The sequence below is a fragment of the Lactuca sativa genome, chromosome 6 (genome assembly GCF_002870075.4).
Source record: "Lactuca sativa cultivar Salinas chromosome 6, Lsat_Salinas_v11, whole genome shotgun sequence".
Taxonomy (NCBI): domain Eukaryota; kingdom Viridiplantae; phylum Streptophyta; class Magnoliopsida; order Asterales; family Asteraceae; genus Lactuca; species Lactuca sativa.
The window spans coordinates 28,749,539-28,821,627 of NC_056628.2; the positions used below are offsets into that span (position 1 = coordinate 28,749,539).

Consider the following 72,089-nt stretch of genomic DNA (forward strand, 5'->3'; position numbering starts at 1 on the left):
ATTTAAGCATAGAAACAGAAAATGGGTCGAGTTATACCTTACTATACTTCGAAATGCCACAAAGATCTTGGATCTCCTTCTTCTCCTCTTGATCTACCTTCCTTCTTCTCTCAAGATCTTCAAAGAATCACACCAAAACACACAAAATGCTAAGAGAGTGCTAGGGTTTCGAGAAGGATGCTCTGGGGGTGATGGGGGCTGACTTGAGGTCCCAAAAAGTTGATTAAATAAGGTGCAAACCCTTGAAATTAGGGTTTCATCCAGACTGGCGGACTCGCCGAGTCCAGAATATGGACTCGTTGAGTCGCCAACTTAAATGTGCTCAATATCCCGACTCTACTCGACGAGTCTGGCTACCGACTCGTCGAGTTCCTCTTGAAAACTTGAAAAATAATTATTTAAATAACATACCAGAATTTGGGGTGTTCCACCAAAAAATGCATGCAAAATCCAAAGGTCATACGACACCACCGCTTCTAAAATTAGTCTGTTGTTTTTTATCACCTTGCATAAACTGACCGCGCCACGCATTTGGGCACATTGCCCACCCTAATGCATATAATCAATACTACTAAGCATTTCAGGTAACTCATGCTTGTTTTCATGTGTTGTGTATAGTTGATGAATGTCGCTAATTGTAGGCTTGCATAAATAGCGACTGTGATATAAGATAATCACAACTTTAGCAAACTTGTATAGACAATCCCGCGTCTTGCGCTATGACATCCTCAAATACTCATCCCATGAGTCCGGTCCCATGCAAAATGCTAGTTGATGAATTGTCGTTGTACATTTTTGAATTGTGGAGAAACATTTTTACCTTTTCCATTACCCGCTGCCGAAAATATGGAAAACGATTTTAAATATCATCAACAATGTGTAAAAATAACGCCTTACGCATCCGGAACTGGCGTCTGGATTTTTCTGTGAACATTGCATCATCAGAAATGTAGCCGTTCACCAGTTGGTTGTGCCCAAATTCACGATCTCTCCGTAGAGGAGGATTTTTTGTTTTTTGGACGAGAACTTTCGCCTTTGTTTTCTTGCAAATAAGCAAGTGTTGTGCACATGACGTCCCCGATATACCTCGCTTCCCGCAACTCCAATGTATCGGACGGAGTCGACGAAGAAGAAGACAATTTGAAATAATTTTTTTTTTTGAAAAATCTATAGAAAGTTTTGTGCTTTTTGGTGATTTTAAAATGAGAAGTAAAGTTTAATTTATAGAGAAAAAAGCCAACAACTAGTTTTCAAATGGGCAAAAGAAAAGCATGCGGCACAACCAAAACTCACTTACCTTATACAACACTTTTTTTGGTTCGGTGCGGTGTTTACCGCATAGCACATCTTACAGAGGTATGCGGTGAGATGCAAACCGTATGGTCTTACAAATGAATATATCTAGATATACTTAAAATATATTATACGAATCGGTTTTAGATATCTCATCAACTCATTGGAAATGACATATGCAGTTGAAAAAATTTAAAATGTATTATAAGAATCAGTTTAGAGATCTCATCTACTCTTGAAAATGACAAATACAATTAGGAGATAAAGTGTGTTATATGTACCAATTTTAGATTTATAACTAACTCTCGTTGTGTTGATTATAAGTACTGAACAATCCATATAATACAATGCAATTAAAGTGTCTACAAAACGTACTTGAATATTTTTTCAAGATCTTAATAACTAAATCAATGGTTATTTAATCTGGACGGAAAATCCCATATTCAAAGTGACACCACAGCCTACGAAACAGAACGAACTTGATCATTCAGAAGATCTTAGTGTGTTTTATGCAGAAGGTTGTAATTAGTTAACTTGTGTAAAAAGAACATAATTTTGTACATATCTTTTTTCATTGTACATACCGGCACAAGTTAATATGTACCATGTCTTTCAACACGTTATGTGCCCCAATCTTTATGTTTTCCCTATAAATAGAGGCATAGTGATATGGTGTACAAGTGTCCAAGTTGTATCTTTTCAGAAGTTATCTCAATACAAAATCTTTCTTTGTTTCTTTGATTGTGTTACACATATTTCTTGATTATTGTTTCTTTACATAATGTCTTTTAGTTCAACACTTGACATGTTTATTATTTGATCTAAAAGGATCCACAATTCAAAAATTAGTATTGTGAACTACTCGTTTAGACTGAGAGGATGTGCTAAAGTATAGTTTTTATTTATTTATTTTATTTATAAATATATATAATTTAGGTTTCCTTACGTAATATGTTGTATTAATTGTATTATAAGATATGCAATACAAACCATAGATAAATTTTCATATATCACAATTACATCTCAAAATTTAAGGATGTTACGACAAAATTCCTTAGAAGCGTGACACATTAGTGAGATTAGTTAGACCATCCGTTATACCCACCATATACCACATATGTGGTCGATGCCACATCAGTACCACATTCAACTACCACTAATATGGGATACCTACCACTAACACACCACTCCACATCATTATTTTTAATTTTTTTTAATTCAAAAATACAATAAAATTACTTTTTTTTTTAATTCAAAAATTACAATAAAATTACATTTTTTATAATTAAAAAACATTTATTTTTTTTAAAACTATTTTTTTCATTAATTATAAAAATAAAATAACAACTTTAAACCACATTACTTAGTTAATCTAGAAAAAAAAACATTACATTAATAAGAAAACGAACAAACATACATATAAAAATCCTAATCGTCGTTCATGCTATGTTGGTACAAATGTTCTGCGACATCTTCTCAAAGATTGAAACACGTTTCACTGTTGTGAATTTCAACAACTCGCTCTAAAAAAGCATTCGTTCCGGGTACGAACTCCTCAATTGGAACGACAACGTTGTTCGGATCATACGTGCAAATCGCTCGACCTTCATCTTCAATAATCATATTATGCATTATAATACATGCTAGGACCATTCGTTTAATTCTTTCTTTATCCCAGAGTCGTGTAGCATATTTCACTACATGTTATGTTTGCTTAAGGACTCCAAATGCCCTCTCGATATCCTTTCTTGCCGATTCCTGTTTTCTTGTAAAAAATTTTGCTTTTTCACTTCGAGGAACCGAATATGCCTTCATCAATGTAGAATAATCCAGGTATATCCCATCACCAAGGTAGTAACCGTATTTGTACGCGTGCCCGTTTACCGTGAACGTCATATCAGGTGCTTTGCCGATCCAAATATTGTTGAAAAGTGGAGACTGACCAAGAACATTAAGGTCGTTGTTAGACCCCGCTACTCCAAAAAAAGACATGCCATATCCACAAATTTTGAGATGCAACAGCTTCTAGGATGATAGTTGGTTCACCTATATCTCCTCGAGTGAACTGACCACGCCATGCAGTTGGACATTTTTCCCAAGCCACATGCGTACAATCTAGACTGCCAAGCATACCAGGAAATCCATGCCTCTCTTCATGAGCCGAATATAATCTCTCAATATCACGTTGAGTAGGTTTACGCAAATATTCTTCGTGAAAAACCTCATAAACACATGCAGAAAACCAATCTACACATTCAACTGCGGTCCTCTCGGATACTTTCAAGTATTCGTCAGATGCATCAAATGTTATACCGTATCCCAAATACCTAAGAGCAGTCGCACATTTTTGTATACTACCAAAACCCATTCTTCCTCTAGCGTCGGGTTTTTGTTTGAAAAAATCATAACGAGATTCTAAAGCATTACTAATACATAAAAATATAGCCTTATTCAGACGGAAACGACGTTCGAACGAGTTGTCATTATAAAGACAATTATCAGCAAAGTAATCACGTACCAATAAGTCGTGTGCGACTTGGCGATCACGATTGACGACCGCCCTTGTACGCGCTGCATTCGAACTTTCTTCGGTGTGAACGTGTTGCACAACATTGAAGAATGTCTCGACGAATTCTACGTCGTCATCCGAGTCAAATTTTTTTAAAAATTCCATATGTATTGTGGGATCCATGTGTATGTGTTTTGTGGTTTTAGAGAATAGAATGGGGTGTAAATTTTGGTATAATAGAAGTTTTATTTATAATTAGTAAATTGAGTTTGAAAAAAAAAAGAAACGACCAAAATAGCCGTTCAACGGCCAAAAAATCGAACACCCAATCAACTTTTTCGTTTGAATCCGTCGCCGGGAACACGAAGAAGCACGACCACGCCCGACCACGGAACGTCGGGATGGTGTGCACGATCCATGCTCGTTGCCACATAGACCACGATTGCCTTCGTGGTATGTATACCACAAGGCCTTAGGGCATCAATTTTTTTCCAAAAAGGTTCCCTATTTTTGTAGAACAACAAGTTAATATACTCAGAATATATGTTTGAGAGTAAACTCATTAACTCCTACCAAAACTAATAAACTTTAAGTGTTTAATTCTTGATACAATCTAAACACAAACATTTTCTAATATATCACTTTACATAAAAGAACTAATAACTTTAAGTCATTTAAGTCTTTAATTGTTGCACACTTTTACTTAAAAATTGACACTAAACATTTAAATAGACAAAAGATAAATGATTTTTCTATTTACTTAAAACAACAAATACAATCATTAAATAAATAAAAGTTAAAGTAATTAGTTGATAATATATTTTGAGCATAATATCTCTATTTTTTATTTTAAAAACTCGTTCAAAATTGAGTTTATGAAATGCAAAATTGTATATGTTTTAGGATCGGTCGGTAAGAGTGGGGTCCTTCAGGCGCGCATTGTCGTTTCCATCAAGCATCGCATCTTTGCCAGTTTCCTCCATTGATTAATCACATAATCATTTCTTTATGCCAAAAATTCCCCTGTTTCTTCGTCTCCTCAATCCAAAACATTCTTCCAAAAACCCGCCTCTTTAAAATCGATTCGGGTTTCAGATGTATAAGGATTGAGAGGGAAACACATTCGTGTAGATTTATTTCCCCCCGTTTTTCTTCTTCTTCTTCGTCTTCATCCTGTATTTTTTTTTTCCTTATTATTATCGGTGTTTTCTGAATTTTATGCTCGAAAGGCTTTGCATCGAGTTGATTAATAGTTCAATTGTACGTGTGTGAGGCAGGGTTGTTGCAATTATCAAGCTTAGGGTTTCGGTGTTTTGCGGTGGAACGAGGGAATTCAGATTTTGGGGTTTCGACTTTCGAGCTAATTATTTGGAGTAGAAATGGGGAAACCTTCCGGTAAGAAGAAGTTACAGGCTGCGGCTGAAAAAGTAACGAAACAGAAGAAAGCATCAGGATCTGATCGAACTCCGACACAAAATAATGATGCCAATGGTTTTGAGAATAAGAAGGTTGAAGAAGTCAACAGGGGGAAAAACATGGAGAAACCTAAGGACAACAAGGTAAACCGAGGTAAAAAGAAGAGAATCGATAAGAAGGTGGCGATGGAGGATGATAAGAAGATCGTTAAAGAAGAAAAAGTGATGAAGAAGGCAGTGAAACTGGTGTTTGGAGATGATATAAGGTGGGCACAGCTACCTGTTGATTGTAGCATTGGATTCGTGAGGCAGATAATTCGCGACAGATTTCCTTCCTTACATGGTGTTCTTATCAAGTACAAAGATCGAGAAGGAGATCTAATCACCATTATAACAACACCTGAGCTGAGATCTGCAGAAACTTCAAGTGATCCTCAAGGTACTTTCAAACTCTACCTAGTAGAAGTTACTCCAGATAAAGAACCAACATACGAGCTCTTCCAAAACGAACAACTCCCCATTGTTTCTGAGGGAAAATCAGAAGAAGGAATCACGAATTCCAAAGAGGAATGGATTGTCCAGTTCTCAAGACTCTTCAAGAGCCATGTGGGATTCGACACAGATCCATATTTAGATCTTCATGAACTCGGAATGGAGATTTACTCAGAAGCAATGGAAGATACAATCACAACAGAAAGCTCCCAGAACCTTTTCGACATAGCTGGATCAAAATTCCAAGAAATGTCCGCTTTAGCTTTGTTCAACCTAGGCAACGTCCACATGAACAAAGCAAGAAAATCGATTGTCATTACAGAAGACGATAACACAACCAAAGAATCAATATCAAAACAAGTCCAAATCGGATTCGAATTCTCCCAAAAAGAATACGAAAAAGCAGGGGAAAGATACGAACAGTCAACACAAGTCAAACCTGACTTCTACGAAGGACACCTGGCACTCGGACAACAACAATTCGAAGAAGCAAAGCTCTCATGGTGTTACGCACTCGGATCCAAAACCGATTCACTAAACTCAACATCTTCTTCAAGAATCCTGGAGCTATACAACAAAGCTGAAGAAAACATGGAAAGGGGAATGCAGATGTGGGAAGAATCGGAAGAAAGGAGGCTGAATGGATTGAGTCTATGCGAAGAACATAAGACCGAATTAGAGAAATTAGGTCTGGAAGGGATTGTCGATGTTAAAGATGGATCAAACGATGAAGATTTGGAACAAGCTGTGAATATAAGATCTCAGATCTATATCTTATGGGGGACGTTGCTTTATGAGAGATCTGTTGTTGAATGGAAGATGTGTTTGGGATCATGGGAGGAATGTTTGGAGGTTTCGATCGAGAAATTTGAACTTGCTGGTGCTTCTCCTACTGATATTACTGTCATTATAAAGAATCACTGCTCAAATGGAACAGCTTTGCAAGGTAAATAAATTGTTTTTTTAAATAAAAATTGTAAATGTTTTTTTGATTGGATTTGTAATTTGAAATTTGTAGGATTGAGTTTCAAGATTGATGAAATAGTTCAGGCATGGAATGAGATGTTTGATACGAAAAGATGGCAGACTGGAATTCCTTCGTTTCGGTTGGAGCCTTTGTTTAGGAGGCGGGTCCCCAAACTACATTCGCTTCTTGAGAATTTTTAATTCTAAATTTAAAAGAAAGGTAATATAATATTTTATATTATTATTATTATTATTATTATTATTTTTTTTTTTCGTTTTTGTATAAACGTTCATTGTAATAGTTTGTCTTGCTCATGGTGAGAAAATGAGGTTGAAAAAGTTGTTATGTTGTTTTTTTATATTTCCGTGTGTTTAATCTTTGTAAAGCTAAACTAGAAAGTTAGACTTGCCAATTGATAATTGATATATCATGAAGCATCATGTTTTGGGTTTAGATATATTTAATCAAATTGCATCTTAAAAAGTCACTTGTATTCACCAGAACTAAAGCATGATTTATGTTGTTCGTTTTAGCTTATTTGTATAACAAATAAAATATATGTAACGCAAGAGAGATGAGACATTCCATGATATACAACTACATACACCAACCAATTAAATAAAGCCTTGAGAGAGAAACAAACATTATTATTTATGTAGTAGAACCATAACCTTTCACTAATACTAGTATAATATAATACTAAACACAAGTGATCTTAAAAAATAATCAAATAAAAATCAAATAACACAAAAGATAATAATAAATATATTAAATCCCCCAATCAAGCAACGCATTACACTCTAAGCTTCGGATTTTTTTTCTCATCTAGTTCATAGACCTCATCCTAGTCGACAATTAATTTATCTTCAATATTCGCAGTTGCTTATTTATCTTAATTTGAACTTCCTCCTCCTCCTCATGTGTTATTTTAAAATTTAGTTGAATGACATTCATGCCACTAGGATACAATATCCTTTTCTTTTGAATCCACCAAATTTCCTTTTCGTTTATTTAAGAGCCTCACAATAAGGAATTCCGTTCACTAAGTTTTTTGTAACAAATGAAAAAGCTCACTTCTTTTCACAACAGGGAAGCTCTTTTTATAAAGTTTATTTATGAGTCTCGTTATTCTTTTTATTATTATTATTATTATTATTATTATTATTATTATTATAATTAAATTGAGTTTAATATTAGTTGAGCAGGGAGAGAAAAACACGGCGGAGTTATGGGGTGGAACAGGGAGGAGGCGGAGTTAGAGGTTTTTGTGCAAAATGTTGATAGGGTGGTGGAAGATGAGTTTTCGAAAGTGTTTATGTATCAAAGGTATTTGAGCGAGGAAGAAGGGAGGTTGATGCGTTTCATAATACTGAATCACAGGACTCCGTCTGGTTGACGGTTTTGCCCTCTTTAGATCTCTTAGTTATCTTATAAAAAATCAACCCTAACTGAAATGAGTCAAATTGATTTTAACCCTAAGTAAACAACGAGATCGAGGGTAGGAGTAGAGCTGACAATGAGTCGACCTGGGTTGAGTTCGGGTTCAACCCATTTATTAATTGAGTTGAAATCTGATTTCAATTCAAGCCAACATTTTTATTTAAATGGGTAGATATTTCCAACACAACCAAACTTTTTAGATAAATAGGTTGTCATCGAGTTGATTTGTTTATGTAATTCTCAACCCAACCTATTAAATAAATGAGTTAAACCTGGGTTAACCCATTTAAAATAAAAAAATAAATAAATTAACTAAATATTACACCACTTAAATTAGTTTAAAACTTAAATAAACTTCCAAAGTACAATAAAAGCACAATCCTAATTCATAAATATAAAAAAGATTATTCAAATAACATTAAAAACATGTAATTGTGAAATGATTTTGAAGAATGACTAGTGTTGTTGGCACAAAGAAAAAAAGATAACAATTAGGATTGCATTTTTTAAAATATAAATAATAATACGACATTGTAACTTATAAATTAATACTTAGATTAATAAATGGTAATATTTAAATAATTATTAATTAAATATATATTAAAGTTAAATGAGTTGATGAGTTGAAAACGGGTTGATAACATTTACGCAACACATCCTATTTAATTAAATGGGTTGACTCATTTATCCTAAATGGGTTGAAAAGCTCAACCTAACCTATTAATTTTGGGTCGGGTTCTGGTTGGGTTGATTTTTGCCAACTCTAGGTAGGAGGAGATTGAGATTCACGTCGATTTTGTATAGAGAGAGAGAGAGAGAGAGAGAGAGAGAGAGAGTATGTGGGCCCTATTTTTATATTTATCAATAATAACTTTAAAAAATGAAAAATAAACATATGAAACCGATATTAGTTTTTTCAGTTTTTCAAGGGACCAAATACTAAATAAAATATAGTCAAAATGTTTATCCTATTTTTTCAAGGTTAGAAATGTATTTTCTAAAACAATACAAATCGTATGGATCATTTTTATAATTTTATTTGAAATATATGTAACACAAGAGAGAGGACACATTCCATGATATCCAACTATACCAACCAATAAATTAAGCCTTGAGAAACAGTCATTATATGTCTTAGAACCGTAACCATTGACTAATACTATATAACAAAACACAAGTGATCTTAAAAAATAATAATAACAAAAAAAACTAATAATAAATCCCCAATCAAGCGACGCATTAGAGACTAAGCTATGGATGAATTCCACTTCTCATCTAGTTCATACTTCATAGACCTCATTCAAGTCAACGAATAATTTATATTCAATATACTCGGTTGCTTACTTATCTTAATGATTATTTTCCTATTGAACCTCTTCATGTGTTAAATTAAAATTTAGTTAAGTAAATTGTATAAAAAGATAATACCACTCTTTTCTTTCCAATACAATGAATCCAAGGTTTTAAATAGAATATTTAGTATTGTGATTTTGTTTTCAATCATATATGAAACACAAATGATGTGAGATACCATCATGCATTGTAATGTGCTACACAAAGCTCGAGATTCATCCAAAGACCTTAACCAAGTGCTACATGCAATTTTTTTCACCACCAAGTTAATCAACCTAATATGTTATACACTTAGACTTGAAATGAAAACTTAAAGCTCGATTATTTTGAGCATACGAATGCGGAAAATGCTCCCACCCACCGGTAACAGTATCTCACCCCCATTTGCAAGACAAAACAAAACATGTATGTGTTGGACATCATGAGAAATTTGCAAGACAAAATTACACAGTGGCAAACGCAAAAATACATAATTATGTGTTACCGAGGTTGAAGGTGTTGCCAGTGCAGGAAAAATAGGTAAAAAGAAAAAAGAAATCGGAAAATTTTCTAATACCTACAGGAAAAGTAGGTATTGTCGGTGTCACATCGGAACACCAAACAAAACCGCCATTGAAATTACATTAAAATTATAAATCACAATTTAATACTCCTTCCGTGTCAAATTTATTATCTAAAGACAAAAAACACTCAGATTAAGGAAACATTAATTACTACTAACTTTATTAAATAAAAAAACAATTGAAACCTTTTGTTGTATTTAATTTCATGGTAGTTGCATTTAATTTAATGATAGTTTAACTAATAAAGAAGGGTATATTGGTAAAAATGATATTTATTTTTAGAAGTAAACTATAATTTTAGAACAAAAAAAATATATGAACATTTAATCTGGGATGGAGGGAGTCTGTCATGTCGTCTAATAGAGCTGCATAACTGACTCTAATAATAGTGTCAAACATGTTGCTAGGCAACTAGTATAGATGATCGGACACTTTATGGTAAACCATGCACACAAATAATTTTCAGATAAATAAAGTCACGTGAGATCCATATACATATAATAATATCCATTTTTCAACACCTAATTAAACACATTGCCATAGTCCTCTTGTGATCACGGTGGACTTATATAGGGGTAATAAACATATACATGTCTGGTTAATGATTCATCGTTGGAATCACTGGGTTATTGGTTGGAATTATTCGATTCCACTGAAATAGTGGAACCTCCAAATGGTCTTATTAACTACACATCACTTTATAATATCTTAGACTGATGGGAGTGGACGCGGTATAGACCACACCTCTAGTGCCACCTAGGCCGAAACCCCCCCCCCCCCCCCCCTCCACCCCACCGCAGTTTGGAAAAGAAAATGATACTTATAGCATTAGTCAAAACAGAAAAAGAAAAAACATGACTATAATGAAAGGGGTATTTTTTGCCATTTGACTAAAAGTAAAAGGACAAATAGTGGTGAATAAACAAAAAAAAAATTATAAATGAAATTCCAAAGTCTATACACGTGGACATTTATAGAGAATCTGTGATAAAGTTTTATTTGCTAACCTCATTGAAAATAGTTAAACCTAGAGTGGATAGTGGTATGTGAGATAAAAATAGAATGGTGAGTAAAAAAAATCTATCTTTAAAAGAGGGAATAGGTATAGGAAAGTAAAACATTTACTGATACGTTCGTTAGTAGATTTCTTAATTGTTCGAAATGTATGCATCATTTCATAAACCGCAAACATATAGATCGACATGAATCATACATACTTATAAAACTAGATTTTTTCTTGAATCTCATGCATTTGAAACCCCTATAAAAATTTGTCAACACCTCATGCATTTGAAACCCCCACACCCTTTCACCTTCAAAATAATTAATCAAATAATCTCATTCCAAGAAAATCACACACTCTATAAGTTCAACACATCATCATATCATATCTTCATATCATCATATCATATCATATCATAATCATAATCATAATCATATCGTAATCATATCATATCATATCATAATATATTATAAATGAATCATTTTTCCTTTCACCACATTCATTTGAAACTCCCATGCATTTTTCCTTTCACCACATTCATTTTAAACTCCCATGACTTTTCAATTTCTTTCTAATAATAATTATAAGTTGGTTAATAAGGTTACATAAATATCAAACCTAAAATGTAATTATATATAAACCAAATTTCAATATTAAAATAATATCTTTACTTCTACTTATAAAGTTATGTTTTTTTAACTAACATATTATACTTAATATATTAGTTTTCATATAGTATTGGATATAAACCATTATCATTTTAAAGATACAATTTTGGAACAATTTGTATAAAATACATAAATTATTAATTTAAATATAACATTACATGGTCAAATTAAATATAAATTTTAGTTTAACTTAAACAACCCAAAAAATATTTTGTAAATAGTTAAAAGTGATAAATTATAATGTCTTTCTAATAATGATTATAAGCTGGTTAATAAATATCAAACCTAATGTGTAATCATAAATAAACTAAATTTCAATTTTAAAATAATATCTTTACTTCTACTTATAAAGTTATGTCTTTAACTTTTAATATATTATACACAATTTATTAGATTTAAAATATTGTTGTATGTAAACCATTATCAGTTTAAAACTACAGTTTTTGAACAGTTTGGACAAAATACTTAAATTGTGAGACATTCCATGATATACAACTACATACACCAACCAATTAAATAAAGCCTTGAGAGAGAAACAAACATTATTATTTATGTAGTAGAACCATAACCTTTCACTAATACTAGTATAATATAATACTAAACACAAGTGATCTTAAAAAATAATCAAATAAAAATCAAATAACACAAAAGATAATAATAAATATATTAAATCCCCCAATCAAGCAACGCATTACACTCTAAGCTTCGGATTTTTTTTCTCATCTAGTTCATAGACCTCATCCTAGTCGACAATTAATTTATCTTCAATATTCGCAGTTGCTTATTTATCTTAATTTGAACTTCCTCCTCCTCCTCATGTGTTATTTTAAAATTTAGTTGAATGACATTCATGCCACTAGGATACAATATCCTTTTCTTTTGAATCCACCAAATTTCCTTTTCGTTTATTTAAGAGCTTCACAATAAGGAATTCCGTTCACTAAGTTTTTTGTAACAAATGAAAAAGCTCACTTCTTTTCACAACAGGGAAGCTCTTTTTATAAAGTTTATTTATGAGTCTCGTTATTCTTTTTATTATTATTATTATTATTATTATTATTATTATTATAATTAAATTGAGTTTAATATTAGTTGAGCAGGGAGAGAAAAACACGGCGGAGTTATGGGGTGGAACAGGGAGGAGGCGGAGTTAGAGGTTTTTGTGCAAAATGTTGATAGGGTGGTGGAAGATGAGTTTTCGAAAGTGTTTATGTATCAAAGGTATTTGAGCGAGGAAGAAGGGAGGTTGATGCGTTTCATAATACTGAATCACAGGACTCCGTCTGGTTGACGGTTTTGCCCTCTTTAGATCTCTTAGTTATCTTATAAAAAATCAACCCTAACTGAAATGAGTCAAATTGATTTTAACCCTAAGTAAACAACGAGATCGAGGGTAGGAGTAGAGCTGACAATGAGTCGACCTGGGTTGAGTTCGGGTTCAACCCATTTATTAATTGAGTTGAAATCTGATTTCAATTCAAGCCAACATTTTTATTTAAATGGGTAGATATTTCCAACACAACCAAACTTTTTAGATAAATAGGTTGTCATCGAGTTGATTTGTTTATGTAATTCTCAACCCAACCTATTAAATAAATGAGTTAAACCTGGGTTAACCCATTTAAAATAAAAAAATAAATAAATTAACTAAATATTACACCACTTAAATTAGTTTAAAACTTAAATAAACTTCCAAAGTACAATAAAAGCACAATCCTAATTCATAAATATAAAAAAGATTATTCAAATAACATTAAAAACATGTAATTGTGAAATGATTTTGAAGAATGACTAGTGTTGTTGGCACAAAGAAAAAAAGATAACAATTAGGATTGCATTTTTTAAAATATAAATAATAATACGACATTGTAACTTATAAATTAATACTTAGATTAATAAATGGTAATATTTAAATAATTATTAATTAAATATATATTAAAGTTAAATGAGTTGATGAGTTGAAAACGGGTTGATAACATTTACGCAACACATCCTATTTAATTAAATGGGTTGACTCATTTATCCTAAATGGGTTGAAAAGCTCAACCCAACCTATTAATTTTGGGTCGGGTTCTGGTTGGGTTGATTTTTGCCAACTCTAGGTAGGAGGAGATTGAGATTCACGTCGATTTTGTATAGAGAGAGAGAGAGAGAGAGAGAGAGAGAGAGAGAGAGAGAGAGAGAGTATGTGGGCCCTATTTTTATATTTATCAATAATAACTTTAAAAAATGAAAAATAAACATATGAAACCGATATTAGTTTTTTCAGTTTTTCAAGGGACCAAATACTAAATAAAATATAGTCAAAATGTTTATCCTATTTTTTCAAGGTTAGAAATGTATTTTCTAAAACAATACAAATCGTATGGATCATTTTTATAATTTTATTTGAAATATATGTAACACAAGAGAGATGACACATTCCATGATATCCAACTATACCAACCAATAAATTAAGCCTTGAGAAACAGTCATTATATGTCTTAGAACCGTAACCATTGACTAATACTATATAACAAAACACAAGTGATCTTAAAAAATAATAATAACAAAAAAAACTAATAATAAATCCCCAATCAAGCGACGCATTAGAGACTAAGCTATGGATGAATTCCACTTCTCATCTAGTTCATACTTCATAGACCTCATTCAAGTCAACGAATAATTTATATTCAATATACTCGGTTGCTTACTTATCTTAATGATTATTTTCCTATTGAACCTCTTCATGTGTTAAATTAAAATTTAGTTAAGTAAATTGTATAAAAAGATAATACCACTCTTTTCTTTCCAATACAATGAATCCAAGGTTTTAAATAGAATATTTAGTATTGTGATTTTGTTTTCAATCATATATGAAACACAAATGATGTGAGATACCATCATGCATTGTAATGTGCTACACAAAGCTCGAGATTCATCCAAAGACCTTAACCAAGTGCTACATGCAATTTTTTTCACCACCAAGTTAATCAACCTAATATGTTATACACTTAGACTTGAAATGAAAACTTAAAGCTCGATTATTTTGAGCATACGAATGCGGAAAATGCTCCCACCCACCGGTAACAGTATCTCACCCCCATTTGCAAGACAAAACAAAACATGTATGTGTTGGACATCATGAGAAATTTGCAAGACAAAATTACACAGTGGCAAACGCAAAAATACATAATTATGTGTTACCGAGGTTGAAGGTGTTGCCAGTGCAGGAAAAATAGGTAAAAAGAAAAAAGAAATCGGAAAATTTTCTAATACCTACAGGAAAAGTAGGTATTGTCGGTGTCACATCGGAACACCAAACAAAACCGCCATTGAAATTACATTAAAATTATAAATCACAATTTAATACTCCTTCCGTGTCAAATTTATTATCTAAAGACAAAAAACACTCAGATTAAGGAAACATTAATTACTACTAACTTTATTAAATAAAAAAACAATTGAAACCTTTTGTTGTATTTAATTTCATGGTAGTTGCATTTAATTTAATGATAGTTTAACTAATAAAGAAGGGTATATTGGTAAAAATGATATTTATTTTTAGAAGTAAACTATAATTTTAGAACAAAAAAAATATATGAACATTTAATCTGGGATGGAGGGAGTCTGTCATGTCGTCTAATAGAGCTGCATAACTGACTCTAATAATAGTGTCAAACATGTTGCTAGGCAACTAGTATAGATGATCGGACACTTTATGGTAAACCATGCACACAAATAATTTTCAGATAAATAAAGTCACGTGAGATCCATATACATATAATAATATCCATTTTTCAACACCTAATTAAACACATTGCCATAGTCCTCTTGTGATCACGGTGGACTTATATAGGGGTAATAAACATATACATGTCTGGTTAATGATTCATCGTTGGAATCACTGGGTTATTGGTTGGAATTATTCGATTCCACTGAAATAGTGGAACCTCCAAATGGTCTTATTAACTACACATCACTTTATAATATCTTAGACTGATGGGAGTGGACGCGGTATAGACCACACCTCTAGTGCCACCTAGGCCGAAACCCCCCCCCCCCTCCACCCCACCGCAGTTTGGAAAAGAAAATGATACTTATAGCATTAGTCAAAACAGAAAAAGAAAAAACATGACTATAATGAAAGGGGTATTTTTTGCCATTTGACTAAAAGTAAAAGGACAAATAGTGGTGAATAAACAAAAAAAAAATTATAAATGAAATTCCAAAGTCTATACACGTGGACATTTATAGAGAATCTGTGATAAAGTTTTATTTGCTAACCTCATTGAAAATAGTTAAACCTAGAGTGGATAGTGGTATGTGAGATAAAAATAGAATGGTGAGTAAAAAAAATCTATCTTTAAAAGAGGGAATAGGTATAGGAAAGTAAAACATTTACTGATACGTTCGTTAGTAGATTTCTTAATTGTTCGAAATGTATGCATCATTTCATAAACCGCAAACATATAGATCGACATGAATCATACATACTTATAAAACTAGATTTTTTCTTGAATCTCATGCATTTGAAACCCCTATAAAAATTTGTCAACACCTCATGCATTTGAAACCCCCACACCCTTTCACCTTCAAAATAATTAATCAAATAATCTCATTCCAAGAAAATCACACACTCTATAAGTTCAACACATCATCATATCATATCTTCATATCATCATATCATATCATATCATAATCATAATCATAATCATATCGTAATCATATCATATCATATCATAATATATTATAAATGAATCATTTTTCCTTTCACCACATTCATTTGAAACTCCCATGCATTTTTCCTTTCACCACATTCATTTTAAACTCCCATGACTTTTCAATTTCTTTCTAATAATAATTATAAGTTGGTTAATAAGGTTACATAAATATCAAACCTAAAATGTAATTATATATAAACCAAATTTCAATATTAAAATAATATCTTTACTTCTACTTATAAAGTTATGTTTTTTTAACTAACATATTATACTTAATATATTAGTTTTCATATAGTATTGGATATAAACCATTATCATTTTAAAGATACAATTTTGGAACAATTTGTATAAAATACATAAATTATTAATTTAAATATAACATTACATGGTCAAATTAAATATAAATTTTAGTTTAACTTAAACAACCCAAAAAATATTTTGTAAATAGTTAAAAGTGATAAATTATAATGTCTTTCTAATAATGATTATAAGCTGGTTAATAAATATCAAACCTAATGTGTAATCATAAATAAACTAAATTTCAATTTTAAAATAATATCTTTACTTCTACTTATAAAGTTATGTCTTTAACTTTTAATATATTATACACAATTTATTAGATTTAAAATATTGTTGTATGTAAACCATTATCAGTTTAAAACTACAGTTTTTGAACAGTTTGGACAAAATACTTAAATTGTGAGACATTCCATGATATACAACTACATACACCAACCAATTAAATAAAGCCTTGAGAGAGAAACAAACATTGTTATTTATGTAGTAGAACCATAACCTTTCACTAATACTAGTATAATATAATACTAAACACAAGTGATCTTAAAAAATAATCAAATAAAAATCAAATAACACAAAAGATAATAATAAATATATTAAATCCCCCAATCAAGCAACGCATTACACTCTAAGCTTCGGATTTTTTTTCTCATCTAGTTCATAGACCTCATCCTAGTCGACAATTAATTTATCTTCAATATTCGCAGTTGCTTATTTATCTTAATTTGAACTTCCTCCTCCTCCTCATGTGTTATTTTAAAATTTAGTTGAATGACATTCATGCCACTAGGATACAATATCCTTTTCTTTTGAATCCACCAAATTTCCTTTTCGTTTATTTAAGAGCTTCACAATAAGGAATTCCGTTCACTAAGTTTTTTGTAACAAATGAAAAAGCTCACTTCTTTTCACAACAGGGAAGCTCTTTTTATAAAGTTTATTTATGAGTCTCGTTATTCTTTTTATTATTATTATTATTATTATTATTATTATTATTATTATAATTAAATTGAGTTTAATATTAGTTGAGCAGGGAGAGAAAAACACGGCGGAGTTATGGGGTGGAACAGGGAGGAGGCGGAGTTAGAGGTTTTTGTGCAAAATGTTGATAGGGTGGTGGAAGATGAGTTTTCGAAAGTGTTTATGTATCAAAGGTATTTGAGCGAGGAAGAAGGGAGGTTGATGCGTTTCATAATACTGAATCACAGGACTCCGTCTGGTTGACGGTTTTGCCCTCTTTAGATCTCTTAGTTATCTTATAAAAAATCAACCCTAACTGAAATGAGTCAAATTGATTTTAACCCTAAGTAAACAACGAGATCGAGGGTAGGAGTAGAGCTGACAATGAGTCGACCTGGGTTGAGTTCGGGTTCAACCCATTTATTAATTGAGTTGAAATCTGATTTCAATTCAAGCCAACATTTTTATTTAAATGGGTAGATATTTCCAACACAACCAAACTTTTTAGATAAATAGGTTGTCATCGAGTTGATTTGTTTATGTAATTCTCAACCCAACCTATTAAATAAATGAGTTAAACCTGGGTTAACCCATTTAAAATAAAAAAATAAATAAATTAACTAAATATTACACCACTTAAATTAGTTTAAAACTTAAATAAACTTCCAAAGTACAATAAAAGCACAATCCTAATTCATAAATATAAAAAAGATTATTCAAATAACATTAAAAACATGTAATTGTGAAATGATTTTGAAGAATGACTAGTGTTGTTGGCACAAAGAAAAAAAGATAACAATTAGGATTGCATTTTTTAAAATATAAATAATAATACGACATTGTAACTTATAAATTAATACTTAGATTAATAAATGGTAATATTTAAATAATTATTAATTAAATATATATTAAAGTTAAATGAGTTGATGAGTTGAAAACGGGTTGATAACATTTACGCAACACATCCTATTTAATTAAATGGGTTGACTCATTTATCCTAAATGGGTTGAAAAGCTCAACCCAACCTATTAATTTTGGGTCGGGTTCTGGTTGGGTTGATTTTTGCCAACTCTAGGTAGGAGGAGATTGAGATTCACGTCGATTTTGTATAGAGAGAGAGAGAGAGAGAGAGAGAGAGTATGTGGGCCCTATTTTTATATTTATCAATAATAACTTTAAAAAATGAAAAATAAACATATGAAACCGATATTAGTTTTTTCAGTTTTTCAAGGGACCAAATACTAAATAAAATATAGTCAAAATGTTTATCCTATTTTTTCAAGGTTAGAAATGTATTTTCTAAAACAATACAAATCGTATGGATCATTTTTATAATTTTATTTGAAATATATGTAACACAAGAGAGAGGACACATTCCATGATATCCAACTATACCAACCAATAAATTAAGCCTTGAGAAACAGTCATTATATGTCTTAGAACCGTAACCATTGACTAATACTATATAACAAAACACAAGTGATCTTAAAAAATAATAATAACAAAAAAAACTAATAATAAATCCCCAATCAAGCGACGCATTAGAGACTAAGCTATGGATGAATTCCACTTCTCATCTAGTTCATACTTCATAGACCTCATTCAAGTCAACGAATAATTTATATTCAATATACTCGGTTGCTTACTTATCTTAATGATTATTTTCCTATTGAACCTCTTCATGTGTTAAATTAAAATTTAGTTAAGTAAATTGTATAAAAAGATAATACCACTCTTTTCTTTCCAATACAATGAATCCAAGGTTTTAAATAGAATATTTAGTATTGTGATTTTGTTTTCAATCATATATGAAACACAAATGATGTGAGATACCATCATGCATTGTAATGTGCTACACAAAGCTCGAGATTCATCCAAAGACCTTAACCAAGTGCTACATGCAATTTTTTTCACCACCAAGTTAATCAACCTAATATGTTATACACTTAGACTTGAAATGAAAACTTAAAGCTCGATTATTTTGAGCATACGAATGCGGAAAATGCTCCCACCCACCGGTAACAGTATCTCACCCCCATTTGCAAGACAAAACAAAACATGTATGTGTTGGACATCATGAGAAATTTGCAAGACAAAATTACACAGTGGCAAACGCAAAAATACATAATTATGTGTTACCGAGGTTGAAGGTGTTGCCAGTGCAGGAAAAATAGGTAAAAAGAAAAAAGAAATCGGAAAATTTTCTAATACCTACAGGAAAAGTAGGTATTGTCGGTGTCACATCGGAACACCAAACAAAACCGCCATTGAAATTACATTAAAATTATAAATCACAATTTAATACTCCTTCCGTGTCAAATTTATTATCTAAAGACAAAAAACACTCAGATTAAGGAAACATTAATTACTACTAACTTTATTAAATAAAAAAACAATTGAAACCTTTTGTTGTATTTAATTTCATGGTAGTTGCATTTAATTTAATGATAGTTTAACTAATAAAGAAGGGTATATTGGTAAAAATGATATTTATTTTTAGAAGTAAACTATAATTTTAGAACAAAAAAAATATATGAACATTTAATCTGGGATGGAGGGAGTCTGTCATGTCGTCTAATAGAGCTGCATAACTGACTCTAATAATAGTGTCAAACATGTTGCTAGGCAACTAGTATAGATGATCGGACACTTTATGGTAAACCATGCACACAAATAATTTTCAGATAAATAAAGTCACGTGAGATCCATATACATATAATAATATCCATTTTTCAACACCTAATTAAACACATTGCCATAGTCCTCTTGTGATCACGGTGGACTTATATAGGGGTAATAAACATATACATGTCTGGTTAATGATTCATCGTTGGAATCACTGGGTTATTGGTTGGAATTATTCGATTCCACTGAAATAGTGGAACCTCCAAATGGTCTTATTAACTACACATCACTTTATAATATCTTAGACTGATGGGAGTGGACGCGGTATAGACCACACCTCTAGTGCCACCTAGGCCGAAACCCCCCCCCCCCCCCCTCCACCCCACCGCAGTTTGGAAAAGAAAATGATACTTATAGCATTAGTCAAAACAGAAAAAGAAAAAACATGACTATAATGAAAGGGGTATTTTTTGCCATTTGACTAAAAGTAAAAGGACAAATAGTGGTGAATAAACAAAAAAAAAATTATAAATGAAATTCCAAAGTCTATACACGTGGACATTTATAGAGAATCTGTGATAAAGTTTTATTTGCTAACCTCATTGAAAATAGTTAAACCTAGAGTGGATAGTGGTATGTGAGATAAAAATAGAATGGTGAGTAAAAAAAATCTATCTTTAAAAGAGGGAATAGGTATAGGAAAGTAAAACATTTACTGATACGTTCGTTAGTAGATTTCTTAATTGTTCGAAATGTATGCATCATTTCATAAACCGCAAACATATAGATCGACATGAATCATACATACTTATAAAACTAGATTTTTTCTTGAATCTCATGCATTTGAAACCCCTATAAAAATTTGTCAACACCTCATGCATTTGAAACCCCCACACCCTTTCACCTTCAAAATAATTAATCAAATAATCTCATTCCAAGAAAATCACACACTCTATAAGTTCAACACATCATCATATCATATCTTCATATCATCATATCATATCATATCATAATCATAATCATAATCATATCGTAATCATATCATATCATATCATAATATATTATAAATGAATCATTTTTCCTTTCACCACATTCATTTGAAACTCCCATGCATTTTTCCTTTCACCACATTCATTTTAAACTCCCATGACTTTTCAATTTCTTTCTAATAATAATTATAAGTTGGTTAATAAGGTTACATAAATATCAAACCTAAAATGTAATTATATATAAACCAAATTTCAATATTAAAATAATATCTTTACTTCTACTTATAAAGTTATGTTTTTTTAACTAACATATTATACTTAATATATTAGTTTTCATATAGTATTGGATATAAACCATTATCATTTTAAAGATACAATTTTGGAACAATTTGTATAAAATACATAAATTATTAATTTAAATATAACATTACATGGTCAAATTAAATATAAATTTTAGTTTAACTTAAACAACCCAAAAAATATTTTGTAAATAGTTAAAAGTGATAAATTATAATGTCTTTCTAATAATGATTATAAGCTGGTTAATAAATATCAAACCTAATGTGTAATCATAAATAAACTAAATTTCAATTTTAAAATAATATCTTTACTTCTACTTATAAAGTTATGTCTTTAACTTTTAATATATTATACACAATTTATTAGATTTAAAATATTGTTGTATGTAAACCATTATCAGTTTAAAACTACAGTTTTTGAACAGTTTGGACAAAATACTTAAATTGTTAATTTAAATATAACATTACAATATCAACTTAAATATAAATTTCAGTTCCACTTAAAAAACCAAAAAATATTTTGTAAATAGCTAAAAATGATTAATTATAGTGATAAATGCAAAAACTAAATTGAAATCTCAATTTAACTAAAATATTTCCTAAAGATATTTTTATAATTGTTAAAAATTTTCAAATAAGTAGCTTAAAATAACTTACAATAACAACATTTAAAAATAACTCTATATAAATGATTATATTTTTATCTTTAAAATAAAAAAACAATGTTTGATTTTTAAAAAATTATAATGATAGAAATAAAAACATTAAGCAAATAAATTTTAAGAAATTAATTAACAATAACAACAACTATAAATAACATTAAACCATATATTATATTTAATTATATTCATTTGTAACTCTCGGGTAGAGGTCATTCAAACGATTGACTAAACTACAATATTAAAATTTCATATTATATTTCTATTTATAAAATTATGACTTTAAATTTTTAACATATTGTACTTAACTTATTAGTTTAAATATGATGTTGTATGTGAGCAATTATCATTTTAAAGTAAAAACATTTGTATAATTTATGAGTTGATGCAAAATAGTTAAATTATTAATTTCAATATAATATTAAACAATTAACTTAAATCAAAATTTCAGTTAAACTTGAAAAAAAAATCGAGAGACTATTTTATAAATAGTTAAAGATTATAAATTATAGTGTCAAACCAAAATTGTAATCCTAAATTAACAAAATAAATAAATAATAAAAAAACATTAAATTGTTTTTATAATCTTTAACAATTTTCAAATAAATAGCTTAAAAATAACTTACAATAAGAATAGTTAAAAGTAATATTATATAAAAAAACTATAATATTTTCTTTAAAAATAAAAACAATGTTTTTTGTTTTAAATAACTATAATCATAGAAACTAATAATATTCACCAAATAAATTTTAAAAACATTTAATTTCTAAAACCAAATTAAAATAATTAAGAGTTTCGAAATACGTTATTTGAAATAACTTACAACAATAATAGTTAAAAGTAAAATTATATACAAAAATTATATTGTTGTCTTTAAAAGCTAAAACAATGTTTGATGTTTTAAATAATTACAATGATAAAAATTAAAATCTTAAGCAAATAAACTTTTTAAAATTAATTAATCATAACTATAAATATCATTAAATCATATATTATATTTAATTTTATTCATAAGTAAACTGCAGTTAGATGTCATTAAGACACTTAGGATTATACAATTTTAAAATATATCTACATTATCATATAATTCAAAACAAACAATGTTTATACCAACTTATTATAAGGCTTATTATATAAAAGCTAATAACAATGTCATTGATATATTTAAAAAATATATATTTGCAAAAATTTCAAATATATTGTTGTATTCTGCGCAACGCGCGGGTATTCGCCTAGTATTATTATAAGTAGTGTGGTCCATATGGTAGAAATCCAACACCTTAATTAAGTGTATAAATATACATAGCCATACATGTAATTTATTTAGAGCATTGACAATAAAAAGTCAAAAAAAAAAGTTGAAAAGGCTATCGGAGAAGCTTTTTCAAACTAGAGGTTTTTAAGAAGCTTGCTAATTAGCAAGCTCTTCTCTTGATTTTTTTCAATGACGTCGTGAGACTTATATATTTTCTAACAAATAATAATTATACAACTTTACAAGATAAAACATAGATAATCAAATTAAACACCTTTCATAAGATCACAAAGAACTTTTTCATTTAAGTTTTTTTCATTAAAAAGTTTTTTTTTATTATGGATGCTCTTAGTATTGTATGCTAAACCGGTTACATGTGGATGACCAATGATTCAATATGTAGTCCTAAGCAAATATTTGCATGTGAGTTCATTTTATGTAAGAAAAAAAATTAACTCGCGAATGCACCGATTCAACCTCGCATGTACGTTCAAAAAAAGTTAACTAGGACGTATGGCTCACGATTTTAATTTAATGGTCATTTGTTATATGCCAAATAAATGTCACACTCTTACCATTTATGATCATTTTAGACTTTAGATTTTAGTGAATAGCTCTATCTAAAATCTTGGATAATCTATTCGATTCATTCAAAGCTATAGGATTTTCTATATAAACCTTGTATACAATATGACGAGTGGCCCAAGAAACAATAGCTTTACAAAGTCTTTACAAAGTCTCTTGTCCTCTCTCTCTCTCTCTCTCTCTCTCTCTCTCTCTCTCTGCCAACTTTTAGAGCATTAGATATTTAGATGATCATCAAGTTGCGAAACGATGAGCTCAAACCAAAGTGGTTTGCAACTGAGATGGGTCTACTTATCGGCATATTTGGGTTGTGTGTGGTGATGATGATATTAATGATCAAAACGAGTTTATTCTCAGAAAAGATAGGAGTCGCTATGGGGAACGTGTATGTAAATGGAACAACATCCGTTGCTTACATCGATGAAGACTTCGTCTGTGCAACTTTGGATTGGTGGCCACCTCAAAAATGCGATTATGGAACTTGTAGTTGGGGAGACTCTTCTCTTCTCAATTTGGTTAGTAATTTTTTTGTTTCCTTTTTCACTTTTCATTGCTCTTTAGTTTATGGGTATTGTTTTATACTATTATATTATCAAATAAAATACTTTCATCATTGATTTTTTAAACATGTAATCCCTTTACAGTTTACATGATGAAAGAAGATTATATATATGACGTAAATTATTTGTCATCTTTCGTTAACTATTCATTGGATAGTACCAAGTGGGGAGATATATTGAGATATTCCATTGAGTATTTATTGGGCAGTAATAAACAAAAAATTCGAACTCAGAATTTAAATAACATTTTGACTATGTTCTTACCAATTAAATAACTATATATAGCAAGTAGTAACAAGTTAATTGTGAGAATTATACCTTTTTTATTATTAAGTACAAATTTAGGAATGATTTTTTTCCATCTTTTTCTTTTCTAGAAAAGTATCTATTGGAGTTATCATGGACTATATTAACTAATAGACCAATTATCCACAATTCTATGTCTGCCACCAATAGAAAAAACTCAATGTAACCTTTTGTTTGACATTAGAGTTGACTTAGAAAATTCAAGTCGTTGTTTCTTTGATTTTTTCCTAGACACAGACACACAGTAACCTTCAAAAACAAAAATCCAACATTCTAATTAATATCACATAGTGAGGGTAAATAATATTTTTTTTATAATCATTATATTATATTAAAAATATTAATATTTATTTGATACTGAGTCTAGTCAATTGAACCTTAACTCGATCAAATCTGATTTAATCAGTAACTATCAAATAATTTTTATTTATCCATATGATCTTCTAATTTGAACATTCATATTGTTTGCTTAAATATAAACGAAAACAAATAATTTATATTAATATTAAATATAAATAATAAATATGTGATTGATGAATTAATTGTTTTCATTTAGATATGTAAGAAGATGTTAAAAATATGATAATATTTTGGTTGCCATTAAAATGGCAGTATCTAACAGTCAAGGATGACAAATACCAAAAATCTAAAGGTGTTAACTAGTGGCGCACTTACATGGTCCACTCATTCCTAAAGGTGTCGACTGTTATTTAAGTATTTAAGTATTCCTTTTATTAAATAAAAAAAAGAAAGAAAACAGAATTTAAATTCAGAAACATGAACATTGACTTTAACTTCTATTCTATTTTAATTACCCAAATGTCATTTAATTATTATTTGTTACAAATAAATTATTATACTAATCTAAGGTTACAATCCTTTAATTTAATAGAGGAATAAAATCTAAAGTAAGAAAATATTTATTTTAGCATATCACTTATAAACTTTTGTTAGGATAGTAATTTAAAATCTTTCATCCACCAATGGTTCAAAAACATGAGAACATAATCATCTATTTTTTTTTTATTCGTGTTATTTGCAAAGGACTTTAATATTTCGTTCATAATAATACAATCTTTAGATACAGTTTTTGTATATTGATTACAATCTTATTTGGTTTTTAAACTTCTTGGCAGGATCTTAACAACAAAATCCTGCTTAATGCAATCAAAGGTGAGTACAAGAAAATGAACAGATTGAATCTATTTATAATGCAAAATACATGTCCATGTACGTGAAATGCTTTTTAAAGGTTAACGAAAAGGCCAAAGTTAACTAACGCTTTAATTAAATTTTATGGATTTGTTTGTACATAAACTAACTTAAATTTTGAGCTTATTGCAATAAAGTTCTTTATTTGCTTTAATTTATAAGATAGTTTTTTTTAATAAACTATTTGAAATATCTTATTGATACAATAACATATCTCAAATCGGTTTTTTAGAAAACTACTCAATAAAATATTTCAAATCGTTTTTTAAAAAGTTGTTTGAGATATCTTATAGATAAGCTCATAAAGTTTTTTTTTTCCACAAATTTTTTCAAATATATCATTCCATAAGTTTTCCAAACATATTATTTTATGTCAGTATATTTCTTATCTAGTTTATTAGCTAGTTTTTACTAAACACTATTAATTTAATATTAGCTTATCAACTACTAATTAACTTTTCAGATGGTCCGTCGAACACAATCTATATCAGATAAATAACTTTATCTGACATGGGATAATTTGGTCTTTTGTAGCATTTTCTCCTTTGAAACTTCGATTGGGAGGCACTCTTCAAAACAAGGTTATGTATCAAACTCAAGGCGACCAAAAACCATGTTCCCAATTCACCATAAACACTAGTGAATTTCTTGGCTACACCCAAGGTTGCTTACCCATGTCAAGATGGGATGAACTCAACCATTTCTTTCAAAAATCAGGGTAACAACATTTTTTTTAATTAAACCATCGTAACTTCATATTTCTGTATTTTCCATTACCATATTGACATTTTTTGTAACAGGGTTTTGATTTTTTGTTTCTCTTAATTTTCAAAGAGCGAAGGTTATATTCGGGCTGAATGCATTAAGTCATAGAAATACAAACATGGATGTCATAGGACCATGGAACTCGACAAATGCAGAAGCCCTCATGAAATACACCATCGATAAAGGTTTCACTATTCATGGTTGGGAACTTGGTAAGAACAATCATATAGATAAAAGTTGTATCATTTATATATATTTCTTTTGTCTTCTAATGGAAACTAGTGGTTGAGATGTTGTAAAATATATGAATCTTCAGGTTTCAAAACCTGACACATCCAAAAAGTCAACATGGACTATCCAAAGTGTATAATTTACTCTTACTTTTTAATAATTATGTACGAATAGGAAATGAATTAAGCGGGTTTAATGCAATTGGAGCAAGTATCAAAGCGGATCAATACGCATCGGATACGATATCTCTCCAAAATTTAGTGCAAAAAATGTACAAGAATTTTGCAATTAAACCGATAGTTCTTGGACCAGGAGGATTCTTTGATGAAAATTGGTTCACCGAATATGTAGCGAAATCAAACAATTCACTTCAAGTTCTCACCCAACACATCTATAATCTTGGACCAGGTATTATTATACATGATCATAAATTACAATCTATATACTTTAAGTTATATATTGATGAATATAATTAATACAATTATGTCTATCAGGAGTTGATACTCACTTGATTAAGAAAATACTAAACCCGTGGTATCTAGATGGAGGATCACAATCATTTAAAGATGTTCAAAATATTTTGAAGGAATCGGGAAGTGAAACGGTTGCTTGGGTAGGTGAGGCAGGAGGTGCTTATAATAGTGGTCGTAATCGAGTGTCGAATGCTTTCGTGTTTAGCTTTTGGTATTTGGATCAAATGGGAATGGCATCTTTATATGATACAAAAACTTATTGTAGACAGACATTAATAGGAGGAAATTATGGACTTCTTAATACTGCGACATTTGTGCCAAATCCTGATTACTATAGTGCACTGCTTTGGCATCGACTTATGGGGAGACGTGTTCTTTCGGCAAGTTTTAATGGCATAAAGAAGATACGCTCTTATGCTCATTGCGCTAAACATTCGGTAAGCATGTACTTCCTTTTCGGATAAATCCATAAAAAATAAAGCTAAAACGTCTCTTTTGTAGTTTACCCTAAATTATATTGATATTTAAAGTTGGTCAAATTCTATAAAAACTACAATAGTTTGATTATTCTTTTTATTTAACCATCGAACTTTTTTATAGTTTAACAATTGAAAGTTTGTTTGTTTGTTGTTTCTTTTTTCAAAAAAACCAATCCACAATTTTTTTTTTCCTTTAGCGAGTTGCAAACAACAAACAGGAAATTATTTTGTTTGGTTAATGATGCTTTTGTTAAAAAAGTTCAAACTATCAATGGTTAAGTTGAAAATAAATTTTTTTTGAAGCGGTTAAATCAAACTATATTCAAACTCTCATGGTTTTTATAGAATTCAAAGTTTTAAGAAGTGTTTTTTATTTCTTTTGAAAATAAAAGAAATTTTTTAATGGTTAAAATAGAAAAAATTGTTTCGGTGATTAAACCGAAAAAAACCAAACTAATGTGGTTTTTATGAAAATTTCCCTTTAAAGTAAATCAAAGCAACATGGTAATATAAGAGTAGTCTTTAAGTGGATTCTTCTTTTTCACTTTATTATATTGTTACCTTTTTACTTTCACATTGTATTACTAGTATTTGATTATTTATGTATCCATATAATATTTAGCAGGATGGGTTGACTTTGTTATTGATCAATCTTGACGGATCTATAAAAGCTAAAGTTGGCGTTTCAATTGAAAACGTGACAATTATAATGGCGTCAACACCAGATTTAAAACCAACACAAGAGACAAAATCCTCACGGAATCCCAAAGGAGAGTTGTTTAGAAGAGAGGAGTATCATCTAACAGCAAAAAATGGGAAATTAAACAGTAACACAATACTTCTAAATGGAAAAGAATTATCTGTAAATTCAACAACGGGGATTATTCCATCTCTAGATCCGATACAAGTAAAGCTTGGAAGTCCGATCATGGTTGCTCCTTTCTCCATTGTATTTGTACATATACCTAACATACACGTTCCAGCTTGCAGATAAGTTGGAACGTGTATGATTAATTATATATTCATCTAATCTAGTTTCATACATGTGTATTTATATGCGCATCAAAGCAAAGCTTTGTGGCTATTTCTTTTTTATTCAATGATCCTAATCAGTTATATATTATATATGATTGTTTCTTTTTTACTTAATCCGAATAGAATTACTTAATAGATTAAGCCAAAAAAAAAAAAACTAAATTAATGTATTAAGACACTAACTGTTTACGTATTTGTCCTTGCTTTTTCCTCCCAACTCCTCTCATATCAGGCGTTTATTCGGTTTAGAAAAGATATAGACTTTATGTATAACTTTATCCAAAGAGACATCATAATAAGAAAGTGAATGAATTTTTAGAGAGATGATGAATATTGAATAAGCTCATGAATCATGATTTCAATGCACTAAAACCATCAAGAAAGTTATAAAAAGTTTTACCATATTAAAAAAGGAACAACTTTTTTTCTAAAAATATGTAGTCAAAACCTACATCCAAAAATGATTAGCTAAACCTTTTCTCTACATCTAACTATATGACAAAAATCCTAAAAAGACATACCGATTTAAGCAATATTCTTCATAACCCTCCCTCCTTTTATCAAGCCAAAGAGCATACTTTATCTGGTTAAAAAACGAACCACCAAAATACTTTACTATAATACTATGCAAAAAAATTATAAAAAAAATAAAAATTAAACATGAGTTTACCTTGTCGAGAAGTGCCACAACACACACGGGTGTCATCTATGTATGTTGCTTGTATACCCATCATCCATGAACCAACTGATGTATCTTCATGAGCATATGTCTTCAAAGATACACTAAAAGAATTTTAAAAAATATAAATATATATATTATTCTTTTTATGAGTCGAATTAAAACATAAATGTAACTTTTTTAATCATACTAATAAGTTAGTAATAACTAACCTGTTAATGTTAATATACTGAGCAAAATTTCTTGATAGAATATAAAGTGAGCCACCTGCATGCCTAAAGTACCTGCCCAATAAACATTTTTATAAAAATATTATGTATGTATGCATACATGTATGTATGTATGTTGTTGATCTATTATTTTACATGATTAAAAAAAAAAAAAAAAAAAAAAGAGGAAATTACTTACGATTTTGCATCACCAAACTTCCACCAATCAGGTTCATACCATTGCTTTCCTCTGAATTGAGAAAAAAGAAAAAGATTTTATTTTTTATTTTTTAAAATTGAAGTTAATTATATTAAAGTAAACAATAAAGGGTACTTACTCTTCAGAAACTACTTCACCGGATTTCATGCATCCAATGTAAAGACTATCTTGCCCCTGACGACTTTCTAGAAGCTCAATTAAACCCTCTGAAAACCAAAAAAAATGATTATATAAAATGTACATTTTGGAATGAAAATATTAAATATATATTGTATTTTTGTTACCAAGATCAAGGTTAATATTGTTATCAACTTTTACATAAAACTCAGCATCCCAATTTTGGACAGCTGTACTGAAGAAAAACTTTGCTTTTTTAGGTGATTCTTCCTCAGCCTCCTCATGAGCATCCTGAAAATTATGTAATTAAATATTTTTCATGAAATACTTAATTATAATTAAAATAAAATTTTTATAAACTTACAAGAATCAAGAAATCTTTTGTTGTGCGATTTTCTTCATCAATGTTGCGATCCAAGCTATCACCACGATTAGGACTGAAATTTTAAAAAGTTCATTGTTAAGATATTAATTTTAATAATAAATATTAAGTTTAACATTGTTAAAAAGTGTAAAATCAGAATATAAAAACATGAGTGAATTGGAAAACCTTCTGCCAATGATAAAACGTATGACTATTCCTCTTTCTTCAAGCTTCTTTAAAGAATCACCTGTTAAATTCAAGTGGCTTTGTAAGTTAATTTTTCATTATTATAGTATAAAGATTGTATTTTTAGTATATATAAGTTAAACATAGAGTAACATTAGAAAAGAAATTTAGAATATTATTTTGTTATGAACTGACCTTCAGGCATCCATGATCCTCTGAAAGAATTTCTTCTTAATTTGTTACCAAATCCAGTATAAATGCCAATCACAGCAAGAAACTTTTTGTTAGAAGATGACTTCAATTGGTTACTAAGAAAACCTTGACTTTTTGCTAGTGTTATTTCCATCTCAGTTTCCACAATTCTTCTCTCTAAATCCCTGAAAAAGACGATTGTACCCATAAGATAGTTTAACTTTAACTCATCAAATTAATTCTAGAGCATAATGCAAAAAAAGAAATAGGAAGACCAAAAATTTACTTGCATCCTAGGACCATTAGCTTGTCTTCAACAGTAAGAACCTTTGGTCTCTGCCATTTTTGAAAAAACACACAAACATAGTAAAAGAAGGATAGAGGGTATTTTGTTAATAATTTTTGTGAGTTAATGATGAATTATCAAGAGTCATAAGTTATAAAAACAAACCTGGGAAGAATTCTTAATGAGCAGATTAGCCAATAATGTTCTGTTCTCAGCATCTTGCCACAACCTGGTAAGATCAAGAATGAACATTTCTCATATCCATTGTCAATTACTAATTATTATGTAATTAGTAATCTTTGATTTAAGAGATGGAAAATGAAAACACATCTACAACAACTATCCTGAAGTAATTTATATAAGTTCATACCAGTCATCAAAGCACTAAATTATGATTTCAGCTGACAAAAGCAAAATTACATACACATATGCAGAAAATAAGATGATCAGAGAAACTATCAGAAGGAACTTGTCTACAAATCATTAAATTATGTAGTTTCAGTTCATCTCAATCATCAAATCACAGATAGCATAAAAGTCCGTTTACGAAAGTAGAATCCAATCAGCAAGCCCTAAATTCAAATTTCAGTGAACAAAGGTAAGATTGCACTCACAGTTATAGCACACCTTCAGGAAAGAATACGGTCATCTAAAAATTCAGAACCAAACAAACGGAACATGTCAGCAAATCCTAGGATTCTGTAGTTACAGTGTTCATCGCAATCAACAAATCGCAGAAAACATGGAAGTCCAGTCATAAAGTAGACATACAGATACACTTGCACAAAAATCGTACTGATTTATAAAACCACAAAACGTAAATTGATCAATCACATACAATACTAAGCAGAGCGGATACCTTCCGGCGATGTAAAGCCAAGCGAGACAAGAGAAGAAAGCCAATAGAATTGAAGGTCTAGAAGAAGAACTTTTTGATGATGACGATGATGATCTCCAACGTTGCTTTTCTGCTTTAGATATCGTCGTTGGCAAGCCCTCCCTGTGGAACGGAGGGCCGCTATCCATAATTTCCTCCCAAATCCTTGGTTTATACGAACGAATTCAAAATTTTCAATTCAATTACGAAAGAACAATGAGAAAACTGGTGGTATCGATGATTAATTACGAATTCGCTTGTTTAATCGATCGAACTCGTGAAAGAAAACACACACACACACACACACAATCAAGTCTCTGTAGAGAGAATCTAAAACTTGCTTCTAAGGGAAGAGACTGCTTAACAACCTGATGGTGAACAACAATGGAGATCTGTTTTGGGCTGAATTTGAAATTGCCCTTTTATATTTTCTTTTCGCTTACTTGTTATAAAAACGAAACTATTATTTAATTATTATAACTTCAAAATCGTAAAGCAAATCTAAAAATTAAATTAAATTCTATATTAACATTTTCTGAACATTATGAAAAGAATGTCCTCATCCCCTATTTTAATAATTTTTTAATATAAACCCAACAATTCTTTTAAATGATTTAAAACTTTGGTACAACAACAATAACTAAACCATTTATTTTTTATGATAAAATAAGGATTTTATTGAATTTATTCTATCCATAAAGTGTCTTTTTCAAGGATAAGAGGAAAATACGTATGAAAAATAAACATATCAATTAGTAGGTATGAAAATATTGTTGTGGGGTGCAATTTGGGAGATACTATTTAATTTGTTTATGGATCATGTTAATTTTTTTAAGAAAATGCTTATTATGGAACTTGTAACGGAAATAAAATGGAACTACCATATTAAATGCTTGGCATTTTATTATTAAGTCATTCTTTAATTACTGTATTTTATATTTTAAAGTATGTGTAACATATTTTTCAATTAGCTTAAGATTAAATGGAATACTTGTTTTTTCTTAACAAGCATTTAATTCAAATTTATTGATTATCTATGACTATTATTAATCCTTACAAGTAACAACTTCCAAACTCTCCTCTATAATATTTGGTTAAGTGTCATTTGAACATCTCAATGAAACAAAGCAATAGTTTTTTTTTTTTTGTTTTTTTTTTTCATATTTTACATAGTTACATTTTATATATTTGAAGAATCAATTTTTTTAATCTAAAATTCTGATCTTTTGATTATGTAAAAACACAAATAGATCTTTACGTATTATAAATATTAAACCCAAAATACAAATATGACCATGATCAAAGACAAAATATCAATACTTTTGCATTGTTCATTCTTCAAAATTGAAATTAGTTGTGAAACACAGATTTTTTAACAAAGAAAAATCAAGAATTACGACAAATTCTATACTTTTACTTAATAACATTTCAATTTTTAGACAGTTGCAAAATCAAAATTAAAAAAAAAAAAAAAAAAAAAAAAAAAAAAAAAAAAAAAAACATCTCATTATACATGTTGCTAAAAGTTGTGTCCTAGATTACAAAACACGATACTATAGCTTTCAACATGTAAGATGCATGTTGACATGATATCTATATGGAATCAAGAAAACAAACACAACACGTAAATAACATGTTACATGTATCCTAACCAAACACTTTCTTTCTTTGGTAGATAACAATTTATAAAATCTTTTTTTAAAAAAAAAAAAAAAAAAACATGAAAATGACATATAGTTCTTAAGATTAAACATATAAACAATCATCCAAGATTTATGATTAAACATACAAAAACCACCTTATCCCTAATAAAACAATCCTACATAAACGATAACAGTGTACTTCCGTATTGTTTTGTGGGTCCCACAAATAAAATATCTATTTGAATAAATGATCTAATTGCTCCTTCCACTTCCAGGCATCAAATTCGCAATAGAAGGAACTCCTTGGTTTCTCATCTCTTCTTGAGCTTTTCTAATTTCTTCCGGATCTAGCCCCAATTAAAATTAAAACATCAATATTAAATATAATATTCCAAGATAAGTAAAATGACAAAATTAGACATGGAATACACTTACCCATGTTCTCAACTAGTTTAGGCATCAAGAACACCACCACAACCATAAACCCAATCATCAAACCCATTGGACTTTTCACAATAGACATTACATTAAAAGGCTCCCTTACCTACCATTTAAAAATAAATAAATAAATAAATAAATAAAGTTGGTTGATATTTTTTTAGCAATTTACGAAACTGACCTCATAATAATGTTCCTCTCTCAGTGGCTCAAAAACCAGCTCATTCAGACCTCTTCTGGTCTCTGTGAGTGCTGCTTGAACCTTCCCAGGGTTTCTAGCACTCACATCTACACGCACCTGAATTCAAATCAGTAAAACATTAAGCCACAAGGGTAAAATGGTAATTTTCAAAAGGGAAAAGAGAGAAGACTAACTGGTGAAAATAGATAACCGATGGCATCAACTTCAATGAGGTGGGTTCCAGCTGGCACGTTATGGCTTTTGAGTGTATGATTAAGGAATTTCAGTAGTGATAAATAAAATTATAAAAGATAAATTTTATTATAAATTTATAATTATAATAATTTTGTGAAATTAAATATTTTTAAAGGATACAATGAGAAGTAACCATCGGGCTTTAGAAAGGTAACATGTTGACCACCATTCAATATGACTTTGGCATTGTTAGCCTTTACTGGTAGACCAAAGCCTTTTGCCATGAGACCTGTGGAATTAAATTTTACTAAAATTTATAAATAAAAGTTTCTTTAATTGGAAACTGTATTTTATGAGGAATTTACATACCAGGGATTTTCACTCTGCCATTAATGGTATAACCACCTCCATTCCTGTAAATCAAGATAAGCAAACATTAATAAAGTTATATTTTAGAGCAGGTATTATTTAAAAGGGTTGTAATGTTTATGGGTTTTTCTGAAAAGCAAATTACAAGTTTGTTACATGAATCAACAGTATATGTTCTTCTACACACACATACACAGAGTATTAATGTGTAATTTCTACAATCATGGTGTAGATTTTTGAACAAGAAGGAAGATAATGTTGGAGTACCAAACCTTGAAGAACATGCAACTTTGGTTTAAAAGTATTAAGGGAGATAAATGCAAGAAAAAGCAACAGGAAGATGACTGTGTGACTGGAACTTTACCAATAAAATTGACTGAGATTGGGAATTGAATTACATAGAATTTTAATTACAATAATTGGAAATTGACATTATAAAATATATTAACGCTCTATATTAAACAGATCGTTAAGCATATCAGAAGGATATGAGAATGCAATCAGTTTCCCATTCAGATTAGCTATCGAATAACTTTCTCCCGATTCAAGAGGATACAATATATGGAAATTATACACAACCAGATCTTCAAATCAGATGAACATCAACAACATTAACAATATAATAATGGAACTGTCATCTAATCCGACGACCTAATTAGAGATGTATCGACACAGATGAAGAAATTCCATGATTTAATTGTTGCATAGAGAGTAAAGATTAAAGCACTAGAGGTTATAGAGTGTCCTTAGATCATGTATATAACAACAAAAATAGTAATTTGAAGATTAGGGCTCGTACAGAAAAAGGTGTAAGAAAAGAAAAATCAACGTACCCAGTTGCGATTGCAAGTGAAGAAGAACAGGAGAGAGATAGAAAGCAGACTTGTGCGAGAAGTAATAGCAGTGAGAATGAATTCAGTTCGGATCTCCGTTGAACAGCCATGACGGAGAGAGAGCGGAGATTCCACGGTTTAGAAAGTGGAGTTTGGCTTTAGGCCTGTATTTGTACTTTGTAGTTTAAACTGGAGCTACCCAGTTGAAAAAAAAAATTTAATATGTTAATTATTTGGGATATTGTAGAGAAAAACATGTAACTTTTTATCAGTTTATTTTCATTTTTTTTCAAGTTTATTCCATAATTTTTATTTAATATTGTTGCCCTAGAAATAAACAGATGACCTAAAGCCACAATAAAATTTTCATAAATTATTTTATACAAAAATATTTACCTTATGTTTGACTGAGAGAAGGAAGTTTTGTTTTAGAGAAAAAGAAAACTTAGTGATCTTAATGGGCCACATTTGGTTCAGTCCATGCCAAAAAAACAGCTTCATTTCGATAGCCTGGTTTTAACTGGAACAAGACTTTTTAAATCCACACCAAGCTCCACAAAATCAAAATTGATGTTGGTGATACTTTCATATGGACCCGAGATTCCAAGTTTAAGTGGAATGAATTTGTGATTTCGGTTCGAAAGATGAAAGGATTTCACGAGTTGGCCCAATGATTGTAGGGAACTTTTTTTTTTTTTTTTACCTCCACGGTCACTTTGCAACTGTAGAGCTACACAAAAGATCAGTTTCGAAACAGGAAAAAGAAAAGATCGAGAATGAAATGGTTTAAAATAAGACTCGACTGAAAAAAGATTGGCCCGAGACAGGTTTGAAAAAAACAAGCCCATTCTTAGACCAGTCTCGAAAAAGACAGAATTATTTCGAAACCGACACAAGACCGGTCTAAAAAAACCGCTAGTCAAAGTTTACAAATATACCATTTTTGTGTTAATTACATAAGTTTTAATCACAAATCATCTAACTTTTTTTCTTCTATTAAACTTAAGTGTATCAATTTTTATAAATCTTAATCTATTATTTGGTGTTAATCACATATTTGTTAACGTAAAACTCCAAACTGAAACCAAAAAAAAATGTTGAAATTGAATCGAAACGATGCATAAAACGACCACAAAATCGGACCAAAAAAGATCGGGACCGGTCCCAAAAAAAATATTGGACCGAACGGTTTTGAGACCAGCCCCAAAAAGACCAGACCATTTCGAGACCGACCTGAGACTACTCTGAGATTGCCAACGTGGGACTCTATTTGCAAATAATGCTAGGTTTGAAGCTCGTAGGCTATAGACTCCAAGACCTCCATACTCTTTTAGTGAAATAATTTTGCTCCATGCAATCCAATTTATTTTTGTATGCTTTTCATTCACATCCCATAAAAAGCTCATTCTTATTCCTTCTAGTTTGTCGGGCTAATGTCATGAAAACCCTTAAGTTTTCAGGGTTTTGTTGATTTTGCCCAAAGTTGAATTTTATGTTTGTTTTTACCCTAACATTTTCCAAAAAAATGTTTTCCAAAAAATATTCAGTTTTATCCTTTTACCGGTGATAACAGGTTATCATTATATTAACTTCGCAAAAAAACTCTAAAGTTTACAGTTTTTTTTTTACATTTTTACCCTTAAGTTTATATTTTTTTTTACACTTTTACCCTATGTATTTTTTTCATATTATACGTATTCAAGCAGAAAAATCATATTTATATACGAAAAAAATTTAATTAAATATTGTATTTACATTTTTTAATGTTATTTCTGTATATATATATATATATATATATATATATATATATATATATATATATATATATATATATATGTGAGTGTGTGTGTGGGGGGGGGGTGTTTCTTGGATAAACCATTTAAGATGTAAAAAAACAAATTAATATGTTTTTAGAACTACAAATATGTATTTTTATATATTTAAAAATATACATATCAATAAAAAAAACTTGTTCATTCATAAACATGATTATATATATATATATATATATATATATATATATATATATATATATATATATATATACACACACACACACACATATTTTTAGAAGTGTAAATATGTATTTTGATATATGTTTTTTTTTGAAGTATAAATATATTTTTAGAAGTATAGATACATATTAATATATAAAAATGTAAAAATATGTATTTATACTTCTAAAAACTATATCTATAAAACACATATTCATAATTCTAAAAATATTATTTATCTTTTTAAATGGTATAACCATGCAAAAACACACACACAAACAAACAAACAAACAAATATATATATATATATATATATATATATATATATATATATATTACATTAAAAAAAAATATAAATACAATATTTCATTAAATATTTTTTCGTATATAAATACGATTTTTCTGCATTAATATGTATATTATGAAAAAATATACATAGGGTAAAAGTGTAAAAAAAATTATAAACTTAAGGGTAAAAATGCAAAAAAATTATAAACTTAAGGGTTTTTTGCGAATTTAATATAATGGTAACCTAGAAAACCTGTTATCACCAGTAAAAGGGTAAAACTGAACATTTTTTCGAAAATGTTTGGGTAAAAACGGACATAAATTTCAACTTTGGGCAAAACAGACAAAACCCTGAAAACTTGATGGTTTTTATGACATTAACCCTAGTTTGTCTATGACTTTCAACGATGCTTTGAATAAAGAGAAATGGTACAAAGGGAGACTCCCAAGGAAAGATTTTATGAAACCGAGTCTCCCTCCAAATGATAATATCTTGAATTTCCAATCACAAAGTTTAAATTTAACTTTTTCTACAATCGACATCATTGTTCTTAGAAAAAAAAAACATGTTGGCACCCATGGGAAGACCTATGTAGATAAATGGGAAGGATGCTACTTGTCAATTGAGGATTTAAGTTGTGGATTCGATTAGGGCAATTTCAACACCAATTCCATTTACCTTTGTTTTTTGTAAAATTCATTTTTAAGGCGGAGGATAATTGACGACAACATAAGATCCTATCAAGATTATGAAATTTTGAAAAGCACCAATCACCCGGTAAATATAACATCATTGACATAGAAAATGTATGAAATTATGCAACCTTGGTTAGGTGTTGTTAAGTAATGAAAAATACTAAGAAATCATGTTTTTACTATCATCAGATGAAGTGCCTTCATTGCGATTATGAACAAGAAATATGATAGTAGATCACCTTGTCTAACTCTTGTTTGTATGTTAAATTCCTTAGTTGATGTACCATTTACAAGAATTGAGGTTATTTATGATGCAAGACATTAGGTAATCCACTTCCTCCAAGTGAAAGATTCTAATGCTTTCTTAAAGTCTACATTGATGGAAATAGCTTCACCTTTTTCCTTTTTCTTCTCAAGAAATAATTTACTCATTACTTGAGGTGCTAAGTTCTTGAAAGGCCAAAACTACAAGCTACAATAAAGAGGTATTATTCTAACTAGTTTTATGATTTATGTACCAAAGTTGTATGCTAGTTGTAGGCTTCATGCTTTGGAAATTTTATTGCATGTATAACTAGAGAAAACTTAGATCTAAAGTTATCAGGGTTGTATGTGCACCATATGAGTGTTATAGTACACAAAACCCAACAAATATCATACGAGCTAAACAAGTAAACATACTAGGAAGCCATGGAAACCCTCTGTAACGCCTGTGTTTCGGGCTTGCCATTTGTAGCAATGTAATAGTCTAGGTTAACCTTTGTAACCCGTTTTGAAATAATAAGATTGTATTATTTGAGTATTGTGTGTTTTGTGCTTAATTGCTTAATTATGTGGTTTGATTAATTAAAAATAAAAATAAGCGTCAAAATTTAAGTGTAAAATAAACTTAATATATTTGGTTAATGTTGTAGTAGTTGAAACGAGGTTTCCGAATATATATAGAACGCCCAAATCTGACTTCGTATGAGGAAGTTATGATTTATCGAAGTTCCGGCTTAGCGATATACAGCCTGTTTTACTCGATTTGAGATCGAGCGGTTGTTAGCCGAAGCAATCTAAATGAGAATCGAAGATCTCATTGTTGGTATTGAAACGATAAAAAGTTAGGCGAGAACGGACGTCAAACGAAGAAGTTATGAATTTATAACGAAAGTTTCTGTCCCGGCCTATTAAAAATAAATAATAAAAATAAAGTCAAAATTTGCCGACGAAGTCTAAACGAAAGTCGTAGAGCGTGGTCTCACCTTCGCGTGGATATAAAGAACGTCGAAAACGGAGTTCGTATGAAGAAGTTATGAATTTCCGAAGTTTATTAATCATTTTGTATTTATTTTTAATTCAAAATTCGGAAGCATTATCCGAAGGAGTCACCGATCTGATCCGAGGTAACCCCCGCGTACTCGAGTACGCCCCGCGTACTCCGAGGGATGTCGACACTCGCACTCGAGCACTTCGGATACGTAAGCAATGACGTTTTGGACAATACGCCCCGCGTAACGCAGTACGCCCCGCGTACTCCGAGGCTCCAGCCTCTACATAAAGGATCCGAAGACAGCCTTCTTTGTTGTTCAATTTCTTCTCTTCTCTCTAGTCTTTTGCATCGTTTTTTGTGTCGAAGCTATCCCGAAGTCCCGGTATCATACTCTAGCCCCGAGGCAAGTCCCGAGATCCCGAAGATCCCGAGAAGTGCGGTTCCCGAGTCGAAGCTCTGCCCACGAGAAGTTCGATTTTTGTTGAAGATCTTCCAGATCTGCTGTGGAATACTACTTCTATAAGCCGTAGTGCTGTCCGATCATCTTCTGATCAAGTGAGTGTGTAGTTATTTTTTTTCTAATACAATAATACGAAGTATTATATATAAAATATGTGCTATGTGTATATATTTGGTTGTGTTATGTGTGAATGAGTATTCACTCTCTTCTATCTTATAGATCTGCTTATTTCTTTATGAGATATGTGTTATGTGTGTGTGTGCCTCATCTGTTATATGATATATGTGTTGATTAAAGCATGCTATACAGGTTTTCTTTAAACTATGTATACAAATGTATATTTTTATCTACTAATATGTTGGGTAGAACATGGGTAGACAGTTGGTGTGTAATAAACAGATGAGAGGCCTCGTTGTTGTTTGATTGAGTCATCTAGCGGAGTTTAGATGACGACCACTGGCTATTCTAGACAGTCTTATGGAAACATTAGCAGGTTCGCCACCTGTAGGTGTTAATGAACTTGGGTGTTCATTCGCTGTACTCCATCCCCCTCATGGTTGCCTTATTTGACTTATATTGCTGAGGTACCCCCGAAGCATGTGTTGTCGCCCCGATGAAATATTCTTAGACTAGGTCCCTTATGTTAGTTGTTTTAGGGACATTAAAGTGAGAATAACGGGAATGGGTAATTGGGTTATTGTTGGTTGGTGAAAATTAAATATGATATTTATTGTGGGTTGAAAACCCTATATGCTCACCAGGCTCCCAAGCCTGACCCACTCAGTTTTAAATTGTATTACAGGTAGTGGCGGAAGGGCATGAGATGGATGAACCATCAAGTTGTTTTGTTTACAAGTCTGCATATGTTTATATTTGTTATATGACTTGTAATGTATTCGTTTATGCTTATTGGTCTGTATCGGAACATGACACCCCGAGTTTTGATTATAATGAAAATACATTTCTTTTATGAAATGCTTCGGTAAACAATGTTTTATCATGTTTTGTTTTTGGGAACAAATTCCGCAACTCTTTCAAATCAAAAGGATTTACTCTGAAAATATTTAAAAGCATAAATGAAAATCGGTCTTTTCTGGCCGATATTTTGGGGATGTCACAGTTGGTATCAGAGCATTAGTTTAAGCGAACTAGGAATTTGTTGGATTTCTAGACTTAAACTTAGAATGCTAAGTGAAGTTTTGAGATGCGTGTCTGTTATGTTTTAGACACGAGCACTAGTTTATTTTAGGAAAGTTGCCTAAAATGCTTTATGTGCTAAATGTTATATGTTGCCATATATGATATTATTTGTTCGGATCTATGGTCTGTTGCCGACCGGATCTAGAAACCTTATGTGTGTAGGATTCTAAGCGTATGTCTACGTTATTAGAACTAGCATGTAAACGTTTCGGAGTGATAAGGATGATTTGATTATCTACCATGATTGAGGATCTAATTTCACCTTATTCGGTGTGTAGATCAAAATGGTGAGAACAAGAAGTGGAGTTGGAAATGCTGACGAAAACAGGAATCAACCACCAATGATTGAGCCAATACCTGTCGTAGCAGCAACACCTGAGCCAATAACCATGGTTGGTGTGCAATTGATGATTCAGACGATGTTGGATCGTCAGATGGATGAAACTAGACGGTTGCTTCAACAAAATCGTGAAGAACTTTCGATTCGTGTGGAAGAGCCTGAACTGAATGAAGGGCACTCGGAAGGTGGAAACTTCAGTGGGTCTGTTGGTCCAGCCAACCCACCGATAGTTAGGCAAGATAACCCTGAAGGAAGGAATGATGGAATGGGATGCAAGTACAAGGACTTTTTGACTTGCAAACCATCGACCTTCAATGGAAAGGAGGATCTGATTGGGGTTATGGATTGGATCTCCGAAATGGAGCTAGCCTTCATGACGTGTGGCTGCAGAGGTAAGTTGCGAACTATCTATGCCGTGCGTCAATTCCGAGGTGGAGCTGTTCGTTGGTGGAACACTCTAGGGAAGACCTTAAGCCCTAATGAGCCACTGCAATTGTCATGGGCAGAGTTCTTGGTGCAGTTTAAGCGCAAGTTCTGCTCGGCTCAAAATCTGTTGGAGTTGGAGAACAAGTTTCTGACATTGACGAAGGGTAGCATGTCAGTAGATGAATACACCAATAACTTCACCGATAAGATGGAGTTTGCCTTGCGTATCGTTCCAGACGAGTTGACAAAGGTGGACCGGTATGCGAAGGGACTTCCATGGGAGTATGAGGTGCCAGTACGTCAGGCACTTACTCTAGAGGCAGCTATCTGGGCTGCCAAGTCTGTGGAGAACATGATAAAGGGAAGAACCACCAACAAGGTTGAGGTTGGTGAGAAAAGAAAGTTTGAGGGAACATCTGGTTCCGTTAAGAAGGGCAAATTTTCGAAATCTGATTCGAAAAAGTTTGGAGGAAAAGGAGGCGAAGCGAAGTGGTGTGATAAGTGTAGGAAAAAGCACTTTGGAAAGGTCGGACATTTTGCCAATGAATGTCCGAACAACAAAAGGATGTGTTTTGGTTGTAATGAAGAGGGACATATTTTGAAAGACTGTCCGAAGAAGAAGGAGGCAGCTAGGCCCAACATTCCACCAAAGCCGAAGGCGAGAGCCTTCCAGATGACACTTGAGGCTGCGAAAGATGAAGCTGATGTCGCTTCAGGTACCTTTCTCGTAAACGAATTACCTGCTCATATATTGTTTGATTCTGGAGCCAACTACTCCTTTATTTCGCATGAGTTTGGTAGAAAGCTAGCTTTGCCTATTGATAGACTAGATGATGCTTTATTAGTCGAAGTAGCTAGTGGCAAGTTTGTACCTGTTAGCCATCGTATGAAAAACGTCTTGATCGACCTTAATGGGAATAAGTTTCTCGAGGCGTTATTGCCTATCGAACTTAATGGTTTCGACATCGTCTTGGGAATGGATTGGCTTAGCGCCAATGATGCCGAAATTTTATGCAAGAAAAAGATAGTTAAAGTAAACCCACCTGGAAAAGATTCGTTTATGGTGTATGGGGACAAACGACGAGTGAATTCTGGGATCATTTCTCTAATGAAAGCCAGAAAGTGTTTGACCAAGGGATGTACATCATATTTAGCATTTGTGATTGATGCTAAGAAGGAAAAGAAGGTGATGCAGAGCATTCCAGTGGTGTGTGATTTTCCGGAAGTGTTCCCCGAGGATCTTCCTGGATTACCACCTGATAGACAAGTGGAGTTCATAATAGACTTGTTACCAGGAACCACGCCAATTGCAAAAGCACCTTATCGATTAGCACCGACGGAGATGAAGGAGCTGATGATGCAACTTCAGGAGTTGTTGGACAAATGTTTCATTAGACCTAGTTCATCGCCCTGGGGAGCTCCGGTGTTATTTGTAAAGAAGAAAGATGGAAGTATGAGAATGTGCATCGATTACAGAGAGCTGAACAAGGCAACAATAAAGAATAGATATCCGTTGCCGAGGATTGATGACCTGTTTGATCAATTGCAAGGTTCGAGCTATGTCTCGAAGATCGATCTTAGGTCAGGATATCATCAACTAAAAGTAAGAGAGCAAGATATCGAGAAGACTGCATTCAGAACTAGATATGGACACTTCGAGTTCTTGGTTATGTCGTTTGGACTAACCAATGCTCCAGCAGCGTTCATGGATTTGATGAATAGGGTTTGTAACCCGTTCCTTGATAAATTTGTGATAGTGTTCATAGACGACATTCTGATCTACTCGAAAAGCCAGGAGGAGCATGGCAGGAACTTGCGAGAAGTGTTAGAAGTTTTGAAGAAGGAGAAGCTTTATGCGAAGTTCTCCAAATGTGATTTTTGGATTCGTGAGGTCCAATTCTTGGGTCACGTGGTCAACCAAGAAGGGATAATGGTTGATCCAGCGAAGATCGAAGCTGTGACGAAGTGGGAACAACCGAAAAGTCCCACGGAGATTCGAAGCTTTTTAGGATTAGCCGGATATTACCGAAGGTTTATCCAAGGTTTTTCTTCGATTGCTACTCCATTAACAGCTTTGACCCACAAAGGAGCTACTTATGCTTGGAGTGAGAAGCATAAAGAAGCATTCGAGAAGTTAAAGAAGAAGCTATGCGAGGCACCGATACTTTCTCTACCCGATGGAGTTGAAGACTTCGCTGTTTATAGCGATGCGTCTGGTGTTGGATTGGGTTGTGTTTTGACCCAAAGAGAAAAGGTGATAGCATATGCGTCTCGACAGTTGAAAGAGCATGAAAAGAATTACCCGACTCATGATTTGGAGTTGGCAGCGGTAGTTTTTGCTCTGAAAATATGGAGGCATTACCTCTATGGCACGAAGTGCAAACTTTTCACTGATCATAAGAGTCTCCAATACCTCTTTAATCAGAAATAATTGAATATGAGGCAACGACGCTGACTAGAATTACTTAAAGACTACGACTGCGAGATACTTTACCACCCCGGTAAAGCTAATGTTGTTGCTGATGCTCTCAGTCGGAAGGTCAATCTTGAAAGGAAGAGGCCAAGAGCGTTGAGTATTGAAGTTGTCTCGACCATTGTGGAAAGTATAAAGAAAGCTCAAGAGGAAGCTTCTGAGAAAAATGACCGAAAGGAGGAACGTTTGGGTAAAACGTTGGTGTTTGGTACTAACGGTCATGGACTGAAGGTATTCCAAGATCGTATTTGGGTACCTAAGTCAGGAGGAATTAGGGATCTTCTGATGGAAGAAGCTCACAAAACCATGTACTCAATTCATCCGGGTAGCACTAAAATGTATAGGGACCTGAAACCCTACTACTGGTGGCCGACGATGAAGCTTGATGTTGCAAAGTATATGGCCGAGTGTGTGACTTGTGCGAGAGTCAAGACATAACATCAGAAACCTTACGGGAGTTTAGAACCATTGCCTGTGCCTATGGGTAAGTGGGAAGACATTGCTATGGATTTTGTCACTAAACTGCCCAGAACAAAGAATGGTCACAACATGATTTGGATGGTCGTTGATCGATTCACTAAGAGTGCGCATTTCATAGCGGCCAAGGAGAAATGGTCTATGGAAAAGCTTGCGAATTCTTACGTAAGGGAAATTGTGAGGCTTCACGGTGTTCCGTTAGCGATTGTATCGGATCGTGATAGTCGTTTCACCTCAAGGTTTTGGAAAAGTCTACAAGAGGAAATGGGTACCAAGTTATGTTTAAGCACAGCTTACCATCCGCAGACTGATGGTCAGAGTGAAAGAACAATACAAACACTTGAAGATATGCTGAGAGCATGTACCTTGGAATTCCTAGGTAATTGGGATGAACATTTACCGTTGGTAGAATTTTCCTATAATAATAGTTTTCACTCGAGCATTAAGATGGCACCTTATGAAGCTTTGTATGGACAGAAGTGTCGTACGCCGTCTTGTTGGCTTGAGGCTGGGGAAAAGCAGATTATGGGACCGGAGTTGGTTCATCAAACTGCTGAAAAGTTGAAAATAATTAGGGAGAGAATGTTAGCAGCTCAAGATCGTCAAAAGAGCTATGCTGACAAGAAGCGAAGACCGATGACTTTTGAGGTTGGAGATTCGGTTTTGCTTAAAGTCTCGCCGTGGAAGGGACTTATAAGATTTGGTAAAAGGGGAAAGTTGAGTCCAAGGTTTATTGGACCTTTTAAAGTTCTTCAGAGGGTTGGGAACCAAGCTTACAAGCTCGAATTACCCGAAGAACTGAATGGAATTCACAACACCTTTCATGTGTGTTATTTGAGGAAGTTCACGGGAGAAGTTCCCGATATAATTCCAATTTCTGAATTGAGAATTGATGAGAACAAAAGGTTGATTAAAGAACCAGAGGCAATTGTTGACCGAAAGACTAAGAAGTTGCGACGCAAAATGGTTGGGTTAGTGCTTGTCCGATGGAAACACACGAATGGGCCGAATCTCACCTGGGAGACGGAGAGTGACATGTTGAGTCGCTATCCGCATTTGTTTGTTGATGTGTGATTCCGGGGACGGAATCATTCTAAGGTGGAGAGAATTGTAACGCCTGTGTTTCGGGCTTGCCATTTGTAGCAATGTAATAGTCTAGGTTAACCTTTGTAACCCGTTTTGAAATAATAAGATTGTATTATTTGAGTATTGTGTGTTTTGTGCTTAATTGCTTAATTATGTGGTTTGATTAATTAAGAATAAAAATAAGCGTCAAAATTTAAGTGTAAAATAAACTTAATATATTTGGTTAATGTTGTAGTAGTTGAAACGAGGTTTCCGAATATATATAGAACGCCCAAATCTGACTTCGTATGAGGAAGTTATGATTTATCGAAGTTCCGGCTTAGCGATATACAACCTGTTTTACTCGATTTGAGATCGAGCGGTTGTTAGCCGAAGCAATCTAAATGAGAATCGAAGATCTCATTGTTGGTATTGAAACGATAAAAAGTTAGGCGAGAACGGACGTCAAACGAAGAAGTTATGAATTTATAACGAAAGTTTCTGTCCCGGCCTATTAAAAATAAATAATAAAAATAAAGTCAAAATTTGCCGACGAAGTCTAAACGAAAGTCGTAGAGCGTGGTCTCACCTTCGCGTGGATATAAAGAACGTCGAAAACGGAGTTCGTATGAAGAAGTTATGAATTTCCGAAGTTTATTAATCATTTTGTATTTATTTTTAATTCAAAATTCGGAAGCATTATCCGAAGGAGTCACCGATCTGATCCGAGGTACGCCCCGCGTACTCGAGTACGCCCCGCGTACTCGAGTACGCCCCGCGTACTCCGAGGGATGTCGACACTCGCACTCGAGCACTTCGGATACGTAAGCAATGACGTTTTGGGCAGTACGCCCCGCGTAACGCAGTACGTCCCGCGTACTCCGAGGCTCCAGCCTCTATATAAAGGATCCGAAGACAGCCTTCTTTGTTGTTCAATTTCTTCTCTTCTCTCTAGTCTTTTGCATCGTTTTTCGTGCCGAAGCTATCCCGAAGTCCCGGTATCATACTCTAGCCCCGAGGCAAGTCCCGAGATCCCGAAGATCCCGAGAAGTGCGGTTCCCGAGTCGAAGCTCTGCCCGCGAGAAGTTCGATTTTTGTGAAGATCTTCCAGATCTGCTGTGGAATACTACTTCTATAAGCCGTAGTGCTGTCCGATCATCTTCTGATCAAGTGAGTGTGTAGTTATTTTTTTTCTAATACAATAATACGAAGTATTATATATAAAATATGTGCTATGTGTATATATTTGGTTGTGTTATGTGTGAATGAGTATTCACTCTCTTCTATCTTATAGATCTGCTTATTTCTTTATGAGATATGTGTTATGTGTGTGTGTGTGTGCCTCATCTGTTATATGATATATGTGTTGATTAAAGCATGCTATACAGGTTTTCTTTAAACTATGTATACAAATGTATATTTTTATCTACTAATATGTTGGGTAGAACATGGGTAGACAGTTGGTGTGTAATAAACAGATGAGAGGCCTCGTTGTTGTTTGATTGAGTCATCTAGAGGAGTTTAGATGACGACCACTGGCTATTCTAGACAGTCTTATGGAAACATTAGCAGGTTCGCCACCTGTAGGTGTTAATGAACTTGGGTGTTCATTCGCTGTACTCCATCCCCCTCATGGTTGCCTTATTTGACTTATATTGCTGAGGTACCCCCGAAGCATGTGTTGTCGCCCCGATGAAATATTCTTAGACTAGGTCCCTTATGTTAGTTGTTTTAGGGACATTAAAGTGAGAATAACGGGAATGGGTAATTGGGTTATTGTTGGTTGGTGAAAATTAAATATGATATTTATTGTGGGTTGAAAACCCTATATGCTCACCAGGCTCCCAAGCCTGACCCACTCAGTTTTAAATTGTATTACAGGTAGTGGCGGAAGGGCATGAGATGGATGAACCATCAAGTTGTTTTGTTTACAAGTCTGCATATGTTTATATTTGTTATATGACTTGTAATGTATTCGTTTATGCTTATTGGTCTGTATCGGAACATGACACCCCGAGTTTTGATTATAATGAAAATACATTTCTTTTATGAAATGCTTCGGTAAACAATGTTTTATCATGTTTTGTTTTTGGGAACAAATTCCGCAACTCTTTCAAATCAAAAGGATTTACTCTGAAAATATTTAAAAGCATAAATGAAAATCGGTCTTTTCTGGCCGATATTTTGGGGATGTCACACCCTCCAAGGACTTCTTCTGAATGCCATAGGAACCTCCTCATGGTCTTAATATACTGCCATGGGAACCCCCCAGGGACTTCCATACAAATGTCCTAACGACATATCACATAACCAACTATCAATCCATATAATATTAAATTGGTCGGCCTCGGTGCCTTAGACCCATTGGTATGGTGAGAAGACTCACCTCGAATGCAGAAGCTTCCCGAATGAAATCCTTAGCTGCTGCCTTGTCCACTTCCCGAGCTGTCAATACCAATCAATATACCCAATTAGAAATTGGGTTCCATGTTATAACCCTCAATCCATATAAGGGGTAAAAAGACCTTCTACCCCTGACCCAGTATGATCCAAACTGAGGCCCAAGTCCAAAACAAAAGCCCAACACTATGATGTCCATAAATCCATCAATGCCCCAATTTTTTAAATTGGGCCCCAACTCCTCACCGCATTACTCTAATTCCATAATCTCCTTCATTATAATTTGGTTTACTTCGAGCAACCCTTGGAACTAATTTTCCCAAAGTCAAGGTCAAAGTCAACGTCAACGATCAAGGTCAATAGTCTATTTGGATTATAACTCAATAAGGGCATATACAATTTCAATGGCTATTTGGATTATTTTTAACTTTTTTTTGTTATTTTTGACAAATGATTAAAAGATTACACTAAATTTTTTTTTATTCTAAGTTTTTATTTGGGAAAAGAGGCAAAACCTCTAGTAAATGCATTAAGGAAAAACTTATACAGTACAAGATACAAAGGGAACCACCCTAACAGAAAGACAGGCCATTAGCTGGTCCCCGAACTATAACATAAGTAAGAATATTACATAGAAAAATACTAATACTCATAAATCCCACAAGCCAAAAGACCAAAAGTCGCATATGTACCCCTTCCCATAAGCATTATTAAGCAACATGATCACTATCATTGATTGGAGGCCAGTTGTTAGGCCTTGGGATTTTCCAATTTTAATACACTTCTTCCACCGGTATAGACCATTTGAGGGCAACTCCACATAATCGAGATTTCAAGTTGTTGAAAACTTCAATAGCAAGTTTAGCGTGGGGAATGCTATTGCCATTATGATGGCGTGAGTTCCTCTTTTTCCATATAAAGTATATCGTGGCAGCCAGAGTAAGTATCTCAATGTCTATTTGGATGTGATTTCTTTGAAGGCGTGGAATTTGATACTCGATTATTTGTTTCAACCTGAAATCCGGGATTTGGATGTTACACATATTACACGCTTTACTCCAAACCTCTCGTGAATACTGACACTCAAAGAATAAATGGGACGTCGAGTCAGGCACTATCTTGCAAAACAGACACTGCATGTTTGCCGAATTTTTTCATATATTCATTCGTTCCTGAGTCATCAATTTGTCATGTATGGCTAGCTAGAAAATAAAAGTATGGCTTGGAATGTTGAGCTTAAACCAAACCACCTTATACCAAGGAACAATCGGGCTAGCTATTCTAATATCCTGCAAACTTGAGTAGGAGAGAACTTAACATTCCTTCCTTCTAGGTCCCGCCAATAAACCCCATCATCTTTTTTGTTTTGAAGATTAGGGACACCCTGAAGTTGGAGATTAGGAAACCACAAGTCCCATCCCCAAGACCACCACGAACTATGATTACTGCAAAACTGGTGCAAGGTGAGGTCACTTGAGAGCCCATGTAAGTTCCTCTCATCTGTCGGGATAATGTTAATCATAGGTCCACTTGCATGCCAATTGTCATACCATAGGTTAATGCTAGTTCCATCCCCGAGTATTCTCCATATGCGTTTCCAAATCTTATCACACAAAGAAAGCATGTTAGACCACGAGAAGCCTTCTAGATCCTTGCTTTTGACCTCCCAGAACGTTTGATTTCTGGAATGGTGGATTTTTACTCAATCAACTCAAAGAGAGTTTTTTTTGCAGTAAATAGTCTCCAAATTTGATGAGATAAAAGAGCTTCATTCCAAGTCTGCAAATTGTGAATTCCTAATCCTCCTTCATCTTTAGGTTTACACACCATTTTCCAAGCAATCGTAGCACTTCCTTTCTTCAAGTCACCACCACTCCATAAGAAACCCTTAAAGACTTTTTCGATATCTTTAATGATTGTTTTAGGAAGGAGTAGGGCCGAACACCAATAAACTTGGAAGGATTGGATCACCGAGTTAATGAGTTGTAATCTTCCCGAAAATGACAAAGCTTTATGCTTCCAATTCTGAACTCGCGCTTTCACCCGCTCCACTAGTTTTTTACAGTCCTTGCTAAACATTCTAGTACCAATCAAAGGAATACCGAGATATCGAACAAGGAGCTTTTCTTCCTCAAAACCCATAATATTCGAAATTTGGGTTTTTAAAGCATCATTGATCTTGCCATAAAAAAATCGAACTTTTTTGAGGATTAGGAATTAAACCCGACACTGCTTGGAACTCCTATAAAGCGTCTTTGATCACCTGGACAACTTGAATACTCCCATGACTGAAAATTAACATATTATCTGCAAAACAAAGATGAGTTAGTTTTTGTTTCCTGCACCTCCAATGATATTTGTGTTTTGGATTCTGTCGTATGCGCCTTTTGATCATAAGGTTAAAAACCTCCATGATTAAAGTGAAGAGATAAGGCGACAATGGATCACCCTGTCCGAGCCCCCTTTACCCCATGAAATACCCTTTATTTTCTCCATTAATGCTAATGGAGAAAGATGTGGTCGAAACACACTTCATTATCCATTGGATCATTCTATTGTGGAAGTCGAAACCCCATAGAATTTGTTCCAAAAAACTCCAGTTCACAGTATCATATGCTTTTTGGATGTCGACTTTAAGAGCACATCTGGGGCTGCTATGTTTACGAGTGTAACCTCGCATCAATTCCTGTGAAAGAAGGATATTATCAGTGATAGCTCTACCCGTAATGAAGGCTAATTGGTTCACATCAACCAAATTGTGAATAGAAGGGGTAATTCTGGTCACGATGATCTTTGTGATGCATTTTTATATGACATTGCAACAAGATATAGGGCGAAAGTCCTTCATGGTGTTGGGGACTTCCACCTTTGGGAGGAGGGCTAAGATCGTATGATTAACAGCTTGTAAAAGCTGACCATTGAGAAATAATTCTTTGAATGCTTTGCATACTTCTTTCCCCTACTATATGCCATGCCTTTTTAAAAAAAGTAGAAGTGTACCCATCAGGTCCCGGAGCTATATCATTCCCAATGTCAAACATGGCTTGTTTGATTTCCTCATCTTCAATTAGTCTAACCATCCAGTTAGCATCCTCATTCGTTAAAGTATTGTTGAAAAGGTCGTTGGGGGAGATTATAGGATCAACATCTCTAGCTTTCCCAAGGAAATAAGAGAAATGAGCAATAGCAATATTTGCGACCTTATCAGCCCCATGCATCACACCATCACCATGAGTAATGAAATTGATTTTATTTCGACTTTGTCTCTCTTTAATGACTTTATGGTAATATTTAGTATTCCTGTCTCCTTCTTTAAGCCAATTAAGTTTCGCCTTTTGTCTTAGAAGGCATTCTTCTTCACATAAGGCTTTGATGAATTCTTCCAGGTACTTTGCATGCTTAACACTAACCTCTTCATTCTTCTTCACTAAGTTTTTTAAAGCACAATATATTTGTAAGTTTTTATTTGTTATACATATTTAAATTATTATTTAATTCTGATGTTGACTTATTACAAATATTGATAAGATTGTCTCAACAATAGTTATTTATTGCTAATAATATTTAATATTTTCAACAAAAAAACGGTATAAGATATGAAATCGAGCCGACCCGACCCACCCGGTACCGACCCATTTAGAAAAGTTCTGGTAAACCAGATATGTTATCATGCACAAGCAACTCCCATGGCGAGTTCTCCGTACACCTGCGAAACTTTCTCCCATTACTCATGATTCCTCCCAATTCTTCGCTAAACGTTAGTCATTCATCTACAAACAGACACAACGAAATCTGAATATTGTCTCGGTTCACACATTTTCATAACGAATTCTCCTCATCAAACCTCAAACGAAGAAGAAATTTACGAAAAACCTAACGCATCGAATTCATATACATCAATCGATGTGTAATTGAGGATTCAGGTGATTGAAATTTAAAAATGGCGGGAAACGATTGGATCAACAGTTACCTGGAAGCGATCCTGGATGTAGGTCCAGGGCTTGAAGACAAGAATTCGTCGTTGATGTTGAGGGAAAGAGGGAAATTCAGCCCCACTCGGTACTTTGTGGAAGAGGTTATCACGAAATTTGATGAGACCGATCTTCGTCGTTCTTGGGCCGTGGTAATGTAACCTAATTTTTTTCCTTCCATCGTTTAATTCCGCATGATAGGAATTCAAGTTTGCGTAATGATCAATCTTCTCAATTTGATCCAATTTTGCATATAATCTCTGGTTTCACACAAACTTGATACAGTATTAATCAAGGGTAGATATATTTAAGATTAATCGAGATATTTCTATTTAAACATTTGAACATCTAACTTGGAAGAATTTATCATTATCCTAATTTTAATACAAAGAAGAAAAAAAAGGTGATTTCTTGGCTGACGATGTTTGTTTTAAAGCGATTATGTAATGCTCCATTCAATCAGTTTTAATAATCAGCTCTAATAATATGTTGCTATGAATAGTGACACCTTCATCGTTTTGAAGTTTGAATAATCTATCTTTGATGATCTTATCTGTTTGATGAATTTTGATAATAAGAGTGCCTGATAACATTACTCGAATTTTGATATCATATTTAACTCAATAATTTTATCACTTTATGAATGGATAAAGTCATAAAATAAGTTATTTTTATATATTTCCAATAAATACCTTAATCATGTCTTTTGCTAAACAACAATTTGATAACCTTTAGTCATATCATCGATAATTTGGTTTAATACAATAATACTAGCTAAGCTCTTTGCAAAATATATTATTTAAAATCATAATTCACAAAGTTTATTTATTATGGAGATGATAGTTGTATTTTGTTGATTTTAACCGATATTATTTTTTCAAATATCATAACCCTATGTTCCAAATATTCATAGGCCTCGTCCATTCGGGATTCACAAGAACGAAACACAAGATTAGAGAATATGTCTTGGAGGATTTGGAACTTAGCGCGTAGGAAGAAACAGGTTTTCTTTATCAATCATTATCTGTTATTTAGATCAATGTCTATCCGAAGAAATGTTCTCTTGCATATATAAATATGCAACACAACATTTCCTTGTAACTCCTAAAAACTATATTCTAAAATAAGATTGTTTTATTTTCTCTATGTGTAGCTAGGCGAAGAATCTCAAAATAGAATGAAACAAGAAAAGGGACAAACAAATGTAATTCTCAAACCGTTGCTTGCTGATATTTCAGAAGAGTTATCAGAAGGAGAGAAAGGAGACACAATTACCGAACTTTCACCAAAAGGCGTTAGCACTAAAGGTGGAATGAAAAGAATTAATTCGGTCGATGTGTTGAAAAACTTTGCTACTCAACAAAAGGAAAAGAAACTCTACATTGTATTAATAAGGCATGTATTTAATATATTCTTTTCTAAACTATAAAACTCATATATTTTTCGTTCTAGCTCGTTGTATCTATTTTGTTAACTAAGAACCAAAAATTTTATAGTATTCACGGTCTCATTCGTGGTGAAAACATGGAGCTTGGACGTGACTCTGATACAGGTGGCCAGGTAAATTTTATCGAACACTTTTACACAAATAAAATTTTTAATAGTTAACAACTTAACTTTTACTGATAAGTAATTTTATGTTGTAATGAAAATTTTGATTTGTTAGGTTAAGTATGTAGTAGAATTAGCAAGGGCATTAGGGGCAATGCAAGGGATTTATCGAGTAGATTTGCTAACAAGACAAGTGTCAGCACCAGGCGTTGACTGGTCATACGGCGAACCAACAGAAATGCTAACTCCACTCAACGCCGACGACTATGAAACCGGCGAGAGCAGTGGGGCCTACATAATCCGAATACCCTTCGGTCCAAAAGACAAATACATCCCAAAAGAACACCTCTGGCCCCACATTCCAGAATTCGTCGATGGCGCTTTAGCCTACATCTTACAGATGTCAAAAGTTTTAGCTGACCAAATCGGCGACGGAAAACCAGTCTGGCCGGCGTCAATTCACGGCCATTATGCCGACGCCGGAAATGCTGCTGCTCTTTTATCAGGCACTTTGAATGTTCCGATGCTGTTTACTGGTCATTCACTTGGTCGCGATAAACTTGAGCAGATTTTGAAACAAGGACGACAATCGAAGGATGATATCAATACTACTTATAGGATAATGAGACGAATTGAAGCGGAGGAGATAGCTGTTGATTCATCGGAAGTGATTATTACGAGCACTAGACAAGAGATTGACGAACAATGGGGTTTGTACGATGGGTTTGACCCTGTTTTGGAGAGAAAATTAAGAGCTAGGAACAGACGGAATGTGAGTTGTTTTGGCAGATTCATGCCTCGTCCAGTCGTAAGTTTCTTATTACTCGAAACGATACTGATTAACTAACTCGAATTTTGTTGATTAATTTTGCGTGATTAACTCGAATTTTGCTGATTAATGTCACAGGTAATACCTCCGGGAATGGAGTTCAAGCATATTGTTTCACATAAAGATGATCCAGTCGGAACTCCAGATCCACCTGTTTGGTCGGAGGTTTGTTAATGGCTAATAGTCGGAATCAATTTCTTATGCGACTGTGATTTGTGAAGAAGATGATGAAATATGAATGTCTGTTTTCAATTTGACAGATAACGAGGTTCTTTAGCAATCCACGCAAACCGATTATCCTCGCTCTAGCCCGACCCGACCCGAAAAAGAACTTGACCACTCTGGTGAAAGCTTTTGGGGAGAATCGTTCATTGAGGGAGCTTGCAAATCTCGTATGTTTTCTCTGGTTTATCTCTTTGTTTATACGACGACGCTGGTTTCACTTTCATTTATTTTATGATTATTTTGCAGACATTGATAATGGGAAATCGTGATGGTATCGATGAAATGTCTCCCACAAATTCAGCGGTTTTACTTTCGATTTTGAAGTTGATTGACAAATACGATATGTATGGTCAAGTTTCATACCCAAAACACCATAAGCAATCCGAAGTTCCTGATATATATCGCTTAGCAGCAAGAACCAAGGTATTGTGTTTCTACTTTCTATGATCATACATACGATTGTGAATTTCTACTTGTATCTGACATTGTTAGCTTCTGTGAATTCGATTTTAGGGTGTGTTCATCAATCCAGCGTTCATCGAACCATTTGGTCTCACTCTGATAGAGGCAGCAGCGTATGGTTTACCAATGGTAGCGACTAAGAATGGAGGTCCTGTTGATATTCAAAAGGTTCTTGATAACGGATTGCTAATCGATCCACACAATCAGCAATCCATAGCAGACGCGCTTTTGAAGCTTGTAGCAGATAAACATCTATGGGCGAGATGCAAACACAACGGACTCAAAAACATTCATCTCTTCTCATGGCCGGAGCATTGCAAGAATTATCTAGCTCGCATCGCTTGTTGCAGACCAAGGCATCCGCAATGGGAAAGCTGCGCAGTAGGATACGAATACTCAGAATCACAATCACCTGAAGATTCACTACGAGATCTAAACGATTTGAAGATTTCATTAGATGGAGTGATAAACGATCAAGGAATTCTCGACATCTATCAGAAAGCCGACGTGAATTCCCCAACCTTCAAGCGAAAATTAAGCATCGGGAAAAAACTAGAAAGTTTGACCAAATTATCAGCCAAACTCGAGAAATCCGCTGCACATAAAGCCGAAACCCTAGCAAAAATCGCGTCTCAAGACAAACTCGAGTTTCCAGGAATAAGAAGGAAGAAATCGTTCATCGTTGTGGCTGTAGATTCCGGAATGACTAAAGAATTTCTGGAGATTATAAAGATGATGATTGAGATTGCGAGAATGGAAAAGGGAGAATTCGTAGGGTTGATATTATCAACAGCTGCATCGATATCTGAAATACATTCGTTTCTGCAATCTGGTAAAATTGATCCATTGGAATTCGATGCTTTTATTTGCAACAGTGGTAGCGAGATCTACTATCCATTATCATCATCGGGATTTGAAGGGAGTCCTAAGGAGCTTCCGTTTGAGTTGGATTCTGAATACACTTCACATATTGATTATCGTTGGGGAGGAGAACAGTTGATGAACACTTTACTTCACTGGGCTTCCGCCATTAGAGAACGGAAGAAAGATAAAGAACTGGTTGTCCCATGCGATTCAGGATCCATACATTGTTTTACATTCAGTATCAAAGATTCAGATCCAGTAAGTTATCATTTTTTTATTTTATTTTTTGTTTTACAAATATTTATATCTCATTATTTTATTTTATTTTTTGTTTTTTGTTTTTTTTACAGTTACCACCAATAAAAGACCTTCGTGAGTTTTTAAGAAAGCAAGTTCTTCGTTGCCAGGCTATTTATTGCCAAAATGGTACCAAATTGAACGTCATACCTTTAGTTGCTTCTCGAGCGCAAGCCCTAAGGTATATATTTGGTTTACAATTTAGTAAGTATAAACTTTGTTAATGTTATTATAAATTTATAATTGTCATTGTGTTTTCAGGTATTTGTACGTTAGATGGGGGGTAAATTTGTCAAACACAGTAGTTATTGTGGGAGAATATGGGGATACTGATTATGAATGTTTACGTGGTGGAATACATAAAACATTGGTACTAAAAGGAGTTTGCAATGAAGCCAAAAAGCTTCATAGCAATAGAAGCTATCCTCTTGAACATGTAATTACATGTGAAGGTCCTAATATCATTCATGTTGAGGAATGCAACAAGAATCAAGTAAACGAAGCAATTATGAAACTAGGAGTTTTGAAAGTGTAGTTTTTGACTCATATGTTTCTAAATGAAAATTGTTGCATAAAGGTTCTCATAGTTTAGTGCATATAAAATGAGGTTATTTGTTAACTGGATTTTTTTTGTTTGATTGATTATAAACGTATAATATAGGTTGTTAATTTTGTAATTATGTTCTTAGAAATGGATTTTTGTTTTTTTCTTTAATTCAAAGTACATTATATTTATGTGTAATCTTTGTTTTGTATTTGATAAAGTTAAATTAACAATGTATTATCGGGATTAGCCCAGACAAGCCAAAACCATATTTTTCATTAATGTAGGCGTTGTTTGTTTTTTAAGAGGTAAAACGTCTCTACTATGCTGATTACATCCACAAAATAAGAGTTGTATTAAACGTCTGCAACAGAAAGACAATTTGTCTTTTTAAGGTCAGCAAGCTGCTAAAATATATAAGTTTAAATAAATTGATTTTTTAAACTTAAAAGACTTTTTTTTGCCGGTTCTAGTTTAACAACATTGAAATTTAATCCATACATCCACTATACCAAATGTTTTTTAAAAGATTTATTTCATATTTTGCATTAAATGTTCAACAAATCATATCGTAAATAAACCATATTTTGCGTTAGTAAATGAAACCTTAAATTATGTAATAATATTAAATATACCAAACGCCACTTTAATAAAACCTGCAAATGTCTATGAGTTTTGGAAGAGCTAGTGTCGTTTTTTTGAAAGAAGTGGATGCGCATACCTAATTTTTAGACCCACGATCTTGTAAAAACAAAAGGTTTGCATAGAAAAGATCTTCTTGTCTGTCGACAAAAGAGAACAGGAAGAGCTTTTAGAAAAAAAAACAAAACAAAACAAAAAGAACAACACCTTAGACATTGTACTTTAGTCCATTGGCTCCCAATCTTTCCTTAATTCTTCCAAATGGCTCTAACAGATGTGTAACATCTAAAAATATGGTTCCAAAAATTTTGTTTTAAAAATAGATAAGACAGAGTTTTCAATATCATTCATACATCGAAACAAAACCAATGTATCAAATGTTATAAAAATCAGAGTAAATGTCATATGCGGAATCTGAATGGTGTATGGGATGCAGTCAACCTGAGCTATTCCCATTGGAATCGGAATTCCTTGAAACATAAACTAAAAATCATAAGCACAAAGCTTAATGAGTTCCCTGAGATACCGGCTACCAAACATATCAAACAACAGGCCTCACCCAAAGAGATACGGGTCCCGTCCACACTCGCAATACGGGCCCAACCCAATGAGATACGGGCCCTGCCCATACTCACAATACGGGCCCCGCCCAATGAGCATACATATACTGATGAGTTTTGAGCATAACAACAATCCTATGGTGCACATGCAAACCCAAAAGCTTTAGATGTAGTTTTTCTAATTGTACATACAATAATCATCCAAAGCTTGTAAACCCTAATTTAGCATACATAAAATCGAAAATCATAATTAAAACAAAGTTAGGATGTTACCTTTCAATTGTAGCTTGATCTTTAACCTTTGAGAGCTTTAGTATCACAAGTGTAATACCTATCATCGATCACAAACACCAGGAAGCAAGTTAGAGAATATGAGAGAGAGGAGGCGGCTCAAAATCAGCTCTAAGATCCTTCTAGGGTTTCTGGTAGCCGAAAATATGATGCTAAGGGGTCCCTTATATAGTTGAAGAATTAAGGTTTCAGTCAAAGACCTAATCTGGTTGCTTAGGCTTTAAGCAGCCCATAAGATGCTTCCAGAATCCTTATCATGGACGAAATCCTTATGAGCTATCAATAAGATTTCGTCCACCCCTATCCATAGGAATCTTCAGCCCATTTGCAAATCTCTAAATATTACTAAAACAAAACCTTAAATTCTTCATTGAAGAAACATCAACCCTTGATTGCATTTCCCTCCTTTAGTCTCCACCTTAGGATCATTTTGCTGACATCATCCTCACCCAGCATAATACACGCGCCTCCCGAATAAAACTTCCTTCTTACGATTCTTTCCTTCGTTCTTTTGTTTTCTCTCTAAACAATCAACACAATCAGCTCCCCTGAAACTCAATAGATATGAACCCTAACCCCTTCCTTCTCCTTCCTGCTTCCGATATGCATAACCCCATCGTTCCCGATTCCCCATCAACTCTCCGCGTCGACCATTTGTCGTTCATCACCAAAACAAAAGGCATTGGTTACACGACTTGTTAAAGAGGGAACCGGAAAGACGACATTAGCAATCAGCAATGGAGCTAACGATGTCGGAATGATTCAAGAAGCCGACATCGGAATCGGAATCAGTGGAGTTGAGGGAATGCAGGCGGTTATGATGAGCGACATCTCAATTGCTCAATTCCGGTTTTTGGAACAATTGCTATTAGTCCATGGACATTGGTCTTACCGAAGAATTTCTTCAATGTTAAGTGATGGCGTGTCTAGGGCAGCACAGCAGAGTTGCATCCAAGCCTTAGAACCGGGCACACCAGCCAGATCCAGCCCAGCAAGCTCAGCGCCCGCTGGCGCCCCCGGGAGCGGAACGCCCAGGCGAAAGGCTCGCGCCCGCCAAGTGACGCTCTTCGCTCCAAGACAAAAGTACGGCCAGGAGACAAACAGTGGGATCAGAGCATCACCGTCAAAGCAAATGAGGGCGCTCTGATAGTGGAAGGCGCATGACCCTCCAATCAGCTCCTCTGATCCTGTCTCCCCAAAAAAGCGATCCTGTCTGGTACGGACCAGGCAAGGGCGCTAGGTATAAAAAGACGCATTCTCATACTAGCGAGGTAAGCTCCCCAACCGATCTAGAAAGAACAAACAAAAACCCTAAAGCCATCCTAACTTGACCGTCGGAGCGTTCTCCCGGGAACTCCTCCCGGGAAGCGGCTGACGGCCCTTGTTCTTTGTGATCTTGCAGATACACCCAGGCAACCAAGAAAGTCCTATCCCAGAGTCAGAAGCAAGGTCTCATCAAGGGCAAGGTTCCATCATTTGGCGCCATCCGTTTGTGAGACGAAGAACACAAACAAAAGCACGAAATCAAGCATCAATGACGTCCAACGGTAGCGAGGGACGACCAGTTAGTCCCATACGTCCCATGGCGACGTTGGACGAAACTGTTGGATTAGTGTCTAAGTCCATAACTATTTTGGTATGTACTTGACCCGATGGTGCATGGTCCTTTTGGGTTGCCTTCACCAAAGCAACTTGATTGGAGAAATAAATAGAGAGGGAGGTTATTATGATTTATTAATATGTTATAAGAATAATATATTAAAGGAGAAATCATATTTGTTTAATTAATATTGGTCAATAATTAATTAAGAATTAATTTTGTGATCAAATGTAATTAATTAAACTAGAGGGGCTGAATTATAATTATGTGATAGTTACAAAATAAGGTATGGATTATCTTATTAATAGGTTAGACGAATTTAAAGTGATAAGGCCTTAGAATTCGATTATGATAAGGATTCAAGGATTATCTTATGGGTTGCTTGGTGGACAAGCAACTAGATAAGGATAATGACTGAAACCCTATCTCTACACCTATATAAACACCCCTTGACTCATGAATTCGGCCAGACCTTCCCTAAGGCTTCTTAGGAATGAATTCAATACCTCCCCTCTCTCTTTATACCTTCTCCATTTGCTCTTGGTGTTTGTAAGCCATTAGAGGAGTGACACTTGTGACTCTAAGCCTTCCAAAGTCAATTAAAGGAGGAATTGGGATTGTTATGGCTACATAACAATCAAGGTAATATCTTAAACCTAATTATATGTTAATATCGATTTCCATATGCTAGAATTAGGGTTTATAGTCTTGGATTCAAAGCATGTACAATAGAGAAACCTAGATCCAAGCATTAGGGTTTGTATGAGCACATAGGATGTCTTATGACCAAAACCCATCAGTGGTATCAGAGCCTAGACTGGTTTCAATTGTATTGATGCATTACATGTTCAAAAAATTCGATTTTTGATGTTCTGGAGGCTGGACTTGCCGAGTCCATAGCTGAACTCGCCGAGTCCATGCAGACTCGATGAGTCCAAGCTTGACTCGACGAGTCAACTCGTCAGATGGAGTATATCTCGGGATTTCTTACTGTTTTTGCTTTAGGATAGTTACCTTATCATATTAGATCAATATAAATCCGATTTTATGATATATTTGACTATATTCTTGATCTAATTGAAGATATTTATCAATTAATAAGATAATTGTTTCCTTATGTGATAATTGATTAATTATTTTGACTAAATTGATAAATTGTTTTGCAATAAATCATTAAATAAATCAAATATGGATAATTATGTGTTTAAATGTTAATTTAGATTATTTGTTATTTGATCCTTGTTGTTATGAAAAGTTTCATATTTTCTTTATAGTTTAAATTTGAACCCAAAAGTTTTGTTGTTTTGAAATTTAAATAGTTGAAACCCTAATGTTTTGAAAAAAGGTTTCAAAACTTGCCCTCAAGTTTTGGAATTTAAATTTTGATTAAATGGTGTAATTTTGATGTATATTTAAATTCTAAACCCTAATGTGTTGAAATGTTTCAAAACTTGCCCTCAAGTTTTGGAATTTAAAAGTTGATTAAAAGTTTAATTAGGAATGTTAAATTCTAAAACTCTACTATAGTTTTGAAAAAGTTCAAATCACACCCTTATGGTTTTATTAATTAATTAAGGTGTATAATTAAAAGAGGTTTAATAAATCCATAAAAGTTTAGGCTTACAATTTAATTGAATTAAAAGTATAATTGTTAAATTAGACCACCTAGTATTTTGAAAGTATAAAATACAGCCTATACTATATATATATATATATATATATATATATATATATATATATATATCATTAAAAGTCTAACATTATATATATATGTATGAGTAAAAGTCAGTCTTACCGTTAGTAGGCCTCATTCACGAAGCTGGTCTATAAGGGGTGTTTAAGGAAATTGCCTATAAAATGGCGATTGAATGGGTATCCACTCTTACCCACCGCACTCTTGACTAGTGGAGGGTCGTTAGTCGAACGGGTAGGATAGGACGAAACCTTTCATTATAAGTATAATAAAGTACAAAAGTAACTAAATGTTTTAAAAATTCCCAATCTTAGTTACTTAGGCAAAAGTGAATTGATGCAATTCCATGAAATTACACTTTGTACCCTTGCGTAGGCGTTAGTGGAGCGTGTGTGGTTATGGTGTTGGATTAGTGTATAAGTCCATAACTATTTTTGGTATGTACTTGACCCGATGGTGCATGGTCCTTTTGGGTTGCCTTCACCAAAGCAACTTGATTGGAGAAATAAATAGAGAGAGAGGTTATTATGATTTATTAATATGTTATAAGAATAATATATTAAAGGAGAAATCATATTTGTTTAATTAATATTGATCAATAATTAATTAAGAATTAATTTTGTGATCAAATGTAATTAATTAAACTAGAGGGGCTGAATTGTAATTATGTGATAGTTGCAAAATAGGGCAATGGTTATCCTTGTTAAAGGATGGACGAATTCAAGGATAAGGATATCCTTGAAATAGTCCAAGGTCCAAGAGATAAGGGTTTTCAAGGCTTATCTTGTGGTTGCCTGGTGGGCAAGTAACTGGATAAGGATAAGGACTGAAACCCTAATCCCAACCCTATATAAAGACCACTAAGGCCTTAGGATTTCATACACTTGATCCGTAGAGCATCTAAGGACGAATTTCTACCTCTCTCTTCTCTCTCTATATCTTCTCCAATTGCTTGTGGTGTTTGTGAGCCATTAGAGGCACTACACTTGTGGTGCTTGCTTTCAAGACTTTGGGTTTGAAGATTTAAGTTGTTATTACAATATAAGAACAAGAGGTATGTAATCTAACCTTCCTGGTTAATTTCGAAAATAGCAAACATGATTAGGGTTTAATTATGTGTTCATAATGTTGTGTATCTAATAGTGAAAACATAGATCCAATGCTAGGGTTGCATGTACACATAGGATTGTTTGTATAAAACCCAATAGTGGTATCAGAGCCTTTGGTTAACTTGTTTTCAATTAGTTTATTCAATTGTATGAACTTGAGATATTAGGGTTTATTGCCAATAAACCCTAGGAGGCTAGGGCTTTTCGAGATTAGGGTTTGCAAACCCTAATTTGCAAGAGTTTGAATAAGATCTTCAAATCCTTTCCTTAAACCCTTAAATTTCGAAATATAGGGTTTGTTTTAATCCCTTGATTTTCGAAATTAGCCTCCTCCCCAAGATAAGATCCTAAATTTTAGGGATTTGGATTATCCCATATCTTGTAATTATCCTCTAATTGTTATATATGGTAATTATAGATTTTGCATTATCCTATCCTTATTTTCGAGATCAAGGGAGATTATTAAGGGATTAGGATATCTTAAATGTATAAATGGTAATTATCTTCATGATTTAGATAATCCCTTATGATTTAATAATTAAATTAATAGTCTAATTCAAGATAATTATTAAATCAAGGTTTTTAATATTTAAAATTTTAATTTATATGTCATAAATTCAAAAATTTTAAGAGAAATTAAAGCTAAATTGTTTTGAAAAGTTTCAAAACTTGCCCTCAGGTTTTGGAATTTAAAAGTTGATTAAAAGTTTAATTTAGGAATGTTAAATTCTAAAACTCTAGTATTGTTTTGAAAAGTTCAAATCACACCCTTATGGTTTTATTAATTAATTAAGGTGTATAATTAAAAGAAGTTTAATAAATCCATAAAAGTTTTGGTTACAATTAAAAGTATAATTGTTATATTTGACCACCTAGTATTTTTAAAGTGTAAAACACACCCTATACTATATATAACATTAAAAGTCTAACATTATATATATATGTATAAGTAAAAGTCAGTCTTACCGTTAGTAGGCCTCATTCACGAAGCTGGTCTATAAAGGGTGTTTAAGGAAATTGCCTATAAAATGGCGATTGAATGGGTATCCACTCTTACCCACCGCACTCTTGACTAGTGGAGGGTCGTTAGCCGAACGGGTAGGATAGGACAAAAACTTTCCATTATAAGTATAATGAAGTACAAAAGTAACTAAATGTTTTACAAATTCCCAATCTTAGTTACTTAGGCAAAAGTGAATTGATGCAATTCCATGAAATTACACTTTATACCCTTGCGAAGACGTTAGTGGAGCGTGTGTGGTTTACCGGCACACTAAATGGTTCTAAGCGAAGGTAGCAAAGGGTGACTCAATGTTTGTCATAGTTCGGTGGAGCGTGTGTGGTTTACCGGCACATTGAATAGGTGACTGTAACATGTGAGGGCACCATGTAAGTTTGCATGGTTATTCACACCCGCTTTGCGATCCTCGGCATCCCAGTCACAAACAAGAGGGGCATATCGAGATTTAAACATGCCATTGAAAGTTCAATGAATCTCAAAGGATCTAGGAGTTTTCATAGATTTAAAACTTAAATTCTTTTTCGTTTTTCGTGGTGGAAATTAGTGAATCATCATTCACTTACCTTCAAATATTCTGCAATTAGGGTTACGACATCCCTCTCCCGAGTTGTAGAATATTGTGTTGGGTCCTAGCCTTAGTATCTCATTTGGGTGATTTACTAAGGACTCAATCAATCAACTAACTTGAATTCGTTTTCTCCCGTTTTGTAGATGTCAAAGTTTGACAACTATGGTCTTCTCAAATCCCGTGGAACAAGCATTCCACATGAAGATGATATTCCACGATTCGATCGAGGAACAAGAAATCATGCTCCACCTCCTCCAATTATTCTCCCTAACCCACAAGTTCGAAGGCTTGAAAAGTTCAAGATCACTCAAGCCCTTTTGGCAAGTAAACATAAAGAAGGAAAGTCGGTGTGTGCACACGTCCTAGGGATGAAGTCACACATTGATAAGTTAAGAATGTTGGGATTCGTTGTCTGTGAGGAAATGACTGTTGTTTGGGTTCTTCAGTCACTTCCTAACTCATATAGTGAGTTCGTAAGAGAGTACTATATGATGAACTGCGACGTGACCCTTATAGATCTCACCTATATGCTTATTGCTGCTGAATCAGAAATGTTTTGGCGCAATGGAAAAGCAAAGTTGATTAGTGAATCTGCCTTCAAGACCTCTATGGATATAGACAATGGCAACGAAAGATATGCTATGATCGAAAAGTTTGATCATAAGAGAAAGGCAATGTCTGAAGTAGTTCCATGTCAAGTTCCAAAGGAGTCAATTTGCTTCTATTGCCAAGAGAAAGGGCATTAGAGACGAAGCTGCCCCATTTATCTAAGAGATCTAAAAGATGGGAGGGTCGAAACGTATGGCTCTAATAAAGGTAAAATCCATTAACTAACTCTTGTAAGCTTCTATTCTAGATTCTTAATACACAATGTGATAAGATTACAATTGATGTTTTGTAGGATCGAAGAAAAGAAAGGAAGCTTAAGGGAAGAAGTGAGCAAAATCTAACCGTGAAGAAATGGATTTCGATTGCATTACTTGAAAATTAGATTATTGAGCTACTACTTGGAGTTAGAATTAGATTGCTAAGAAAGATGTATTAGCATAGTTTTTCAATGAATTGCGTTGTAAGGACAAATTTTTCCGCAATAAAATAAATTTTGATTTTATATCCTTGCAATGGCGTATATGAAAAAATTGATGTTTGAATGTTTCTATTATTAGCAATAATGGATTTGGTTCTTATTATGTTATTTATGGAAAGTCGAGAGTTTACCAAATAGGGAGAGTTTCTCATCGCCCAAGTTTCAATTGGACAGAAACTCGGAATCATGAAACTTGGTTGCACGATGAATGAGGAATTTCATATTTGGAAATTAGACTAATTCATTGATAAAGTGTCAAGTGAAGGACTAGGAGATCGAATACACAAAGCTGCGTGTTGATCAAGTCCACCATAAGAATAACAAAGATATTCGTCATGGTTTACTAAAGGTTTAGTAAATATGATTATACTTATAAGATTAAGTGTAATTCTGAATTGATTAAAAGGGTTTAAATCAATGGAAAAACGAATAAGAAGAATCAAGTAGGCAGAAAGATAAAAGTTTCTCCATTCTAAGAAGAAGGGAGAGTAGCTTTTATGCTTTATGATAGGTCTTAATGATTAAGAACCATATCTCAATTGATCCTCCAAGTGAGTCTTAGTACAATTGTATGTTTAAGAAGAGGAATTAAGGATTGAAGAAATGGTTAAATCAAGAAGTCAATCATACTTCGTTCCAATAACAAGTCTTAAAGTTAAGATTGTGACATTGAGTGAAAAGTATTAAGAAAGGTTTATAACATTCATCAAATGTGGAAAGTTATGATGTCTTGGATAAGACAAAGACCAACTAGGACCAATTTATGAAGTGTTTTGATAAAAGCTACACTAACTCTTGAATATTTGTTTATCAAGAAATGTTTTGACAAGAGAATCTTATATGTCAAGGAGTCAGTGGGAGTCTTAATGGTCTTGAAAGGTTTCAAGAACAAATCAAATAAACCTTATCAATCATCACTAGCACACGAGTTGAGGTTTACAACCTATCGTGTTGACATTATTTTGTTTCTGTGCCGTTCCAATCAAGTTAATTATGCATGTGAGTCCTATGAGTTCTCATTTGAATGCATAAAAGGCAAGGACCTTGATCAATGGAAAGTACATTGATAAGAAAAGGTGAGCTGCTTAACTACTTGGAAGACATGGTGGGCAGCTGTGCTACGATAAAGGCAAGAAATCGAGATCAAGAAAGTTCGATCCATATGAGTTTGAATTTGTCGTAAACTTTGGTTTTAACAAATTCACATGGATAGGAACAAATACACCGTTTAAATCTAAGTGTCATAAGATTTCCTCCTTCATGAAAATGATTGTGAGGAAATGCTTTCACTAAGAAAGATTTAAGAAGATAGTGATTGTAAAATTGCATTCTCGAATTCGATTATGGTTACGGTATCCCTTTCCATAATTTGAATTGTGAGGTTTGGCAATTAGTCTTAAGTGTTTAGACACACATATGAACTATCGAAGGCAAATGTGTATAAGTTCAAGAAGCCTTGATAAAAGATTATCAAAGCACTAAGTATGAGAAACATGAACTTAAGAAATTCAATAAGCATTGTTTTTCTGAAAGTTAAGATGTTTATGAATACATGTCGAAGCTAGTGGGAGCATAAGTGTTATGTTTTATAATAATCATCATGATAGTGGGAGCATAAATGTTATGATTATATGATTATTAAGGCACGTATTGCAAGTTGGCAATATTAATTATAGAAAACAAGAGTTATACCTTGCAAAGTCGTAAGGGTTGTAAAGTTGTTTTGCTATAATTAAGGGAGAGAATATTATGCTTCATTTCAAATCTAAAGGCTTAGGTTGAGAAATGTTAATAAATTTAGTAAAGGGTACATAGTGTGTTCTTAAAATTTCAATTATGATTACGGCATTCCTCTTCACAATTTGATTTTTGAGAACATAGCAAATAAAACATTATGCGCCGTGTCCCATACGCTTCGGGTATAGGATCGATTGCAAATGCTTTAATGTTTGACCATTCTAAAATTTTCCAAATGTCGAGGGCATTTAGAAGGAAAAGGGACTAGAATTGGTTTTGACTAAAATAATTAAACAACTATCAAAGGAAAATCCAAAGTTTGACGAGGATTGGTCGCTTGTGAGTAGTTGGAAGCATGGTATTGGATGGACCATATCGACATTATTATGAATAGAAAAGATTCTATTAAGAATGAATTGTCATATGGAAATTATGGAAATGTTTCCATATTGGATGGACCATATCGACATCATTACGAATAGATAAGATTCTATTAAGAATTAGTTGTCATATGGAAATTACGGAAGCGTGTCCATATTGGGAATTGAATATTGAAAATTTATGTCTAGATTAGAAACTTTTATGCAAAAGGATGTTCAAAGGAATGTACTTTGAGTGAGAGACATCACATCTAAGGAATTGTCTTGTAACAATGTCCGATAGAGGACTTTGTAATATCATTGTAAATAGTCTTTGTGACTTTGGTGCAGTGACATTACGAAAGGATCGTTGCATAGAATGTTAGAATCTAGCATATTCTATAAGTAGCAAGAATTTGATATTCTTTCACTTATCAAAAAGGATTTGGAGTTGTGAAATGAGAATGATTGGAAATGTGTTCAATTTGATCTATTTCACAAAAGTAAGAACCATAGGTAAACATTGTGTGCATGCTAAGAACATGGGACAAGTGTAATAATTCAAGTAAGAAGTTGATTAACCGAAACAACAAGTAATGAGTAATCGATATGGTGATAAATAAAAGGTGTTTTGTTTATACTCAAAGGTTTGAGGCCATATGGGATTAGTATTATTCTTGTGTTTCACATTTGCATGTTTTGACTTCCAGAATAATTGAATTTATTAAGAATAATCGAATTATTCGTACGGATCACAGTCGTTCATATGTTGGAAGTAGATATGAATGAAGACTGTCGTGAATTGGTGTGTGGATTTTCTGAAAGAGTATTAGACATAAGCAAATGTTTGTTGCAACGTTCATGAGTGCTTATGAATATGATTTGAGCATTGGATTAAACCCACGCTCACTTGGATCACTCCATGGATTGTATCACGGGTGATTGGTGAGACGATAACATCTTATATTCTTGAAACCGAGATGTGTGAGTTGTATCTTGCGAATCGGTTGCACATTGATAATATGTGAACGCCCTAGTAACTTAGTGTTATAAAACATATTATTGTGTGTGATTCGGTGAGTGAGTGCAAGCAAGCATTGTATCAAAGTTTATCCGTTCCTTTTATCCAAAGTAGGATAAAAGCGATATTTGTGGGCCCCTCGATGGTTTAGTGATGACAAACGTAAATGCTCGGCCGGGCTAGGGCTAATTTGATTTGTTCAATTAGTCAGTCGTCATAAATCGGGAATCGAGATATAGTACAAAGAGAATGATTTGAAATCATATCTCATATGATATCTAGAATGGAGAAATATATGATCCCTTATCTAAGGACACGCGTATCTGATAGGATCAGAGTTGACAGCGGTTTTGGAAAGCTACAATTGCAGATCAGGATCTGAAGTCATACGCAGAATAGTTGTTAGACTTATCCAAGTGGGAGACTGTTGGATTAGTGTCTAAGTCCATAACTATTTTTGGTATGTACTTGACCCGATGGTGCATGGTCCTTTTGGGTTGCCTTCACCAAAGCAACTTGATTGGAGAAATAAATAGAGAGAGAGGTTATTATGATTTATTAATATGTTATAAGAATAATATATTAAAGGAGAAATCATATTTGTTTAATTAATATTGGTCAATAATTAATTAAGAATTAATTTTGTTATCAAATGTAATTAATTAAACTAGAGGGGCTGAATTGTAATTATGTGATAGTTGCAAAATAGGGCAATGGTTATCCTTGTTAAAGGATGGACGAATTCAAGGATAAGGATATCCTTGAAATCGTCCAAGGTCCAAGAGATAAGGGTTTTCAAGGCTTATCTTGTGGTTGCTTGGTGGGCAAGTAACTGGATAAGGATAAGGACTGAAACCCTAATGCCAACCCTATATAAAGACCCCTAAGGCCTTAGGATTTCGTACACTTGATCCCTAGAGCATCTAAGGACGAATTTATACCTCTCTCTTCTCTCTCTATATCTTCTCCAATTGCTTGTGGTGTTTGTGAGCCATTAGAGGCACTACACTTGTGGTGCTTGCTTTCAAGACTTTGGGTTTGAAGATTTAAGTTGTTATTACAATATAAGAACAAGAGGTATGTAATCTAACCTTCCTGGTTAATTTCGAAAATAGCAAACATGATTAGGGTTTAATTATGTGTTCATAATGTTGTGTATCTAATAGTGAAAACATAGATCCAATGCTAGGGTTGCATGTACACATAGGATTGTTTGTATAAAACCCAATAAATGGTTCTAAGCAAAGGTAACAAAGGGTGACTCTATGTTTGTCATAATTTGGTGGAGCGTGTGTGGTTTACCGGCACATCGAATAGGTGACTGTAACATGTGAGGGCACCATGTAAGTTTGCATGGTTATTCACACCCGCTTTGTGATCCTCGGCATCCCAGTCACAAACAAGAGGGGCATATCGAGATTTAAACATGCCATTGAAATGTTCATTGAATCTCAAAGGATCTAGGAGTTTTCATAGATTTAAAACTTAAATTTCTTTTTCGTTTTTTTAATGGTGGAAATTAGTGAATCATCATTCACTTACCTTCAAATGTTCTGCAATTTGGGTTACGGCATCCCTCTCCCGAGTTGTAGAATATTGTGTTGGGTCCTAGCCTTATTATCTCGTTTGGGTGATTTACTAAGCACTCAATCAATCAACTAACTTGAATTCGTTTTCTCCCGTTTTGTAGATGTCAAAATTCGACAACTATGGTCATCCCAAATCCCGTGGAACAAGCTTTCCACATGAAGATGGTATTCCAACGATTCGATCAAGGAACAAGAAATCATGCTTCACTTCCTCCACCTCCTCCAATTATTCTCCCTAACCCACAAGTTCAAAGGCTTGAAAAGTTCAAGATTACTCAAGCCCTTTTGGCAAGTAAACATAAAGAAGGAAAGTCGGTGTGTGCACACGTCCTAGGGATGAAGTCACACATTGATAGGTTAAAAATGATAGGATCCGTTGTCTGTGAGGAGATGGATGTTGATTGGGTTCTTCAGTCACTTCCTAACTCATATAGTGAGTTTGTAAGAGTACTATATGATGAACCGCGACGTGACCCTTATAGATCTCACCTATATGCTTATTGCTGCTGAATCAGCAATGGTTTGGCGCAATAGAAAAGCAAAGTTGATTGGTGGATCTGCCTTCAAGACCTCTATGGATATAGACAATGACAACGAAAGACATTCTATGATTGAAAGGTTTGATCATAAGAGAAAGGCAATGTCTAAAGTAGTTCCATGTCATGTTCCAAAAGAGTCAATTTGCTTTTATTGCCAAGAGAAAGGGCATTGGAGACGAAGTTGCCCCATGTACCTAAGAGATGGGAGAGTCAAAACGTATGTCTCTAATATAGGTAAAATCCACTAACTAACTCTTTTAAGCTTCTATTCTAGATTCTCAATACATAATGTGATAAGATTACATTTGATGTTTTGTAGGATCGAAGAAAAGAAAGGAAGCTTAAGGGAAGAAGTGAGCAGAATCTAACCGTGAAGGAATGGATTTCGATCGCATTTCTCGAAGATTAGATTCTTGAGCTACTACTTAGAGTTAGAATTAGATTGCTAAGAAAGATGTATTAGCATAGTTTTTCAATGAATTGCATTGTAAGGACAAATTTTTCCGCAATAAAATAAATTTTGATTTTAT

General features: G+C 33.2%; 5 protein-coding genes across 6 annotated transcripts; 3 read left to right on the forward strand and 2 right to left on the reverse strand.

Annotated features, from left to right (window-relative positions):
- Positions 1-4,724: 4,724 nt before the first annotated feature.
- LOC111895164 (protein PHOX1) lies at positions 4,725-7,129 on the forward strand. Its single transcript, XM_023891262.3, has 2 exons — positions 4,725-6,655; positions 6,728-7,129. Exons 1-2 carry the CDS (start codon positions 5,182-5,184, stop codon positions 6,874-6,876), a joined length of 1,623 nt encoding a protein of 540 aa, XP_023747030.1. The 5' UTR covers positions 4,725-5,181; the 3' UTR covers positions 6,877-7,129.
- Positions 7,130-24,175: 17,046 nt separating this feature from the next.
- LOC111895156 (heparanase-like protein 3) lies at positions 24,176-29,225 on the forward strand. Of its 2 annotated transcripts, none has more exons than XM_023891252.3 (7): positions 24,176-24,591; positions 26,079-26,115; positions 26,689-26,872; positions 26,989-27,131; positions 27,325-27,558; positions 27,645-28,060; positions 28,725-29,225. In XM_023891252.3, the coding sequence occupies exons 1-7, from the start codon at positions 24,304-24,306 to the stop codon at positions 29,094-29,096; spliced, it is 1,674 nt and encodes a 557-aa protein (XP_023747020.1). In that variant the 5' UTR covers positions 24,176-24,303; the 3' UTR covers positions 29,097-29,225. The 2 variants fall into 2 exon arrangements, with proteins under 2 accessions (XP_023747020.1, XP_023747021.1); XM_023891253.3 differs by having other exon boundaries at positions 24,177-24,591; positions 28,728-29,225.
- A 243-nt stretch (positions 29,226-29,468) lies between these two features.
- LOC111895157 (hydroxyproline O-galactosyltransferase HPGT3) lies at positions 29,469-32,682 on the reverse strand. The gene is made up of 12 exons (XM_023891255.3): positions 32,250-32,682; positions 31,556-31,619; positions 31,391-31,440; positions 31,108-31,289; positions 30,913-30,973; positions 30,727-30,799; positions 30,530-30,653; positions 30,364-30,451; positions 30,225-30,275; positions 30,029-30,100; positions 29,808-29,920; positions 29,469-29,720 (listed from the first exon to the last, which is right to left on the reverse strand). Exons 1-12 carry the CDS (start codon positions 32,414-32,416, stop codon positions 29,698-29,700), a joined length of 1,068 nt encoding a protein of 355 aa, XP_023747023.1. The 5' UTR covers positions 32,417-32,682; the 3' UTR covers positions 29,469-29,697.
- Positions 32,683-33,988: 1,306 nt separating this feature from the next.
- LOC111895215 (ER membrane protein complex subunit 7 homolog) lies at positions 33,989-36,085 on the reverse strand. Its single transcript, XM_023891317.3, has 7 exons — positions 35,927-36,085; positions 35,094-35,137; positions 34,905-35,013; positions 34,724-34,787; positions 34,530-34,646; positions 34,346-34,454; positions 33,989-34,257 (listed from the first exon to the last, which is right to left on the reverse strand). The coding sequence occupies exons 1-7, from the start codon at positions 36,034-36,036 to the stop codon at positions 34,163-34,165; spliced, it is 648 nt and encodes a 215-aa protein (XP_023747085.1). The 5' UTR covers positions 36,037-36,085; the 3' UTR covers positions 33,989-34,162.
- A 16,855-nt stretch (positions 36,086-52,940) lies between these two features.
- LOC111895225 (probable sucrose-phosphate synthase 1) lies at positions 52,941-57,914 on the forward strand. Its single transcript, XM_023891329.2, has 11 exons — positions 52,941-53,123; positions 53,885-53,974; positions 54,125-54,366; positions 54,468-54,531; positions 54,638-55,330; positions 55,430-55,516; positions 55,612-55,743; positions 55,823-55,999; positions 56,090-57,160; positions 57,253-57,380; positions 57,461-57,914. The coding sequence occupies exons 1-11, from the start codon at positions 52,941-52,943 to the stop codon at positions 57,732-57,734; spliced, it is 3,141 nt and encodes a 1,046-aa protein (XP_023747097.1). The 3' UTR covers positions 57,735-57,914.
- Positions 57,915-72,089: the final 14,175 nt, after the last annotated feature.

Excerpts from the sequence above, each read along its gene's own strand:
- LOC111895164 (XM_023891262.3), top strand. The coding sequence starts at position 5,182 with ATGGGGAAACCTTCCGGTAAGAAGAAGTTACAGGCTGCGGCTGAAAAA. Across the intron at positions 6,656-6,727 it reads AAATGGAACAGCTTTGCAAG|GATTGAGTTTCAAGATTGAT; the intron begins GTAAATAAATTG and ends TGAAATTTGTAG.
- LOC111895156 (XM_023891252.3), top strand. The coding sequence starts at position 24,304 with ATGATCATCAAGTTGCGAAACGATGAGCTCAAACCAAAGTGGTTTGCA. Across the intron at positions 24,592-26,078 it reads ACTCTTCTCTTCTCAATTTG|GATCTTAACAACAAAATCCT; the intron begins GTTAGTAATTTT and ends ACTTCTTGGCAG. Across the intron at positions 27,559-27,644 it reads CATCTATAATCTTGGACCAG|GAGTTGATACTCACTTGATT; the intron begins GTATTATTATAC and ends TATGTCTATCAG.
- LOC111895157 (XM_023891255.3), bottom strand. The coding sequence starts at position 32,416 with ATGGATAGCGGCCCTCCGTTCCACAGGGAGGGCTTGCCAACGACGATA. Across the intron at positions 30,452-30,529 it reads CAATATTAACCTTGATCTTG|AGGGTTTAATTGAGCTTCTA; the intron begins GTAACAAAAATA and ends TTTGGTTTTCAG. Across the intron at positions 30,101-30,224 it reads AAGTTTGGTGATGCAAAATC|GTACTTTAGGCATGCAGGTG; the intron begins GTAAGTAATTTC and ends TTTATTGGGCAG.
- LOC111895215 (XM_023891317.3), bottom strand. The coding sequence starts at position 36,036 with ATGGCTGTTCAACGGAGATCCGAACTGAATTCATTCTCACTGCTATTA. Across the intron at positions 35,138-35,926 it reads TCACTTGCAATCGCAACTGG|GAATGGAGGTGGTTATACCA; the intron begins GTACGTTGATTT and ends CTTGATTTACAG. Across the intron at positions 34,647-34,723 it reads TCGGTTATCTATTTTCACCA|GTGCGTGTAGATGTGAGTGC; the intron begins GTTAGTCTTCTC and ends ATTTGAATTCAG.
- LOC111895225 (XM_023891329.2), top strand. The coding sequence starts at position 52,941 with ATGGCGGGAAACGATTGGATCAACAGTTACCTGGAAGCGATCCTGGAT. Across the intron at positions 54,367-54,467 it reads CTCTACATTGTATTAATAAG|TATTCACGGTCTCATTCGTG; the intron begins GCATGTATTTAA and ends AAAATTTTATAG. Across the intron at positions 57,381-57,460 it reads TCTCGAGCGCAAGCCCTAAG|GTATTTGTACGTTAGATGGG; the intron begins GTATATATTTGG and ends TTGTGTTTTCAG.